The sequence below is a fragment of the Papaver somniferum genome, chromosome 5 (assembly GCF_003573695.1).
Source record: "Papaver somniferum cultivar HN1 chromosome 5, ASM357369v1, whole genome shotgun sequence".
Classification (NCBI taxonomy): Eukaryota; Viridiplantae; Streptophyta; class Magnoliopsida; order Ranunculales; family Papaveraceae; genus Papaver; species Papaver somniferum.
The window spans coordinates 213,749,026-213,821,114 of NC_039362.1; the positions used below are offsets into that span (position 1 = coordinate 213,749,026).

General features: G+C 37.0%; 5 protein-coding genes across 11 annotated transcripts; 4 read left to right on the forward strand and 1 right to left on the reverse strand.

Moving 5' to 3' along the window:
* Nucleotides 1-7,497: 7,497 nt before the first annotated feature.
* Nucleotides 7,498-8,781, forward strand: LOC113280753 (cyclin-dependent kinase F-4-like). Its single transcript, XM_026529340.1, has one exon. It carries the CDS (start codon nucleotides 7,498-7,500, stop codon nucleotides 8,779-8,781), a length of 1,284 nt encoding a protein of 427 aa, XP_026385125.1.
* Nucleotides 8,782-36,345: 27,564 nt separating this feature from the next.
* On the forward strand, nucleotides 36,346-37,629 carry LOC113280754 (cyclin-dependent kinase F-4-like). Its single transcript, XM_026529341.1, has one exon. It carries the CDS (start codon nucleotides 36,346-36,348, stop codon nucleotides 37,627-37,629), a length of 1,284 nt encoding a protein of 427 aa, XP_026385126.1.
* Nucleotides 37,630-57,798: 20,169 nt separating this feature from the next.
* On the forward strand, nucleotides 57,799-58,510 carry LOC113280755 (purine permease 3-like). Its single transcript, XM_026529342.1, has 2 exons — nucleotides 57,799-57,936; nucleotides 58,127-58,510. Exons 1-2 carry the CDS (start codon nucleotides 57,799-57,801, stop codon nucleotides 58,508-58,510), a joined length of 522 nt encoding a protein of 173 aa, XP_026385127.1.
* Nucleotides 58,511-60,070: 1,560 nt separating this feature from the next.
* LOC113280756 (cyclin-dependent kinase F-4-like) lies at nucleotides 60,071-61,354 on the forward strand. The gene has a single exon (XM_026529343.1). The coding sequence runs from the start codon at nucleotides 60,071-60,073 to the stop codon at nucleotides 61,352-61,354; it is 1,284 nt and encodes a 427-aa protein (XP_026385128.1).
* An 868-nt stretch (nucleotides 61,355-62,222) lies between these two features.
* On the reverse strand, nucleotides 62,223-66,884 carry LOC113284591 (putative RNA-binding protein Luc7-like 2). 7 transcript variants are annotated; one of them, XR_003328258.1, is made up of 14 exons: nucleotides 66,564-66,884; nucleotides 66,252-66,304; nucleotides 65,605-65,773; nucleotides 65,439-65,502; nucleotides 65,135-65,214; nucleotides 64,840-64,996; nucleotides 64,553-64,614; nucleotides 64,320-64,382; nucleotides 64,127-64,185; nucleotides 63,651-63,732; nucleotides 63,098-63,439; nucleotides 62,960-63,012; nucleotides 62,615-62,860; nucleotides 62,223-62,514 (listed from the first exon to the last, which is right to left on the reverse strand). XR_003328258.1 is itself a non-coding variant. In XM_026534084.1 (13 exons), exons 1-13 carry the CDS (start codon nucleotides 66,708-66,710, stop codon nucleotides 62,490-62,492), a joined length of 1,257 nt encoding a protein of 418 aa, XP_026389869.1. In that variant the 5' UTR covers nucleotides 66,711-66,884; the 3' UTR covers nucleotides 62,223-62,489. The 7 variants fall into 7 exon arrangements, 4 of the variants coding, with proteins under 4 accessions (XP_026389869.1, XP_026389868.1, XP_026389870.1 ...); XM_026534084.1 differs by lacking the exon at nucleotides 63,098-63,439 and having other exon boundaries at nucleotides 62,223-62,511; XM_026534083.1 differs by lacking the exon at nucleotides 63,098-63,439.
* Between the last annotated feature and the right edge of the window lie 5,205 nt (nucleotides 66,885-72,089).

Sequence of the window (72,089 nt, forward strand, 5' to 3'; positions counted from 1 at the left end):
TATCTCAAAACTAAACACAAGCTCTAATCTTGCTCATATGATCAACCACAACTTTGGTGATCATATATATATAGAACTATGAATTCCTTTTCCTAGTCCTATTACCTTATTACATGTCTTTCCTTTTCTTAGAACTAGATGACTTCTAATTCCCTTAGGATTACATCAATTTCCTAATCTTGTTCTAACCAGCTTGTTAGTGACTTCTATGTTGAAGTTCAACCAACAAGACCTCCTGGTACTACTGATGTAGTGCAAGATATGGCAGAATCTTATTTGAAAGGAAGAGATCAGCGAAAGAATATTCGTTAACCATGCAAGAATATCTGCATGTTTGTTATTTTTGTTAAGAAATAAGAGATATCTTGCATGATATCGTATTTGGGTAGATTTCCTTTTATTTGCATTAATCTTAGAAGATATTGTCATTAAAGCCTAATAAGGCCTATATATGTCCTCGTCTAAAGAAAAATAGGATAGACTTTTGAATAATCATATTCTTCCTTTGAGAAGTTTTATCTATGTGTGGTTTCTTCCGTTTCCAGTACTAACATCCTACACCAATTGGTATTTAGAATCTGGGTATCGATCCTTCCAACATGGTTCGTGGTAGAGGTCAGGGTGGTCCTCGCGAAGCTCTAGTTGAGGAGGTGATGGAGAGAACTAGATACGATGAATTATCACGCACGGTTGAGCAGCTCGTCGGTCAAGTAGCAACATTGTTACAACGACATGAGCGCCGTCGTCCTCCTACGGATGAATCCAATTCGGATGGAACAGATGACGATACGGATACTGAAAACCCCTTTGCTGGGCGTGAGCGTGATTCTAGGAGTTGGGAATCGTCATTCCGCATAGAGATTCCTGAGTTTCATGGTAGCGGTTTATCACCGGAAGATTGTATAGACTGGTTCTCTACCGTGGAGGAAGTTCTGGAATTTAAGAGGGTTCCTGATGATCGAGTGGTTTCGCTTGTGGCTACGCGCTTTCGCGGAAGGGCTGTTGTTTGGTGGCGTCAGTTGAAAGCATCTAGAATTCAGAAAGGTAAACCTCCTATTTCTTCCTGGATTAGGCTTGAAAAGTGCATGCGTTCGGCCTTTTTACCGTTTAACTATACAAGGGAACTCTATATTCGTTTACAAAATCTTCGTCAGGGTTTTCGGTCAATTGATGAATATACAAAAGAGTTCTATGACTTGGTCACACGATCAGGTATTACAGACACCGAAGACCAACTTGTTTATCGATACTTAGGGGGCTTGCGAGAGACTTTTCAAGATACCCTTAATCTGTTTGACTATTATTCTGTGTCCGAGGTTCATCAGCGTGCTTTGCGATTGGAGAAACAACTATCTCGTAAGTCGATTCGGGCAGCAACTGGCCGTCCTCCGACTTCTTCTTCTCATACTGCTTCCGCTCAACCGATTGTTAGTACGCCTACGAAGTCTGGTCCTAAGTGCTATCGTTTTGGAGATCCAAATCACTTGGCAAACGAGTGTCGCAAGGCTGGAAGACCGGGTAAGGCTTTGCTTACAGAAGTGGATACTACTGCTGATGTCTTTGCTGATGCGGAAGAGACAGCAGCTGAGTTCGATGAGGTGTTCCTGCCAGGTGACCAAGGTGACTGTCTGATGATCTACCGTCGTTCATTTCTTACTCCTAAAGCTGACGCTGACGAGTCATGCCTACGAAAGAACATCTTCAAGACAACGTGTACCATTGCAGGCAAGGTGTGTCGTTTGATCGTTGATTCCGGCAGCTGTGAAAACGTGGTGTCTGACGAGGCTGTTCGGAAACTCAAGCTTCCCACAGAAAAACATCCTAGCCCATATTCCCTTCATTGGATTAGTAAGGGATCCGAGGTAACTATTTCCAGACGTTGCCTTGTGAAGTTTTCAATTGGTTCTGTCTATGAAGTGCCGTGTGGTGTGATGTCGTGGTGATGGATGCCTGTCATCTGCTGTTGGGTCGACCATGGCAATACGATAGGGCAGTGACTCATGATGGTAAGCTGAACACATACTCATTCATATTTAAGCATACTCGTGTTACCCTGGTTCCTGCCAATATGACAGTAAACGTACCTGCTTCTTCCGTGGCTTCCAATTTTCTTTCTTGGCGTCCGTTTGAGAACGAGATGCTCACTGAAGGGATGGTGTTACTCTTGTGTGGTCTCTCTCTTGAGGCTACAGCTGCTATGGAAGTTCCGGCGTGTGTGCAGGAGCTATTATCGGACTTTGAGGATATCTTCCCAGATAATCTTCCAGAGGGTTTACCTCCTTCCCGAGCTATTCAGCACCGGATAGACTTGGTGCCTGGTTCAGTGCTTCCTAATCGAGCTCATTATCGCATGAGTCCAAAAGAATATATGGAGCTACAACGTCAAGTGGGGGAGTTATTAGCCAAAGGCCTTATCAGGGAGAGTCTCAGCCCTTGTGCAGTTCCTGCGTTGCTCATTCCTAAGAAGGATGGTACCTGGCGCATGTGCGTGGATAGTCGTGCTATTAATAAGATTACGGTAAATTATCGTTTTCCTATTCCTCGGTTGGACGATATACTTGACCAGCTTCATGGTGCTACAGTTTTTAGTAAATTGGATTTGCGTAGTGGCTACCATCAGATTCGTATACGGCCAGGAGATGAATGGAAGACCGCTTTTAAAACAAGGGAAGGACTTTATGAATGGTTGGTGATGCCGTTTGGTCTCTCCAATTCTCCTAGTACATTTATGCGCGTAATGAACGAAGTATTAAAACCATTTCTGGGTAAGTTTGTTGTCGTTTATTTCGATGACATATTGGTTTATAGTACTAACTTGGACTGTCACTTATGTCATCTTCGTGAGGTCTTAGTAGTTTTACGCCAACAACATTTTTTTGCTGCTCCAAAGAAGTGTGTTTTTTGTACGGATCGTATTCTGTTTCTCGGATACGTCATATCCAAGGATGGCATCTCGGTGGATGAGTCTAAGGTTGATGCTGTACGTACTTGGCCTTGCCCCCAAACAATCCATGAGGCTCGGAGTTTTCACGGGTTTGCGTCTTTTTATCGGAGATTTATTCCCCATTTTAGCACGATAGCAGCGGCAATCACCGACTGCATGAAAAATGGTAAATTTGCATGGACAGAAGAGGCAACAGCAAGCTTCATCTTGCTCAAAGAGAAGCTTTGTTCGGCTCCTATATTAGCTTTACCCGATTTTTCTTTGCCGTTCGAAGTTCACACAGACGCCTCTAAGGTTGGTATTGGTGCCGTCTTAAGCCAAACAGGTAAGCCGGTCGCCTTTTTCAGTGAAAAGTTGAATGGAGCCAAGCGTAATTATAGCACGTACGAATTGGAATTTTATGCCATCATACAGACTCTCAAGCACTGGCGTCATTATTTGATTCATTCCGAATTTGTTTTGTTTACTGACCACGACGCTCTCAAGCACATAGGTAATCAAGACAAGATGAATGCACGACAGGTTAAGTGGGCTAGCTATCTGCAGGATTTCACGTTCGTCCTCAAACACAAAGCTGGTATTCAAAACCGTGTGGCTGATGGTCTGAGTCGTCGTCGAAGCCTCTTAACATCCCTGCGGACGGAAGTATTGGGGTTTGACTCGTTTGCTACATTATACCAATCAGACCCATATTTTTCTGTCATATTGGAAGCTGTACGTGCAGGCAATAATACACAATTCTCCTTGTTGGACGGCTTTCTCTTCAAGGGTACTCGACTGTGCATCCCGTCCTGTAGCTTGCGGTTGAAGATCATCCAGGAGATACATAACGAAGGTCACTTTGGTCGTGACAAAACGTTCCAACTGATCTCTTTCTCCTATTTTTGGCCGCGTCTGTTTAAGGAGGTACAACGATTTGTCTCCCGTTGTCACGTCTGTCAGATCTCTAAAGGGTCAGCTACGAATGCGGGTCTTTATATGTCGTTACCAATTCCTTCAAAGCCATGGACTGATATTAGTATGGACTTTGTCGTCGGTTTTCCGCGCACTCAACAAGGAATGGATTCTGTTTTTGTTATTGTTGACAGATTTTCCAAGATGTCACATTTTGTAGCATGCAAGAAGACTACGGACGCGGTTAATGTGGCGCTATTATTTTTCAGACATGTATACCGTCTGCATGGTCTTCCGGAATCCATCGTTTCTGACCGTGATTCTAAATTTCTTAGTCATTTTTGGAGGTGCCTTTGGAAATTGTTACGTACGGAGCTAAAATTCAGCAGCGCTTATCACCCACAAACGGATGGACAGACAGAGGTAGTGAACCGTTCTCTTGGGAATTTACTTCGTAGTTTGGTTGGGTCTCACACTAAGCAATGGGATCAACATCTGTTTCAAGCTGAATTCGCTTTCAATAGAGCAATTCATAGAAGCACAGGGTTTAGTCCTTTTCAAGTGGTCTGTGGGTTTAACCCTCGTTCCTCACTCGACCTAGCACTGGTTCCAGACCTACAACGTGTGCATACCACTGCGGATGCGTTAGTGGAGAATCTTCACCACATTCATGAGATTGCTGCTCAAAATTTGGTAGCTTCTTCTACCAAATATAAAACGGCCGCTGATAAGCATCGTCGTCATGTTGAATTTGAGGTAGGTGATTTCGTTTGGGCTGTGCTTATTAAGGAACGTTTTTCGGCGGGTACGTACAACAAGTTAGGTCCTCGCAAGATTGGTCCATTTGAAATAATTGAAAAACTCAACCCCAATGCTTACCGTCTGAAGCTTCCCAGTCATATTCATACGGCTGATGTGTTCAATGTGCGTCATCTAATTCCCTACCACGGCGACTCGTCCGATGATGATCTTCCTAACCTGCCTAATTCGAGGGCGAATTTCCTCTTTCCCGGGGAGAATGATGTAGTGCAAGATATGGCAGAATCTTATTTGAAAGGAAGAGATCAGCGAAAGAATATTCGTTAACCATGCAAGAATATCTGCATGTTTGTTATTTTTGTTAAGAAATAAAAGATATCTTGCATGATATCGTATTTGGGTAGATTTCCTTTTATTTGCATTAATCTTAGAAGATATTGTCATTAAAGCCTAATAAGGCCTATATATGTCCTCGTCTAAAGAAAAAGAGGACAGACTTTTGAATAATCATATTCTTCCTTTGAGAAGTTTTATCTATGTGTGGTTTCTTCCGTTTCCAGTACTAACATCCTACACCAACTACTCAACAACAATATTACCTTGGATTCTTTTGAACTCTTGCAGGTGCTGCTTTAGCGGGACTCATTATGCCTTTGGTTGAACTTGCTTATAGGAAAAGTAGTAAGCCTATCACTTATTCTGTTGTCATGCAGTTTCAGTTTGTTTTGAGCCTATTTGCTACTCTTGTTAGCATAATTGGGATGGCCATCAACAAGGATTTTCAGGTACATTTTATCCTTTTTCTCCAAAAATTATATTTTGTTTAAGTACAGTTATTTTCTTTTTGTCGTCCGAGGAAATCGGAGTTTTAGAACGTAAAAATCCATAAATATTGACGACGCATTTCATCATTTAGAGAGTCATTTGTTGCCTTTTGTTTTCATGTTATGCAGGTTATTCCAAGAGAAGGAAGAAATTTTGGTTTGGGACAAGTGAAATATTATTTGCTATTAATTGCAGTTGCAGTTGCTTGGCAAATCGCCTCCGCAGGATTTTTGGGAATCATCTACTGTACATCATCTCTCTTCTCTGGAATTTTTACTACATGTTTACTCCCATTCACTCAGGTTGCTGCATCGATTGCTTTCCACGAGGAATTTACGGGTCAAAAAGGAATGTCACATGCATTATGTTTGTGGGGTTTCCTTTCTTACTTCGTAGGGGAATACAAGAAAACCAAGACGGCTCACCCCATTGCTTATGATAAAGAGAAATCAGAACTTACAGATTATAATGATACTACGGAAGGAGGAAAGCAATATAACGCAACACAATAAGTAGTTTAATTTATATGTGGTGAATATAAATAAGAGTACACTATACTACACTCTCCTTTTCATTTGCTATATATAAAAATTCGTAGTAATAATACCTATGATCTAATACTTGGTCATGTTTCGCGTATCTTTTTTGACAGTTTTTATATACATCTGTCTGACTTGGTTCAAAAGTTAAGAATGCCATCAAAATCAGATTACAGAGAGTAACCAGTAACCACACATGTACGATATGTTCAAAGGATCCCAGTTCCACGACATTGCGAGACAATTTTTGCACATTATTAATTGTAGAGTAACGTTCCAATCTTTTTTGCATTTTGGAGAAGACAACCAAAGCTTCGTCAATTAGACCTCGTTGCAAGGAGCATTAATTAATCGCGCTATATATACAAAACAACAACTGGTCTGTAATTTCGTAATGAGGCATGGATTCACAAAGGCAGGGAAGTACGAATCTGCGGATCCATCCATCAGACAAAGATGACTGACAGAACAGAAGCCTATACCAGAAAGAAACCATAACGAGGGATCACACACACAAAAAAAACAGTAGAGATCTTTTAAATCGCCTTCCGAGAGATTTACTAACAAAAAATTAACCGAGTCCGTTGGAAAAATATTTGATGGGGGCGTTTTTTGGTGGAGCATGGGGGACAAATCATGTCTTGACACGTGTCTTTGGTATAAATTGATTCATTCAAATTTTGTTTCCAAATATATAAAAGAAGTGTATTTTTGATGAAAATACTAGTTATCTTAATTAATGATATTTTATCCTTTATATTTTTTGTAACAGAATTTGTTAAAACAATTAATTGAAGAACACATGTCAAGACATAATTTGTCCCCATGTCCCCATCATAAAACGCCCCATCATAAATTTACTCGGAGTCCGTTGGTGAAAGATATCTTTCACGCATCTTACCTGGAAATCACAATGGCTTCGCAGTGGCCTTTACTCTAAGAAAAACGTTGCGGATGGTATTAAATGTTCTAGCATTAGGCAAACAACCCTTCTAAGTTCTCTTCCATTTCGATAATTAATGCGTTAGCCTCCAGTAGTTGAACTGATTTGGCTCAACCCCCCTACCATCGGGTGAAATCCCTCGATCCATCGTTTCATCAAGATATCTTCTTGCTTCTTCCTGTTAACCATGTAGGGTTTGAAAAGACTCAAAGTGTTGAACAACTAGGAAACCGAACGACTATTAATTCTGGTCAAATTTCCTTATTTGTGTTTCCGTATTCTCTCCAAAATATCAAAATTTGGAAGCACGCTATGTACCGCCTGGAAACATTACCCAGATAGACTCGAACACTGTTTCCTAGTAGCTCTAGAAGTTTTTTTTCCCTTATATATACATGGGCGCATGCATATAGTTGTTGTATCCCAGTTTTCATTGTTTCTTGATCCGCTTCTTGAAATAAAGAGTTTCATCATTTTTTTCCTTTTCTTTTATGTTTCATCAGATAAGTAAATTCATTGAAGCCGTTTCAGGTAAAGAGAAGAAGAAAAATTGAAGTTCGTGTTAAGTTTTTCTTCGACGATTTGGTATAAGCATGGAATATTGTAGTTATACTCTGATAGATAAAGTTGGCGAAGGAACATTCGGATATGTCTGGAAAGCTATAGATAATCTTAGTGTTGATGGTTCTGAAATCGTAGCAATAAAGGAGATGAAGAAATCATATTCGTCCTTGGAAGAGTGCCTTGAACTTCCAGAAGTCAGGGCATTGGTTAAACTCCATGGGGATCCGAATATCATCGGGCTCAGAAAACTCATCTATGAGAATCAAGTCTTATATTTGGTCTTTGATTACCAAGAATCTACTCTGTATCGCCTTATGCATGATAAGATCAATCTTTGTACGGATCCTGAGTTACTAAACGGGTTATTGGAGAACAGGATAGGCCTTTTTTCGGAGTTTGAAATACGAGGCTGGTCTCGTCAAATCTTGCGAGCTCTTGCACAGATGCATCGTCCTGGTGGATATATGCATCGAGATCTAAAACCAGATAACTTGCTGGTCAGTAAAGATGGAGAGTCAATAAAGATTGCAGATTTTGGTCAAGCTAGGGAAATTGATTCTAAATCACCGTGTTCAGATTACGTTACTACACGGATGTACCGCGCACCTGAAGTGCTGTTAAACTCGGTTTCGTATACCTCTGCTGTTGATATGTGGGCGGTTGGTGCTATAATGGCCGAACTGTATTCGTTTCGTCCTCTTTTTCCTGGTAAGAGTCGAGCAGATCAGCTGTATAAGATTTGCAGTGTAATCGGAAGTCCAACTTATGAGTCGTGGGCAGAAGGAATACAACTTGCGAATTCCTGCGGTTACAAGTTTCCTCAAGTACATCCATATGGTATTTCTACAATGATACCATCTGCTAGTCATGAGGCTATAGATCTGATTAAATCCCTTTGTTCTTGGGATCCAAAAAACAGACCAACAGCTATGGAGGCTCTGGAGCATCCTTACTTTGCGCCCGATATGCGTGAATTGCCAGAAGCGACAACATGTGCAAAATTGGAGCAGAGAATATATCCTAATCAGACTTACTTTGGTGAAAAACTTCTTGGCCCTTTCTCCCCCGTTGGAGATATTACAATTGAAGATATGTTAAAGAGGGTTTGGGCAGAGGATACAAGTGCAAAGTTCGAACAGAGAATATATCCTAATCAGACTTGGTTTGGTGTAGAACTTTTTGGCCCTTTCTCCCCTGTAGGCAACATGACAAGCCAAGATCTGTTTGAGAGTGTTTGGGGTTGCAGTTTAGATGCCTCTTTCAGAGAAATGGCTCATCAGGAGAAGCAGATAGCATCAGCGCATGCTTTTTAGAGTTGGCAATCGGCAAAGATGATGCAACAAAAAGTCTATGAAGATTCTTTGATTTGGTTTTCTTTTAAAGTTTTCATGCATGGCTTATATATGTTCAAGTTTTTTAATTTAGAGTGAGCAAGAATTTGAAAAAAAGTGTACGAACGTAATGCTGATATTTTGATACTCTTTCTTCGACTCTTGATTGTGCTTTTTAAGTAAAACTAAAAGTTACTGAGATAGAAAAAAGAAGCCAAGTTTCGAACAAGAAAGGTTATTCCCTGGTTCTACACTAAGTTGAGTACAGTAGGTATTATTGAAACTGACCCTAACTTCTAACCAAATTGCTGTCTTACATTAGATAAAAGCATAATCAATTACTGTCCTGGATCATTTATACCATCAAATCCAATGCTTTTACCGGCTGGTCAGTAGTTGTAATTCCCAGTTAGGTGTATCTGTCCATGACCATTTGGTATCCCTTGCCCGAAGCGCATGGAAACTGTTTGTCACAATGATCATTTTTTCTGGTATATTTGAGAGAAAGAGTGAAGGTTCCAGGATGTGGAAGGCCCAGGGTGCTAAGCTTCAGTATGGACTACTGAGTCTTGGGAGTTGGAATTATTACTCCTTACATTTGCATACTGTTCTGCCAATGTGTCCAAGGACAGCTGTTTGGGTTTATGGAGTCCCTAGAGGAAGGGTAAGCCCATGAGTTAACATGGGGATTTCGGGACTAGAGCCAAAGGCTAAAAGAGTATATCCATGGAGTACGAAGGATAAGGAATGAATTAATAGAGAAGTGAAAGGTTTTATTGGGAGGAGTGGAAATAATGGTAAATAAAGAGGTACCTATGATATGTGGCATAATGTCATAAGAAGAAGGATTTTGGAAAAAGCCTGTAAAAGGAAGGACATAGTACAATGGAAAGCAAGTTTCCTCATACTATTCTAAGAAAAGTTATTGTAAAGTAAGAAATGTCCATTCCCATACAGATTTCCAGATAAATTTATGGTGTCACTGGTTTTCGAGTTCTGAGGGATTGAATATAAGGATTTAACTAAGAACTCCTCATTTGTTTTTAGAGTCCATCTCTGTTTATCTTGTTTCATCACTCATTATTCATTTGTTTTGTAAAGCTTAATGTTCATGATTTGGTCAACTACTTCCATAATAAATAAAATTTCCAAAGTATCCCTGTTACACTTCATAGTGCTTGAGTTTATCAAGTTTTTTTCTCTGTGAGAAAGTGTCTGGTGAAACCTCTTCCCTTCCTGGCACCCGATTGTCATCCCATATCTTTATTGACATACCTTCCCAACCTCCTGTATGATATATTGTTTAATCTGATGAATCCTTGTTGAATACATTTTCAAACCCAAATTTTTTTATCTTTTTTCTTGGACAACAAAATACCGTAATTTTTGAAATATTTTCTTTTTAAAATCTTTTCCAAGGTCGTTCATATTACTAACTAGTCTCCAAGCAATTTTGTTAACCATTTCTTGGTTCATTTTGTTAGCTTCCTTGAAACCTAGCCCTCCTCTATCTATAGGTCTGTACGAAACATCGTAGGCATTTCCCCCGTCAGAAATCGCATCGTAAAGCATTAATTGTATTAGTTATAATTTTGGTAACACAAAGAAACCCATATTGAGAAGGGCACGCCTGATAAAAAAGATTTAATCATAACCATTCTACTGGGTTGAGATACTTTTCCGGCCTAATTAGTAATTCTTTTGTTCCATTTTTTTCAATGACATTATCAAAGGATTGAAGCTTACACTGGTTTATAAGAAGAGGAGCACCTAAGTGGGTGTCTTTCAGATCTTTTTTTTTTCCAGAATCCTGTATATAATGCCTTTATGTTTGTTGTGAAATTTTTTACAAAAAAAAAACCCAGATGTTTGGGATTTAACGAATTCTAACAACTGCTTAATTTTTATTTCTTGAACAGTGAACTAAATAGCCAGTGGCAAAAAAACATGTCTGGGGGAGCATTTTTTGTCAACTTGATACCTTTGAAAAGAAAATTTATTTCTTAAATTTACAAGAATAATATGGATTAATCTCACAATTGTTGAGACTGATTATATTTCATTGTGTATTTATATGAATACAAAGTACTGAGAATTGACGAAAGATTCAAAACATAAGCTAAACAATAATAGCGTCAATACTGGATAGTTACATCTAGTTACAACAAATTACAATAAGAATGAGTACATAAGACTCGGACCTAAGCTAAAGACTTGCGCCTGGTGGTGACTGCTGACTGTTCAACTGTGGCAAGACTGATGGCTGGTGGTGACTTACATATACACATCCAATACCCCCCCTCAAGTTGGAGCGGGAGGATCATGAGACCGAATGCCCAACTTGCTGACAAGATGTCTAAACTGGTCCACTCCAAGTGGCTTGGTGAAGAGATCAGCTAATTGAGCCGCAGATGCAATATGAGTTGGTTTTGTGAGAACATAGAGCAATTTTTCTCGAACAAAATAACAATCAATTTCGATATGTTAAGTTCGTTCGTGAAAAACTGGATTTGCAGATATGTGGATAGCAGCCTGATTATCACAATAGACTGGAATAGGCTTTGGAACTACCCAGCATTGTGAAATACCCTGTTGTGGATCATCGAGTTACTGGATATCCTGCCTAATCAGAATTGGTATAACTCGCAAGAGACAATGAGGTATTCGCAGAAAGTAAAATACCATGACTGACAGTTCCTTTAAGATATCGAACTACACGATGTGCAGCATCCAAGTGACCTGAGTATGGTTGCTGCATGAACTGACTCGGATAATTAACTGAGTAGGTGATATCAGGACGAGTCACCTAAAGATAAAGCAGTCGACCAATTAGGCGGCGATAAACACTAGGATCAGGTAGAGGATCACCGGAAGTTGGAAGTAGCTTAAGGTGTTGTTACATAGGAGAAGGTGAAACCTTAGCACCTAAAAGACCAGAATCCTGAACAATGTCAAGGATATATTTTCGTTGGCAGAGAAAAATACCTTTGGGAGAGCGAGCAACTTCAATTCCAAGGAAATACTGCAAACGACCAAGATTTTTGATAGAAAACTTAGATTCAAGTTTGTGTTTTAGTTCTTGAATAGCCGTGTCACTATTACCTGTAATAATAATATCGTCGACATAAACTAAACCATAAATGGATATCTTACCTGAATGAAAAATAAAAAGAGAATAGTCAGCACGAGATTGAACAAAACCTTCATCAAGTAAGGTTGCAGAAAATTTAGCAAACCATTGACGAGAGGATTGCTTGAGCCCATATAAGGATTTGTTGAATTTGTAAACACAATTATCTCCCTTTTTCTGAAAACCAGGAGGGAGTTTCATGAAGATCGCCTTGTAAAAAGGCATTATTGACATCTAGTTGATGGAGAGGCCAATTATAAAAAGTAGCAATGGAGACTAAGACACGAACATAAACTAGTTTTGCAACAGGAGCATAAGTGTCATGATAATCATTTCCTTCATGTTGTGTGTACCCTTTAGAAACAAGACGTGCCTTATGACGCTCAATCGTACCATCCGGTCTATACTTGATTTTAAACAACCATTTACAGACAATGGTTGGTTTTCCTGGTGGAAGAGTAGTGATAGTGAAAGTATCATTGTCATTTAGAGCAGTATGTTCTTTGACAATAGCATCACGCTAGTCTGGATTTTTAATGGATTCTGTGAATGTGTGCAGTTCATCATTGGTGATAACAGATGACAGGAAGGCACGATGTTGTGAAGTAAATTGAGAAAATGATAAATAGTTAGTGAGGGGATACGGAGAAGTAGAAGTGCATTGTTGTGCTGAGCAAATAAAATATTTTAAGTGTGAAGGACGATGACATTCTCGAGTTGATCGTCGTACATATGATTCTATATTAGGTGGTACGATTATATGTGAATCTGACTAATAACAAAACTGACTAATAACAAAACTGTAGAAGTACTTAATGAATTTAAAAGTCTCATCCTTTGTGTGCATAAGGTAAACCCATGTACAACGAGAAAAGTCATCGACTATGGTGAGAAAATACTTTGCACCGGTGAGTGATGGTGTCACAAAGGGACCCCATATATCGCAATGAATAAGTTCAAAAAAAACGTTTAGAGGAAATGCGATTTCTATTGAAAGGTAATTTCGTTTGTTTTTCCAAAATACATACATCACGAGTACTAGAAAAATTGGAACTAATACAATCAATAGGTTGACATAAAAATTTAAAACGATCAAGACTTGGATGGCCAAGACGACAATGTCAAACATCTAACGGCATTTTATTATTAAAAATAGCTTTGTGTGATGCTGCTGGTCGAGCCGAAACTTGAAGTTGGTGAAGTCCCGAAACATGATTATCCTGACCAATCACTTGATTTGTGAGTGGGTCTTGAAAGATGCAATGATCTCGAGTTAAGAGAGCAACATAATTGAGGGATCGTGTGAGTTTACTTACAAAGAGCAAATTAAACTTAAAATGTGGGATATGATGCACAATTGATATTTTAAGAGGGGGCGAGAAAACAATTTCACCGATATGCTTAACAGCAGCAAGAGAGCCATCAGGCAATTGCATTTAATCAAAGTGTTGACAGGAGAATAAGAAGTAAAGTATGATAAGGAATTACAGATGTGGTGTGTTGCACCACTGTCAATAAAACAAGGAGAAATAAAGGAAGTGTTAAGTATCTTACCAGTTAGGTTCACTCGAGGTTCCGTAGGAGTATCGGGTTGAGAAGAGTCAGAAGACTAGCATACTCGGACGCCGAGAGAGATAGAACAACCAGAACTGGTTGTGAAACTTGATTTGGTTGAGGTGCCAAAATTTTAGCTTTAGCAGCGACATGGAGATGATTGTTCTTGAGAGCAGCGGATTTAATCGATGGGGCTGTAATTAAGGAACCATATTGATTCCATAAAGACTTGAGCTTGTGTTGGGGTATATATTTAAAAAACATAGTTTTGTAATAATATGCCAAAGTTAGAGAGATAGTATGGTGGCATTGTTTTGAGCTCCCACACTATAGGCATGGGTTCAATTCCCACCCCACACAATTTCACTAGGGTATATACTATTTATACTATATATTATATTACATTAGTCCGGGAGCGGGGCCTTGGGGCCGTTTTTTTGCTGTTACAAAGAAATTTAATTGGCATTTAATCGAAAATTAATTTTCCATTAATTCCATTGATTCTTTTTGATTATAAAAAAAAACTGGTTTCTGGAAGAGAAAAATAGAACGTTATTTTTATTTCGTCAAGTTTTCTGAGCAAGTGTTGTTGAAAGAGTTATTATTGATTCGATTTCTCAGTGCAGAGAAATCGAAAGAGATAAGCTGTTTTATCCCATAGGGTTTCGACAAAAAACTGACTGCTAGCACAATCAAGAGGCAGAGTCGCGAAACACCTTAAAGATAGCGACCTAGTACGCGACTCAGCGGTTTCTTTGTGTGATTTGATTATAGTGCTTTGTTTCCAACAATTTTAAGGTGATTCTTTTCTGCTATGGAGAATGAAAAGAAGCGCGTTGATGATACCAACAAGCCTTTCAAATTTGAAGGGTTGCATTTCAGAAGATGGAAGCTGAAGATGTTCTTTTATCTCAAACTGATGAAGCTGCATATGATTGTGTCGAGTGTTCATCCTGGAACCCTGGAACCTGCTGCTGATAAGACTGCTGTGTTGCTGCTGCTGTTCTGCTGCTGGCGGTGGTGCTGCTACAGATCCACCTCCTACCGGTGGTGTTGAAGAAGTTGTTTCTCAAACTCCCGAGGAAAAACAAAAGGCCATCGACAAATGGATCGATAATGACTTTGATTGCAAAAACTACATTCTTAATGCATTATCTGACGATTTATATGAGTATTATTCAACTTTTGAAACTGCTAAAGATGTATGGGATGCATTACAGAAAAAATATGACACCGAGGAAGCGGGTTCAAAGAAATATGCTGTGAGCCGGTATGTGAGATACCAAATGGTGGATGATAGATCAGTTGTTGCACAGGCTCATGAACTTCAAAAAATTTACCACGAAATTGTGGCCGAAGGTATGAAAACTGATGAACAATTTCAAGTTTCTGTAATGATTGACAAGTTACCACCTAGCTGGAAAGATTTTCGTAATACTTTGCGTCACAAGACTAAAGAATTTTCTCTTGAAAGTTTGATTGTTAAGCTCAGGGTTGAGGAAGAAGCTCGGAAACAAGATAAGAAGGAAGAGATTCTCATTGTTTCTAACAATAAGACTCATCCGAATTTAAAACCTAAGAAAAGGGATATGAAACCTAACCCGAACCAGAAGAAAGGAGGAAGGCCTAATCAAAACAAGAACCAACACCCATCGAAAAATGGACAGAATTCCAATTCTGAATTTCTTTGTTATATCTGTAATAAACCAAACCACATGGCTAGGAATTGCAGATTTAACAAGGAAAAGAATAACGCACAAGCTAATGCTGTGGGTGACGTTATAATTGCCATGGTCTCTGATCCAGAGTTCTACATGGTTGGTGGATCTGATGGGTGGTGGATAGACAGTGGTGCTTCGCGTCATTGTTGTTTTGATAGGTCCATGTTTAAGACTTATGCTGAAACCAAGGACAAGAAAGTGTTATTGGAGACTCCCACAGCACTATGGTGAAAGGTTCTGGTACGGTAGAGTTGAATTTACTTCTGGGAAGACACTCATGCTGAAAGATGTCCTTCACACTCCAGAAATGAGAAAGAACCTTGTTTCCGGCTATCTTCTCAACAAGGCTGGGTTGTATCAAACTATTGGGTCTGATATTTACACTATAACTAAGAATAAGAATTTTGTAGGAAAGGGTTATGCTACTGATGGAATGTTTAAGCTTAATGTTGATGCTATGAATAAAATTGATTCTTCTGCTTATATGGTTTGCAATTTTAATGTTTGGCATGGTAGGCTTTGTCATGTGGGTAAAAAGTTAGTAAATAACATGAGTAAGTTAGGTGTCCTCCCTGAATTTTCTGAAAATGATTTTGAAAAATGTGAATACTGTAGTCAAGCAAAAATAACCAAGACTTCACATAAATCTGTTGTAAGAGAATCGAAACCACTAGACTTAATACATTCTGATTTGTGTGAATATGAAGGTATCCTAACTAGAAATGGCAAGAGGTATATCATGACGTTCATTGATGATTGTTCTAATTATACTTATGTTTATTTGTTGAGCCATAAGAACGAAGCTATTGAAAAGTTTAAGATTTTTATTGCTGAAATTGAAAATCAATTTGGTAGGAAAATTAAGAGATTTCGTAGTGATAGAGGCACTGAATATGATTCTTCTCCTTTTACTGAAATTTATCAAACTAATGGCATTATACATGAAAGAACTGCACCATATAATCCTCAAATGAATGGGAAAGCTGAAAGAAAGAATCGTACTCTTACTGAATTGACTGTTGCTTGTTTGCTTAGCTCTGGTGCTGCTTCTCATTGGTGGGGTGAATGTTTGCTGACTGTTTGCCATGTTTTGAACCGCATTCCTAATAATAAAACCATGATATCTCCTTATGAACTTTGGAGAAATAGAAAACCTAATGTCTCTTATTTTAGATTTGGGGTTGCTTAGCTTTTGTTAGAAAACCTGATCCTAAAAGACATAAGTTAGAAAGTAGAGCTTATGAATGTGTTTTTATTGGTTATGCTCAAAACAGTAAAGCTTATAGGTTCTTTGATATTAATAATAAGGTTATTATTGAATCTATTGATGTTGATTTCTTTGAAGAGAGATTTCCTTTTAAATCTAGAAATAGTGGGGGTAATAGTGGGGGTTCTTTATCTAGTGTTTTACCTAGAGCTGATTCTGAACATAGATTAGAAGAACCTAGAAGTGCAGAAACTAGGATCACTGAAGTTGAACCTAGAAGAAGTAAAAGAGCTAGGACTGACACAAGAGATCCTGATTTTGAATTTTATGCCGTAGAGGAGAACCTTCTAATTTACAAGAGGCGTTCAGTTCTGCAGAGTCTAGTTTCTGGCAAGAAGCTGTAGATAATGAATGGGATTCTCATATGTCTAATGGAACTTGGCGTATAGTAGATTTACCTCCTGGTTGTAAGCCTATAGGTTGTAAATGGGTTTTGAAAAGGAAACTAAAGCCTGATGGAACAATAGAGAAGCACAAAGCTAGACTGGTTGCTAAAGGATTTAGGCAACGAGAGAACGTAGACTTCTTTGATACTTATTCTCCTGTTACTAGATTAACATCTATACGTGTTTTGATTGCTGTTGCCGCTGCTCATAATCTTGTTATTCACCAAATGGATGTTAAAACTGCCTTTTTGAATGGTGAACTAGAAGAGGAAATTTATATGGAACAACCTGAAGGTTTTGTAATTCCTGGACAAGAACAGAAAGTATGTAAGCTAGAAAAATCCCTTTATGGTTTAAAACAAGCTCCTAAACAGTGGCATGAGAAATTTGATAATTTAATGATTTCACATAACTTCAGAATAAACGAGGGTGACAAATGCATCTATTATAAATTTGAGAATGATGTGTGTGTGATTGTTTGCTTGTATGTGGATGATTTGCTGATATTTGGTTCCAATTTATCTGTTGTCAATGAAACTAAAGGTATGCTTAGTTCGAATTTTGACATGAAAGATTTGGGTGAAGCTAGTGTAATCTTGGGAATCAAAATAACTAGAACTAGTAGTGGTATTTTTTGGATCAATCTCACTACATTGAAAAAATTCTGAGAAAGTATGAATATTTTGATTGTAAGCCTGCTTGTACTCCGTTTGATCCTAATGTGAAATTGTTTAAGAACACTGGAGAAAGTGTTAGACAATCTGAATATGCTAGTATAATTGGAAGTCTGCGTTATGCAACTGATTGTACAAGACCAGACATTGCATATGCAGTGGGAGTTCTGTGCAGGTTTACCAGTAATCCTAGTTTGGAACACTGGGATGCTATTGAGAGGGTTATGCGGTATCTGAAAAGAACCACAAACCTAGGATTACACTATAAGAGGCATCCCGCAGTCCTTGAAGGATTTAGCGATGCTAATTGGAATACTCTTTCAGATGATTCCAAGGCCACCAGTGGATATGTTTTTACTATTGCTGGGGGCGCTGTATCTTGGAGATCAAAGAAACAACAATTATAGCCCAATCTACGATGGAGGCTGAATTGATGGCACTAGCAGCAGCTAGTGAAGAAGCAGGATGGCTGAAGAGTCTGTTATCAGACATTCCAGTATGGGAAAAACCGATACCAGCCACTTTGATCCACTGCGATAGTACCGCGGCTATCGGAGTAGTAGAGAACTGTTATAATAACAGTAAGAATCGACAGATACGTCGAAAGCACGACACAGTTAGAGAATTTCTCACAACTGGTGTTGTTAGAGTAGATCATGTAAGGTCTGAAGGAAATATAGCTGATACTTTGACGAAAGGATTAGCAAGAGAAAAGGTATGGAATATCTCTAAAAGTATGGGACTTTTGCCCGTGAGAAGTTGAGTCATTTGTAATGGATACCCCCTAGAAATAGGTTCAAAGGGACTAGACGAAGTTACAAATAATATGATAGAGTCATGCATTCCCATAGCATGATATCCTGAAGTGGGAAACAGGTTGAGTGTTTAAACTCTTAATGATGTCTATAGCTCTTAAGTTAAGAGTGGGATATACAGGAGTATCCTTGATAGACTCACCTATACGAATGTGAAGGTGTGGCCGCCTTCTATGAGAACTTGGGCATTTCTCTAGATCGTTCGTTAAGAAAGGGATAAGCACATGGCCCTAATGTGCAAAATTAAGAACTTTACTCTAAGATATAGTTGTGTGTGTTGTATAATCTATTATTAGTTAGAGTTCAAGACGAGAGTCACTCTAGTTACCTGATACTTAGAAAGTTCAACACTATGTAGAGGTTCAAGTCGAAAGGCACCTTTGCTTATGCACAACTGTATAGCACTTGCTCAATGTTTTAAAATATAAGTGGGGGATTGTTGGGGTATATATTTAAAAACATAGTTTTGTAATAATATGCCAAAGTTAGAGAGATAGTATGGTGGCATTGTTTTGAGCTCCCACACTATAGGCATGGGTTCAATTCCCACCCGGTATGAAAACTGATGAACAATTTCAAGTTTCTGTAATGATTGACAAGTTACCACCTAGCTGGAAAGATTTTCGTAATACTTTGCGTCACAAGACTAAAGAATTTTCTCTTGAAAGTTTGATTGTTAAGCTCAGGGTTGAGGAAGAAGCTCGGAAACAAGATAAGAAGGAAGAGATTCTCATTGTTTCTAACAATAAGACTCATCCGAATTTAAAACCTAAGAAAAGGGATATGAAACCTAACCCGAACCAGAAGAAAGGAGGAAGGCCTAATCAAAACAAGAACCAACACCCATCGAAAAATGGACATAATTCCAATTCTGAATTTCTTTGTTATATCTGTAATAAACCAAACCACATGGCTAGGAATTGCAGATTTAACAAGGAAAAGAATAACGCACAAGCTAATGCTGTGGGTGACGTTATAATTGCCATGGTCTCTGATCCAGAGTTCTACATGGTTGGTGGATCTGATGGGTGGTGGATAGACAGTGGTGCTTCGCGTCATTGTTGTTTTGATAGGTCCATGTTTAAGACTTATGCTGAAACCAAGGACAAGAAAGTGTTATTGGGAGACTCCCACAGCACTATGGTGAAAGGTTCTGGTACGGTAGAGTTGAAGTTTACTTCTGGGAAGACACTCATGCTGAAAGATGTCCTTTACACTCCAGAAATGAGAAAGAACCTTGTTTCCGGCTATCTTCTCAACAAGGCTGGGTTGTATCAAACTATTGGGTCTGATATTTACACTATAACTAAGAATAAGAATTTTGTAGGAAAGGGTTATGCTACTGATGGAATGTTTAAGCTTAATGTTGATGCTATGAATAAAATTGATTCTTCTGCTTATATGGTTTGCAATTTTAATGTTTGGCATGGTAGGCTTTGTCATGTGGGTAAAAAGTTAGTAAATAACATGAGTAAGTTAGGTGTCCTCCCTGAATTTTCTGAAAATGATTTTGAAAAATGTGAATACTGTAGTCAAGCAAAAATAACCAAGACTTCACATAAATCTGTTGTAAGAGAATCGAAACCACTAGACTTAATACATTCTGATTTGTGTGAATATGAAGGTATCCTAACTAGAAATGGCAAGAGGTATATCATGACGTTCATTGATGATTGTTCTAATTATACTTATGTTTATTTGTTGAGCCATAAGAACGAAGCTATTGAAAATTTTAAGATTTTTATTGCTGAAATTGAAAATCAATTTGGTAGGAAAATTAAGAGATTTCGTAGTGATAGAGGCACTGAATATGATTCTTCTCCTTTTACTGAAATTTATCAAACTAATGGCATTATACATGAAAGAACTGCACCATATAATCCTCAAATGAATGGGAAAGCTGAAAGAAAGAATCGTACTCTTACTGAATTGACTGTTGCTTGTTTGCTTAGCTCTGGTGCTGCTTCTCATTGGTGGGGTGAATGTTTGCTGACTGTTTGCCATGTTTTGAACCGCATTCCTAATAATAAAACCATGATATCTCCTTATGAACTTTGGAGAAATAGAAAACCTAATGTCTCTTATTTTAGAGTTTGGGGTTGCTTAGCTTTTGTTAGAAAACCTGATCCTAAAAGACATAAGTTAGAAAGTAGAGCTTATGAATGTGTTTTTATTGGTTATGCTCAAAACAGTAAAGCTTATAGGTTCTTTGATATTAATAATAAGGTTATTATTGAATCTATTGATGTTGATTTCTTTGAAGAGAGATTTCCTTTTAAATCTAGAAATAGTGGGGGTAATAGTGGGGGTTCTTTATCTAGTGTTTTACCTAGAGATGATTCTGAACATAGATTAGAAGAACCTAGAAGTGCAGAAACTAGGATCACTGAAGTTGAACCTAGAAGAAGTAAAAGAGCTAGGACTGACACAAGAGATCCTGATTTTGAATTTTATGCCGTAGAGGAAGAACCTTCTAATTTACAAGAGGCGTTCAGTTCTGCAGAGTCTAGTTTCTGGCAAGAAGCTGTAGATAATGAATGGGATTCTCATATGTCTAATGGAACTTGGCGTATAGTAGATTTACCTCCTGGTTGTAAGCCTATAGGTTGTAAATGGGTTTTGAAAAGGAAACTAAAGCCTGATGGAACAATAGAGAAGCACAAAGCTAGACTGGTTGCTAAAGGATTTAGGCAACGAGAGAACGTAGAATTCTTTGATACTTATTCTCCTGTTACTAGATTAACATCTATACGTGTTTTGATTGCTGTTGCCGCTGCTCATAATCTTGTTATTCACCAAATGGATGTTAAAACTGCCTTTTTGAATGGTGAACTAGAAGAGGAAATTTATATGGAACAACCTGAAGGTTTTGTAATTCCTGGACAAGAACAGAAAGTATGTAAGCTAGAAAAATCCCTTTATGGTTTAAAACAAGCTCCTAAACAGTGGCATGAGAAATTTGATAATTTAATGATTTCACATAACTTCAGAATAAACGAGGGTGACAAATGCATCTATTATAAATTTGAGAATGATGTGTGTGTGATTGTTTGCTTGTATGTGGATGATTTGTTGATATTTGGTTCCAATTTATCTGTTGTCAATGAAACTAAAGGTATGCTTAGTTCGAATTTTGACATGAAAGATTTGGGTGAAGCTAGTGTAATCTTGGGAATCAAAATAACTAGAACTAGTAGTGGTATTTGTTTGGATCAATCTCACTACATTGAAAAAATTCTGAGAAAGTATGAATATTTTGATTGTAAGCCTGCTTGTACTCCGTTTGATCCTAATGTGAAATTGTTTAAGAACACTGGAGAAAGTGTTAGACAATCTGAATATGCTAGTATAATTGGAAGTCTGCGTTATGCAACTGATTGTACAAGACCAGACATTGCATATGCAGTGGGAGTTCTGTGCAGGTTTACCAGTAATCCTAGTTTGGAACACTGGGATGCTATTGAGAGGGTTATGCGGTATCTGAAAAGAACCACAAACCTAGGATTACACTATAAGAGGCATCCCGCAGTCCTTGAAGGATTTAGCGATGCTAATTGGAATACTCTTTCAGATGATTCCAAGGCCACCAGTGGATATGTTTTCACTATTGCTGGGGGCGCTGTATCTTGGAGATCAAAGAAACAGACAATTATAGCCCAATCTACGATGGAGGCTGAATTGATGGCACTAGCAGCAGCTAGTGAAGAAGCAGGATGGCTGAAGAGTCTGTTATCAGACATTCCAGTATGGGAAAAACCGATACCAGCCACTTTGATCCACTGCGATAGTACCGCGGCTATCGGAGTAGTAGAGAACTGTTATAATAACAGTAAGAATCGACAGATACGTCGAAAGCACGACACAGTTAGAGAATTTCTCACAACTGGTGTTGTTAGAGCAGATCATGTAAGGTCTGAAGGAAATATAGCTGATACTTTGACGAAAGGATTAGCAAGAGAAAAGGTATGGAATATCTCTAAAAGTATGGGACTTTTGCCCGTGAGAAGTTGAGTCATTTGTAATGGATACCCAACCTAGAAATAGGTTCAAAGGGACTAGACGAAGTTACAAATAATATGATAGAGTCATGCATTCCCATAGCATGATATCCTGAAGTGGGAAACAGGTTGAGTGTTTAAACTCTTAATGATGTCTATAGCTCTTAAGTTAAGAGTGGGATATACAGGAGTATCCTTGATAGACTCACCTATACGAATGTGAAGGTGTGGCCGCCTTCTATGAGAACTTGGGCATTTCTCTAGATTGTTCGTTAAGAAAGGGATAAGCACATGGCCCTAATGTGCAAAATTAAGAACTTTACTCTAAGATATAGTTGTGTGTGTTGTATAATCTATTATTAGTTAGAGTTCAAGACGAGAGTCACTCTAGTTACCTGATACTTAGAAAGTTCAACACTATGTAGAGGTTCAAGTCGAAAGGCACCTTTGCTTATGCACAACTGTATAGCACTTGCTCAATGTTTTAAAATATAAGTGGGGGATTGTTTGGGTATATATTTAAAAAACATAGTTTTGTAATAATATGCCAAAGTTAGAGAGATAGTATGGTGGCATTGTTTTGAGCTCCCACACTATAGGCATGGGTTCAATTCCCACCCCACACAATTTCACTAGGGTATATACTATTTATACTATATATTATATTACATTAGTCCGGGAGCGGGGCCTTGGGGCCGTTTTTTTGCTGTTACAAAGAAATTTAATTGGCATTTAATCGAAAATTAATTTTCCATTAATTCCATTGATTCTTTTTGATTATAAAAAAAAACTGGTTTCTGGAAGAGAAAAATAGAACGTTGTTTTTATTTCGTCAAGTTTTCTGAGCAAGTGTTGTTGAAAGAGTTATTATTGATTCGATTTCTCAGTGCAGAGAAATCGATAGAGATAAGCTGTTTTATCCCATAGGGTTTCGACAAAAAACTGACTGCTAGCACAATCAAGAGACAGAGTCGCGAAACACCTTAAAGATAGCGACCTAGTACGCGACTCAGCGGTTTCTTTGTGTGATTTGATTATAGTGCTTTGTTTCTAACAATTTTAAGGTGATTCTTTTCTGCTATGGAGAATGAAAAGAAGCGCGTTGATGATACCAACAAGCCTTTCAAATTTGAAGGGTTGCATTTCAGAAGATGGAAGCTGAAGATGTTCTTTTATCTCAAACTGATGAAGCTGCATATGATTGTGTCGAGTGTTCATCCTGGAACCCTGGAACCTGCTGCTGATAAGACTGCTGTTGTTGCTGCTGCTGTTGCTGCTGGCGGTGGTGCTGCTACAGATCCACCTCCTACCGGTGGTGTTGAAGAAGTTGTTTCTCAAACTCTCGAGGAAAAACAAAAGGCCATCGACAAATGGATCGATAATGACTTTGATTGCAAAAACTACATTCTTAATGCATTATCTGACGATTTATATGAGTATTATTCAACTTTTGAAACTGCTAAAGATGTATGGGATGCATTACAGAAAAAATATGACACCGAGGAAGCGGGTTCAAAGAAATATGCTGTGAGCCGGTATGTGAGATACCAAATGGTGGATGATAGATCAGTTGTTGCACAGGCTCATGAACTTCAAAAAATTTACCACGAAATTGTGGCCGAAGGTATGAAAACTGATGAACAATTTCAAGTTTCTGTAATGATTGACAAGTTACCACCTAGCTGGAAAGATTTTCGTAATACTTTGCGTCACAAGACTAAAGAATTTTCTCTTGAAAGTTTGATTGTTAAGCTCAGGGTTGAGGAAGAAGCTCGGAAACAAGATAAGAAGGAAGAGATTCTCATTGTTTCTAACAATAAGACTCATCCGAATTTAAAACCTAAGAAAAGGGATATGAAACCTAACCCGAACCAGAAGAAAGGAGGAAGGCCTAATCAAAACAAGAACCAACACCCATCGAAAAATGGACAGAATTCCAATTCTGAATTTCTTTGTTATATCTGTAATAAACCAAACCACATGGCTAGGAATTGCAGATTTAACAAGGAAAAGAATAACGCACAAGCTAATGCTTTGGGTGACGTTATAATTGCCATGGTCTCTGATCCAGAGTTCTACATGGTTGGTGGATCTGATGGGTGGTGGATAGACAGTGGTGCTTCGCGTCATTGTTGTTTTGATAGGTCCATGTTTAAGACTTATGCTGAAACCAAGGACAAGAAAGTGTTATTGGGAGACTCCCACAGCACTATGGTGAAAGGTTCTGGTACGGTAGAGTTGAAGTTTACTTCTGGGAAGACACTCATGCTGAAAGATGTCCTTCACACTCCAGAAATGAGAAAGAACCTTGTTTCCGGCTATCTTCTCAACAAGGCTGGGTTGTATCAAACTATTGGGTCTGATATTTACACTATAACTAAGAATAAGAATTTTGTAGGAAAGGGTTATGCTACTGATGGAATGTTTAAGCTTAATGTTGATGCTATGAATAAAATTGATTCTTCTGCTTATATGGTTTGCAATTTTAATGTTTGGCATGGTAGGCTTTGTCATGTGGGTAAAAAGTTAGTAAATAACATGAGTAAGTTAGGTGTCCTCCCTGAATTTTCTGAAAATGATTTTGAAAAATGTGAATACTGTAGTCAAGCAAAAATAACCAAGACTTCACATAAATCTGTTGTAAGAGAATCGAAACCACTAGACTTAATACATTCTGATTTGTGTGAATATGAAGGTATCCTAACTAGAAATGGCAAGAGGTATATCATGACGTTCATTGATGATTGTTCTAATTATACTTATGTTTATTTGTTGAGCCATAAGAACGAAGCTATTGAAAAATTTAACATTTTTATTGCTGAAATTGAAAATCAATTTGGTAGGAAAATTAAGAGATTTCGTAGTGATAGAGGCACTGAATATGATTCTTCTCCTTTTACTGAAATTTATTAAACTAATGGCATTATACATGAAAGAACTGCACCATATAATCCTCAAATGAATGGGAAAGCTGAAAGAAAGAATCGTACTCTTACTGAATTGACTGTTGCTTGTTTGCTTAGCTCTGGTGCTGCTTCTCATTGGTGGGGTGAATGTTTGCTGACTGTTTGCCATGTTTTGAACCGCATTCCTAATAATAAAACCATGATATCTCCTTATGAACTTTGGAGAAATAGAAAACCTAATGTCTCTTATTTTAGAGTTTGGGGTTGCTTAGCTTTTGTTAGAAAACCTGATCCTAAAAGACATAAGTTAGAAAGTAGAGCTTATGAATGTGTTTTTATTGGTTATGCTCAAAACAGTAAAGCTTATAGGTTCTTTGATATTAATAATAAGGTTATTATTGAATCTATTGATGTTGATTTCTTTGAAGAGAGATTTCCTTTTAAATCTAGAAATAGTGGGGGTAATAGTGGGGGTTCTTTATCTAGTGTTTTACCTAGAGCTGATTCTGAACATAGATTAGAAGAACCTAGAAGTGCAGAAACTAGGATCACTGAAGTTGAACCTATAAGAAGTAAAAGAGCTAGGACTGACACAAGAGATCCTGATTTTGAATTTTATGCCGTAGAGGAAGAACCTTCTAATTTACAAGAGGCGTTCAGTTCTGCAGAGTCTAGTTTCTGGCAAGAAGCTGTAGATAATGAATGGGATTCTCATATGTCTAATGGAACTTGGCGTATAGTAGATTTACCTCCTGGTTGTAAGCCTATAGGTTGTAAATGGGTTTTGAAAAGGAAACTAAAGCCTGATGGAACAATAGAGAAGCACAAAGCTAGACTGGTTGCTAAAGGATTTAGGCAACGAGAGAACGTAGACTTCTTTGATACTTATTCTCCTGTTACTAGATTAACATCTATACGTGTTTTGATTGCTGTTGCCGCTGCTCATAATCTTGTTATTCACCAAATGGATGTTAAAACTGCCTTTTTGAATGGTGAACTAGAAGAGGAAATTTATATGGAACAACCTGAATATTTTGATTGTAAGCCTGCTTGTACTCCGTTTGATCCTAATGTGAAATTGTTTAAGAACACTGGAGAAAGTGTTAGACAATCTGAATATGCTAGTATAATTGGAAGTCTGCGTTATGCAACTGATTGTACAAGACCAGACATTGCATATGCAGTGGGAGTTCTGTGCAGGTTTACCAGTAATCCTAGTTTGGAACACTGGGATGCTATTGAGAGGGTTATGCGGTATCTGAAAAGAACCACAAACCTAGGATTACACTATAAGAGGCATCCCGCAGTCCTTGAAGGATTTAGCGATGCTAATTGGAATACTCTTTCAGATGATTCCAAGGCCACCAGTGGATATGTTTTTACTATTGCTGGGGGCGCTGTATCTTGGAGATCAAAGAAACAGACAATTATAGCCCAATCTACGACGGAGGCTGAATTGATGGCACTAGCAGCAGCTAGTGAAGAAGCAGGATGGCTGAAGAGTCTGTTATCAGACATTCCAGTATGGGAAAAACCGATACCAACCACTTTGATCCACTGCGATAGTACCGCGGCTATCGGAGTAGTAAAGAACTGTTATAATAACAGTAAGAATCGACAGATACGTCGAAAGCACGACACAGTTAGAGAATTTCTCACAACTGGTGTTGTTAGAGTAGATCATGTAAGGTCTGAAGGAAATATAGCTGATACTTTGACGAAAGGATTAGCAAGAGAAAAGGTATGGAATATCTCTAAAAGTATGGGACTTTTGCCCGTGAGAAGTTGAGTCATTTGTAATGGATACCCAACCTAGAAATAGGTTCAAAGGGACTAGACGAAGTTACAAATAATATGATAGAGTCATGCATTCCCATAGCATGATATCCTGAAGTGGGAAACAGGTTGAGTGTTTAAACTCTTAATGATGTCTATAGCTCTTAAGTTAAGAGTGGGATATACAGGAGTATCCTTGATAGACTCACCTATACGAATGTGAAGGTGTGGCCGCCTTCTATGAGAACTTGGGCATTTCTCTAGATCGTTCGTTAAGAAAGGGATAAGCACATGGCCCTAATGTGCAAAATTAAGAACTTTACTCTAAGATATAGTTGTGTGTGTTGTATAATCTATTATTAGTTAGAGTTCAAGACGAGAGTCACTCTAGTTACCTGATACTTAGAAAGTTCAACACTATGTAGAGGTTCAAGTCGAAAGGCACCTTTGCTTATGCACAACTGTATAGCACTTGCTCAATGTTTTAAAATATAAGTGGGGGATTGTTGGGGTATATATTTAAAAACATAGTTTTGTAATAATATGCAAAAGTTAGAGAGATAGTATGGTGGCATTGTTTTGAGCTCCCACACTATAGGCATGGGTTCAATTCCCACCCCACACAATTTCACTAGGGTATATACTATTTATACTATATATTATATTACATTAGTCCGGGAGCGGGGCCTTGGGGCCTTGGGGGTCTTGGGAGGTCTGCTGATCCAGAAACAATTTTTTTTGCTGTTTTTAACTTAAATTTTCAAAACGTATTAAGATAATTATATCATGATTAATTACAATTTTAATACGGCCGTTTTTTTGCTGTTACAAAGAAATTTAATTGGCATTTAATCGAAAATTAATTTTCCATTAATTCCATTGATTCTTTTTGATTATAAAAACTGGTTTCTGGAAGAAAATAGATAGAACGTTATTTTTATTTCGTCAAGTTTTTCTGAGCAAGTGTTGTTGAAAGAGTTATTATTGATTCGATTTCTCAGTGCAGAGAAATCGAAAGAGATAAGCTGTTTTATCCCATAGGGTTTCGACAAAAAACTGATTGCTAGCACAATCAAGAGGCAGAGTCGTGAAACACCTTAAAGATAGCGACCTAGTACGCGACTCAGCGGTTTCTTTGTGTAATTTGATTATAGTGCTTTGTTTCCAACAATTTTAAGGTGTACGTTTCTGCTATGGAGAATGAAAAGAAGCGCGTTGATGATACCAACAAGCCTTTCAAATTTGAAGGGTTGCATTTCAGAAGATGGAAGCTGAAGATGTTCTTTTATCTCAAACTGATGAAGCTGCATATGATTGTGTCGAGTGTTCATCCTGGAACCCTGGAACCTGCTGCTGATAAGACTGCTGCTGTTGCTGCTGCTGTTGCTGCTGGCGGTGGTGCTGCTACAGATCCACCTCCTACCGGTGGTGTTGAAGAAGTTGTTTCTCAAACTCCCGAGGAAAAACAAAAGGCCATCGACAAATGGATCGATAATGACTTTGATTGCAAAAACTACATTCTTAATGCATTATCTGACGATTTATATGAGTATTATTCAACTTTTGAAACTGCTAAAGATGTATGGGATGCATTATAGAAAAAATATGACACCGAGGAAGCGGGTTCAAAGAAATATGCTGTGAGACGGTATGTGAGATACCAAATGGTGGATGATAGATCAGTTGTTGCACAAGCTCATGAACTTCAAAAAATTTACCACGAAATTGTAGCCGAAGGTATGAAAACTGATGAACAATTTCAAGTTTCTGTAATGATTGACAAGTTACCACCTAGCTGGAAAGATTTTCGTAATACTTTGCGTCACAAGACTAAAGAATTTTCTCTTGAAAGTTTGATTGTTAAGCTCAGGGTTGAGGAAGAAGCTCGGAAACAAGATAAGAAGGAAGAGATTCTCATTGTTTCTAACAATAAGACTCATCCGAATTTAAAACCTAAGAAAAGGGATATGAAACCTAACCCGAACCAGAAGAAAGGAGGAAGGCCTAATCAAAACAAGAACCAACACCCATCGAAAAATGGACAGAATTCCAATTCTGAATTTCTTTGTTATATCTGTAATAAACCAAACCACATGGCTAGGAATTGCAGATTTAACAAGGAAAAGAATAACGCACAAGCTAATGCTGTGGGTGACGTTATAATTGCCATGGTCTCTGATCCAGAGTTCTACATGGTTGGTGGATCTGATGGGTGGTGGATAGACAGTGGTGCTTCGCGTCATTGTTGTTTTGATAGGTCCATGTTTAAGACTTATGCTGAAACCAAGGACAAGAAAGTGTTATTGGAAGACTCCCACAACACTATGGTGAAAGGTTCTGGTACGGTAGAGTTGAAGTTTACTTCTGGGAAGACACTCATGCTGAAAGATGTCCTTCACACTCCAGAAATGAGAAAGAACCTTGTTTCCGGCTATCTTCTCAACAAGGCTGGGTTGTATCAAACTATTGGGTCTGATATTTACACTATAACTAAGAATAAGAATTTTGTAGGAAAGGGTTATGCTACTGATGGAATGTTTAAGCTTAATGTTGATGCTATGAATAAAATTGATTCTTCTGCTTATATGGTTTGCAATTTTAATGTTTGGCATGGTAGGCTTTGTCATGTGGGTAAAAAGTTAGTAAATAACATGAGTAAGTTAGGTGTCCTCCCTGAATTTTCTGAAAATGATTTTGAAAAATGTGAATACTGTAGTCAAGCAAAAATAACCAAGACTTCACATAAATCTGTTGTAAGAGAATCGAAACCACTATACTTAATACATTCTGATTTGTGTGAATATGAAGGTATCCTAACTAGAAATCGCAAGAGGTATATCATGACGTTCATTGATGATTGTTCTAATTATACTTATGTTTATTTGTTGAGCCATAAGAACGAAGCTATTGAAAAATTTAAGATTTTTATTGCTGAAATGGAAAATCAATTTGGTAGGAAAATTAAGAGATTTCGTAGTGATAGAGGCACTGAATATGATTCTTCTCCTTTTACTGAAATTTATCAAACTAATGGCATTATACATGAAAGAACTGCACCATATAATCCTCAAATGAATGGGAAAGCTGAAAGAAAGAATCGTAGTCTTACTGAATTGACTGTTGCTTGTTTGCTTAGCTCTGGTGCTGCTTCTCATTGGTGGGGTGAATGTTTGCTGACTGTTTGCCATGTTTTGAACCACATTCCTAATAATAAAACCATGATATCTCCTTATGAACTTTGGAGAAATAGAAAGCCTAATGTCTCTTATTTTAGAGTTTGGGGTTGCTTAGCTTTTGTTAGAAAACCTGATCCTAAAAGACATAAGTTAGAAAGTAGATCTTATGAATATGTTTTTATTGGTTATGCTCAAAACAGTAAAGCTTATAGGTTCTTTGATATTAATAATAAGGTTATTATTGAATCTATTGATGTTGATTTCTTTGAAGAGAGATTTCCTTTTAAATCTAGAAATAGTGGGGGTAATAGTGGGGGTTCTTTATCTAGTGTTTTACCTAGAGCTGATTCTGAACATAGATTAGAAGAACCTAGAAGTGCAGAAACTAGGATCACTGAAGTTGAACCTAGAAGAAGTAAAAGAGCTAGGACTGACACAAGAGATCCTGATTTTGAATTTTATGCCGTAGAGGTAGAACCTTCTAATTTACAAGAGGCGTTCAGTTCTGCAGAGTCTAGTTTCTGGCAAGAAGCTGTAGATAATGAATGGGATTCTCATATGTCTAATGGAACTTGGCGTATAGTAGATTTACCTCCTGGTTGTAAGCCTATAGGTTGTAAATGGGTTTTGAAAAGGAAACTAAAGCCTGATGGAACAATAGAGAAGCACAAAGCTAGACTGGTTGCTAAAGGATTTAGGCAACGAGAGAACGTAGACTTCTTTGATACTTATTCTCCTGTTACTAGATTAACATCTATACGTGTTTTGATTGCTGCTGCCGCTGCTCATAATCTTGTTATTCACCAAATGGATGTTAAAACTGCCTTTTTGAATGGTGAACTAGAAGAGGAAATTTATATGGAACAACCTGAAGGTTTTGTAATTCCTGGACAAGAACAGAAAGTATGTAAGCTAGAAAAATCCCTTTATGGTTTAAAACAAGCTCCTAAACAGTGGCATGAGAAATTTGATAATTTAATGATTTCACATAACTTCAGAATAAACGAGGGTGACAAATGCATCTATTATAAATTTGAGAATGACGTGTGTGTGATTGTTTGCTTGTATGTGGATGATTTGCTGATATTTGGTTCCAATTTATCTGTTGTCAATGAAACTAAAGGTATGCTTAGTTCGAATTTTGACATGAAAGATTTGGGTGAAGCTAGTGTAATCTTGGGAATCAAAATAACTAGTGGTATTTGTTTGGATCAATCTCACTACATTGAAAAAATTCTGAGAAAGTATGAATATTTTGATTGTAAGCCTGCTTGTACTCCGTTTGATCCTAATGTGAAATTGTTTAAGAACACTGGAGAAAGTGTTAGACAATCTGAATATGCTAGTATAATTGGAAGTCTGCGTTATGCAACTGATTGTACAAGACCAGACATTGCATATGCAGTGGGAGTTCTGTGCAGGTTTACCAGTAATCCTAGTTTGGAACACTGGGATGCTATTGAGAGGGTTATGCGGTATCTGAAAAGAACCACAAACCTAGGATTACACTATAAGAGGCATCCCGCAGTCCTTGAAGGATTTAGCGATGCTAATTGGAATACTCTTTCAGATGATTCCAAGGCCACCAGTGGATATGTTTTTACTATTGCTGGGGGCGCTGGATCTTGGAGATCAAAGAAACAGACAATTATAGCCCAATCTACGATGGAAGCTGAATTGATGGCACTAGCAGCAGCTAGTGAAGAAGCAGGATGGCTGAAGAGTCTGTTATCAGACATTCCAGTATGGGAAAAACCGATACCAGCCACTTTGATCCACTGCGATAGTACCGCGGCTATCGGAGTAGTAGAGAACTGTTATAATAACAGTAAGAATCGACAGATACGTCGAAAGCACGACACAGTTAGAGAATTTCTCACAACTGGTGTTGTTAGAGTAGATCATGTAAGGTCTGAAGGAAATATAGCTGATACTTTGACGAAAGGATTAGCAAGAGAAAAGGTATGGAATATCTCTAAAAGTATGGGACTTTTGCCCGTGAGAAGTTGAGTCATTTGTAATGGATACCCAACCTAGAAATAGGTTCAAAGGGACTAGACGAAGTTACAAATAATATGATAGAGTCATGCATTCCCATAGCATGATATCCTGAAGTGGGAAACAGGTTGAGTGTTTAAACTCTTAATGATGTCTATAGCTCTTAAGTTAAGAGTGGGATATACAGGAGTATCCTTGATAGACTCACCTATACGAATGTGAAGGTGTGGCCGCCTTCTATGAGAACTTGGGCATTTCTCTAGATCGTTCGTTAAGAAAGGGATAAGCACATGGCCCTAATGTGCAAAATTAAGAACTTTACTCTAAGATATAGTTGTGTGTGTTGTATAATCTATTATTAGTTAGAGTTCAAGACGAGAGTCACTCTAGTTACCTGATACTTAGAAAGTTCAACACTATGTAGAGGTTCAAGTCGAAAGGCACCTTTTCTTATGCACAACTGTATAGCACTTGCTCAATGTTTTAAAATATAAGTGGGGGATTGTTGGGGTATATATTTAAAAACATAGTTTTGTAATAATATGCCAAAGTTAGAGAGATAGTATGGTGGCATTGTTTTGAGCTCCCACACTATAGGCATGGGTTCAATTCCCACCCCACACAATTTCACTAGGGTATATACTATTTATACTATATATTATATTACATTAGTCCGGGAGCGGGGCCTTGGGGCCTTGGGGGTCTTGGGAGGTCTGCTGATCCAGAAACAATTTTTTTTGCTGTTTTTAACTTAAATTTTCAAAACGTATTAAGATAATTATATCATAATTAATTACAGTTAATGTTGAAATTTTAATACGGCCGTTTTTTTGCTGTTACAAAGAAATTTAATTGGCATTTAATCGAAAATTAATTTTCCATTAATTCCATTGATTCTTTTTGATTATAAAAAAAAACTGGTTTCTGGAAGAGAAAAAAATAGAACGTTATTTTTATTTCGTCAAGTTTTCTGAGCAAGTGTTGTTGAAAGAGTTATTATTGATTCGATTTCTCAGTGCAGAGAAATCGAAAAAGATAAGCTGTTTTATCCCATAGGGTTTCGACAAAAAACTGACTGCTAGCACAATCAAGAGGCAGAGTCGCGAAACACCTTAAAGATAGCGACCTAGTACGCGACTCAGCGGTTTCTTTGTGTGATTTGATTATAGTGCTTTGTTTCCAACAATTTTAAGGTGTTTCTTTTCTGCTATGGAGAATGAAAAGAAGCGCGTTGATGATACCAACAAGCCTTTCAAATTTGAAGGGTTGCATTTCAGAAGATGGAAGCTGAAGATGTTCTTTTATCTCAAACTGATGAAGCTGCATATGATTGTGTCGAGTGTTCATCCTGGAACCCTGGAACCTGCTGCTGATAAGACTGCTGCTGTTGCTGCTGCTGTTGCTGCTGGCGGTGGTGCTGCTACAGATCCACCTCCTACCGGTGGTGTTGAAGAAAAAAAATATGACACCGAGGAAGCGGGTTCAAAGAAATATGCTGTGAGCCGGTATGTGAGATACCAAATGGTGGATGATAGATCAGTTGTTGCACAGGCTCATGAACTTCAAAAAATTTACCACGAAATTGTGGCCGAAGGTATGAAAACTGATGAACAATTTCAAGTTTCTGTAATGATTGACAAGTTACCACCTAGCTGGAAAGATTTTCGTAATACTTTGCGTCACAAGACTAAAGAATTTTCTCTTGAAAGTTTGATTGTTAAGCTCAGGGTTGAGGAAGAAGCTCGGAAACAAGATAAGAAGGAAGAGATTCTCATTGTTTCTAACAATAAGACTCATCCGAATTTAAAACCTAAGAAAAGGGATATGAAACCTAACCCGAACCAGAAGAAAGGAGGAAGGCCTAATCAAAACAAGAACCAACACCCATCGAAAAATGGACAGAATTCCAATTCTGAATTTCTTTGTTATATCTGTAATAAACCAAACCACATGGCTAGGAATTGCAGATTTAACAAGGAAAAGAATAACGCACAAGCTAATGCTGTGGGTGACGTTATAATTGCCATGGTCTCTGATCCAGAGTTCTACATGGTTGGTGGATCTGATGGGTGGTGGATAGACAGTGGTGCTTCGCGTCATTGTTGTTTTGATAGGTCCATGTTTAAGATTAAATTTATACACGGTATGAACAAGGGGGACAATGGATCCCTTTCCGAATGCCCCTTGAAGGATTAAATTCTTCCTTGGGATACGCATATAAAACGACAACTATAGAGGATGTAGAAATACGTTGATAAAGGATCAATTGGCACCGATATATCCTCACTAAAGCGAAAGGATTTTAAGTTTTTTATCAAAAAAAATCTAGCTTACTCTGTTGAAAGTTTTCGACATGTTAATTTTAACTCCTATATTTCCGATTTTGTTCTTACTTTTCTTCGTAAATTGTACAATTCATGAGTAACAATGATATTGTCCGAGATTTGTCGTGAAGACAAAAAGGCAGATTACATAGGTGAAATGAACTTTTCTAACATTTTCATGAATCTGTTAGCCAAAAGTTTATTATTACATAAACTTATTTGTCTACACTCAACCGGAGATTTCTATGTTTCGGTTATAGGAATTAGGAATAGGAAAATTTTATTTCCTTAACCAAGATTTATTTTGGAAAGAAATTTTTTAACCACTGCCGCCACTTGATCAACACAGTGTAGTTAAACTCATTTGGCTCAAAGCCCCTGGCCACCATCGACTCAAACAGTTTAATGTTTATCTTGTCCATCAATTGAAATAACCTCCTAGCATCTTCCACCATCCCATCTATTAAGATAGTAAAAGTTATCACATTGGGTGAAATCCCTCAATCTATCATTTCATCAAAATGTCTTCTTGCTTCTCCATGTAGGCAGTGTTCACGAATCATACAATACAGTAATATGTCTTTGCATTTCCTCTAGTAACCATTTCGTCAAAGAGTGTCTTTGCCTCATTCCACCGGCCTGAATTTCAAAGTCCATTTATAAATAAAAGAAGTATAAACAACCACATCGGGTACAACGTTCATTTCAAATCTCTATATATTTCATTGAACAGAACCAGAACTCCATCAATTAATTAAACCTCCTCTTCGGAGTGTATCTATGATTGCCGTTGGGGACTCAACATGGCCGAGAGGTAAAAGGTCGCCTGTAAGGGCAAACCCTCATAGTTGACTATTCGACCCTCCAAAAATGGGCAAAATATAGGATTTGTGCACTCCATTAACTTTTGTTTTTACCAAGAGCAATCTTAGCTTTTATAAATACAAAGGCAGAGAAGTACGAATATGCGGTTTTATCTATCGGACAGTGATGATAGGGTTTGTGAACCATTTTTGACCAGAACAAGGGTTCATACACACACAGAGAAAAAAAGAAAAGAAAAAAAAAGTAAACTAGAGATCATTTAACTCATTTAGGGAGAGAGAGTGTTTCGTAACAAAAAGTTAACGGAGTCACATAGTGAAAGATGCCATCATGATCAACGGGTAGACGCATCTGAATATCATGTGGACCATGTAGGCAGTGGCCATGAATGATACAACTATATGTGGTTACATTTCCTTTACTAATTAACCATCTCGTCCAGAAGTCTCTTTGCCGCATTCAAGCAGCCTGAATTGCAAAATATAAGTGTAAACAACTACATCCGAATCATACAACATTCAAATATCTATGTATTTCATTGACGAGAACCAGAGCTTCATCAATTAACAGAACAGCACAACCTAGTCTGACCTTGGAACTAGGTTTACAGTTTTCTTGAGTTTTGGGTTCGAAAGAAGTCAAAACTAGGAGCCGACTATTAACTCTGGTCAAATTTCCGTATTCTCTCCAAAATATCAAAATTTGGAAGCACGCTATGTACCGCCTGGAAACATTACCCAGATAGACTCGAACACTGTTTCCTAGTAGCTCTAGAAGTTTTTTTTCCCTTATATATACATGGGCGCATGCATATAGTTGTTGTATCCCAGTTTTCATTGTTTCTTGATCCGCTTCTTGAAATAAAGAGTTTCATCATTTTTTTCCTTTTCTTTTATGTTTCATCAGATAAGTAAATTCATTGAAGCCGTTTCAGGTAAAGAGAAGAAGAAAAATTGAAGTTCGTGTTAAGTTTTTCTTCGACGATTTGGTATAAGCATGGAATATTGTAGTTATACTCTGATAGATAAAGTTGGCGAAGGAACATTCGGATATGTCTGGAAAGCTATAGATAATCTTAGTGTTGATGGTTCTGAAATCGTAGCAATAAAGGAGATGAAGAAATCATATTCGTCCTTGGAAGAGTGCCTTGAACTTCCAGAAGTCAGGGCATTGGTTAAACTCCATGGGGATCCGAATATCATCGGGCTCAGAAAACTCATCTATGAGAATCAAGTCTTATATTTGGTCTTTGATTACCAAGAATCTACTCTGTATCGCCTTATGCATGATAAGATCAATCTTTGTACGGATCCTGAGTTACTAAACGGGTTATTGGAGAACAGGATAGGCCTTTTTTCGGAGTTTGAAATACGAGGCTGGTCTCGTCAAATCTTGCGAGCTCTTGCACAGATGCATCGTCCTGGTGGATATATGCATCGAGATCTAAAACCAGATAACTTGCTGGTCAGTAAAGATGGAGAGTCAATAAAGATTGCAGATTTTGGTCAAGCTAGGGAAATTGATTCTAAATCACCGTGTTCAGATTACGTTACTACACGGATGTACCGCGCACCTGAAGTGCTGTTAAACTCGGTTTCGTATACCTCTGCTGTTGATATGTGGGCGGTTGGTGCTATAATGGCCGAACTGTATTCGTTTCGTCCTCTTTTTCCTGGTAAGAGTCGAGCAGATCAGCTGTATAAGATTTGCAGTGTAATCGGAAGTCCAACTTATGAGTCGTGGGCAGAAGGAATACAACTTGCGAATTCCTGCGGTTACAAGTTTCCTCAAGTACATCCATATGGTATTTCTACAATGATACCATCTGCTAGTCATGAGGCTATAGATCTGATTAAATCCCTTTGTTCTTGGGATCCAAAAAACAGACCAACAGCTATGGAGGCTCTGGAGCATCCTTACTTTGCGCCCGATATGCGTGAATTGCCAGAAGCGACAACATGTGCAAAATTGGAGCAGAGAATATATCCTAATCAGACTTACTTTGGTGAAAAACTTCTTGGCCCTTTCTCCCCCGTTGGAGATATTACAATTGAAGATATGTTAAAGAGGGTTTGGGCAGAGGATACAAGTGCAAAGTTCGAACAGAGAATATATCCTAATCAGACTTGGTTTGGTGTAGAACTTTTTGGCCCTTTCTCCCCTGTAGGCAACATGACAAGCCAAGATCTGTTTGAGAGTGTTTGGGGTTGCAGTTTAGATGCCTCTTTCAGAGAAATGGCTCATCAGGAGAAGCAGATAGCATCAGCGCATGCTTTTTAGAGTTGGCAATCGGCAAAGATGATGCAACAAAAAGTCTATGAAGATTCTTTGATTTGGTTTTCTTTTAAAGTTTTCATGCATGGCTTATATATGTTCAAGTTTTTTAATTTAGAGTGAGCAAGAATTTGAAAAAAAGTGTACGAACGTAATGCTGATATTTTGATACTCTTTCTTCGACTCTTGATTGTGCTTTTTAAGTAAAACTAAAAGTTACTGAGATAGAAAAAAGAAGCCAAGTTTCGAACAAGAAAGGTTATTCCCTGGTTCTACACTAAGTTGAGTACAGTAGGTATTATTGAAACTGACCCTAACTTCTAACCAAATTGCTGTCTTACATTAGATAAAAGCATAATCAATTACTGTTCTGGATCATTTATACCATCAAATCCAATGCTTTTACCGGCTGGTCAGTAGTTGTAATTCCCAGTTAGGTGTATCTGTCCATGACCATATAGTATCCCTTGCCCGAAGCGCATGGAAAATGTTTGTCACAATGATCATTTTTTCTGGTATATTTGAGAGAAAGAGTGAAGGTTCCAGGATGTGGAAGCCCAGGGTGCTAAGCTTCAGTATGGACTACTGAGTCTTGGGAGTTGGAATTATTACTCCTTACATTTGCATACTGTTCTGCCAATGTGTCCAAGGACAGCTGTTTGGGTTTATGGAGTCCCTAGAGGAAGGGTAAGCCCATGAGTTAACATGGGGATTTCGGGACTAGAGCCAAAGGCCAAAAGAGTATATCCATGGAGTACCAAGGATAAGGAATGAATCAATAGAAAAGTGAAAGGTTTTATTGGGAGGAGTGGAAATAATGGTAAATAAAGAGGTACCTATGATATGTGGCATAATGTCATAAGAAGAAGGATTTTGGAAAAAGCCTGTAAAAGGAAGGACATAGTACAATAGAAAGCAAGTTCCCTCATACTATTCTAAGAAAAGTTGTTGTAAAGTAAGAAATGTCCATTCCCATACAGATTTCCAGATAAATTTATGGTGTCACTGGTTTTCGAGTTCTGAGGGATTGAATATAAGGATTTAACTAAGAACTCCTCATTTGTTTTTAGAGTCCATCTCTGTTTATCTTGTTTCATCACTCAATATTCATTTGTTTTGTAAAGCTTAATGTTCATGATTTGGTCAACTACTTCCATAATAAATAAAATTTCCAAAGTATCCCTGTTACACTTCATAGTGCTTGAGTTTATCAAATTTTTTTCTCTGTGAGAAAGTGTCTGGTGAAACCTCTTCCCTTCCTGGCACCCGATTGTCATCCCATATCTTTATTGACATACCTTCCCAACCTCCTGTATGATATATTGTTTAATCTGATGAATCCTTGTTGAATACATTTTCAAACCCAAATTTTTTTATCTTTTTTCTTGGATAACAAAATACCGTAATTTTTGAAATATTTTCTTTTTAAAATCTTTTCCAAGGTCGTTCATATTACTAACTAGTCTCCAAGCAATTTTGTTAACCATTTCTTGGTTCATTTTGTTAGCTTCCTTGAAACCTAGCCCTCCTCTATCTATAGGTCTGTACGAAATATCGTAGGCATTTCCCCCGTCAGAAATCGCATGGTAAAGCATTAATTGTATTAGTTATAATTTTGGTAACACAAAGAAACCCATATTGAGAAGGGCACGCCTGATAAAACAGATTTAATCATAACCATTCTACTGGGTTGAGATACAACTTTGCTGGCCTAATTAGTAATTCTTTTGTTCCATTTTTGTCAATGACATTATCAAAGGATTGAAGCTTACACTGGTTTATAAGAAGAGGAGCACCTAAGTGAGTGTCTTTAAGATCTTTTTTTTTTCCAGAATCCTGTATATAATGCCTTTATGTTTGTTGTGAACTTTTTTACAAAAAAAAAAAAAACCCAGATGTTTGGGATTTAACGAATTCTAACAACTGCTTAATTTTTCTTTCTTGAACAGTGAATTAAATAGCCACTGGCAAAAAAACATGCCTGGGGGAGCATTTTTTGTCAACTTGATACCTTTGAAAAGAAAATTTATTTCTTAAATTTACAAGAATAATATGGATTAATCTCACAATTGTTGAGACTGATTATATTTCATTGTGTATTTATATGAATACAAAGTACTGAGAATTGACGAAAGATTCAAAACATAAGCTAAACAATAATAGCGTCAATACTGGATAGTTACATCTAGTTACAACAAATTACAATAAGAATGAGTACATAAGACTCGGACCTAAGCTAAAGACTTGCGCCTGGTGGTGACTGCTGACTGTTCAACTGTGGCAAGACTGATGGCTGGTGGTGACTTACATATACACATCCAATACCCCCCCCTCAAGTTGGAGCGGGAGGATCATGAGACCGAATGCCCAACTTGCTGACAAGACGTCTAAACTGGTCCACTCCAAGTGGCTTGGTGAAGAGATCAGCTAATTGAGCCGCAGATGCAATATGAGTTGGTTTTGTGAGAACATAGAGCAATTTTTCTCGAACAAAATAACAATCAATTTCGATATGTTAAGTTCGTTCGTGAAAAACTGGATTTGCAGATATGTGGATAGCAGCCTGATTATCACAATAGACTGGAATAGGCTTTGGAACTACCCAGCATTGTGAAATACCCTGTTGTGGATCGTCGAGTTACTGGATATCCTGCCTAATAAGAATTGGTATAACTCGCAAGAGACAATGAGCTATTCGCAGAAAGTAAAATACCATGACTGACAGTTCCTTTAAGATATCGAACTACACGATGTGCAGCATCCAAGTGACCTGAGTATGGTTGCTGCATGAACTGACTCGGATAATTAACTGAGTAGGTGATATCAGGACGAGTCACCTAAAGATAAAGCAGTCGACCAATTAGGCGGCGATAAACACTAGGATCAGGTAGAGGATCACCGGAAGTTGGAAGTAGCTTAAGGTGTTGTTACATAGGAGAAGGTGAAACCTTAGCACCTAAAAGACCAGAATCCTGAACAATGTCAAGGATATATTTTCGTTGGCAGAGAAAAATACCTTTGGGAGAGCGAGCAACTTCAATTCCAAGGAAATACTGCAAACGACCAAGATTTTTGATAGAAAACTTAGATTCAAGTTTGTGTTTTAGTTCTTGAATAGCCGTGTCACTATTACCTGTAATAATAATATCGTCGACATAAACTAAACCATAAATGGATATCTTACCTGAATGAAAAATAAAAAGAGAATAGTCAGCACGAGATTGAACAAAACCTTCATCAAGTAAGGTTGCAGAAAATTTAGCAAACCATTGACGAGAGGATTGCTTGAGCCCATATAAGGATTTGTTGAATTTGTAAACACAATTATCTCCCTTTTTCTGAAAACCAGGAGGGAGTTTCATGAAGATCGCCTTGTAAAAAGGCATTATTGACATCTAGTTGATGGAGAGGCCAATTATAAACAGTAGCAATGGAGACTAAGACACGAACAGAAACTAGTTTTGCAACAGGAGCATAAGTGTCATGATAATCATTTCCTTCATGTTGTGTGTACCCTTTAGAAACAAGACGTGCCTTATGACGCTCAATCGTACCATCCGGTCTATACTTGATTTTAAACAACCATTTACAGACAATGGTTTGTTTTTCCTGGTGGAAGAGTAGTAATAGTGAAAGTATCATTGTCATTTAGAGCAGTATGTTCTTTGACAATAGCATCACGCTAGTCTGGATTTTTAATGGATTATGTGAATGTGTGCGGTTCATCATTGGTGATAACAGATGACAGGAAGGCACGATGTTGTGAAGTAAATTGAGAAAATGATAAATAGTTAGTGAGGGGATGCGGAGAAGTAGAAGTCCATTGTTGTGCTGAGCAAATAAAATCTTTTAAGTGTGAAGGACGATGACATTCTCGAGTTGATCGTCGTACATATGGTTCTATATTAGGTGGTACGACTATATGTGAATCTGAAAGAACAACCTGAGTAGTAGGAGGAGGTGAAGATATTGTGCGAGTAAAAGAATTCAGACTAGATTATGGACCAGAAGGAGAGGATAATGATGTGTCAGCCACAGGAAATGGGGAAGATGCTAACGGTGTATTATCAGTACCTGGACTAGGACTGGATGAAATTAACTCCAAAGATGGATTGATAGATGCTGACTATATTGGAGATGATGATACAGGAAAAATATTACGAAAAGGAGTGACAACATAATATGTTGCTGGAGAGGAAATAGATTCTAGAGATGTAGTGATTGGGAAGGAGGCAGTGGTACTGGACGTTTGAGTGGGATTTGAGTATGGCGGAGGAAAAGTTAACTCCTCATAAAAAACGTCAGTACTTTGCAATTCAGTTGGAGGGAGATCATTTAAATTTGAAAATTTAACATCCTTAAAACGGAATAAGTGTTCGTGGAAGATAACATCACGGGATACAAAAGTGGTCTTTGTTTCGATATCTGAAATTATATACCCTTTGTGATTGTAAGGGTAACCCAAAAACACACCCAGCTTCGCTCGTGGATCGAATTTAGATTTAATATTTGTGTTCCGAGCATAGAACAAACAGCTAAAGACACGAAGATGACGATAGCTAGGCGCACTAAAAGGAGTAGGCATTTTGTTTATAAAATAACAAGTTGTTAATACACATTCACCCTAATAAGTGATGGGTAATTGTGACTGAAAACGCAGAATTCTAGTTACACTAAGTAAGTGTCGGTGTTTGCGTTCGACAACACCATTTTACTGAGGAGTGTAAACATAATTTCGCTGATGATGGATGCCATTTTTCTTAAACCACGTTTGAAATTCACGGGATATATATTTTCTAAGTCATTGTCAGACTGTATTCTTTGTAATGATGGGAGAAAAGGAATTGAGGTACCGGTAGATATATGACCGAAATTCTTAGAATACTAAGTAAGAACAAAACTGTAGAAGTACTTAATGAATTTAAAAGTCTCATCCTTTGTGTGCATAAGGTAAACCCATGTACAACGAGAAAAGTCATCGACTATGGTGAGAAAATACTTTGCACCGGTGAGTGATGGTGTCACAAAGGGACCCCATATATCACAATGAATAAGTTCAAAACAACGTTTAGATGAAAATAAGGACTGAAAATATATTTGGAGTCTTCCTTGTCCTCAGAATATTAGGAACTTCATTTTGATGGTTTTGATTGATAAGTTTCAGGCTAAGGAGAAGTTATACATAAAAAATCTTTTGGATAGTCCAACTTGTGATATGTGTAATCATAATATTGAGTTGCTTTCCATATTTTGTTCAATTGTCATGTCTTCCAACCTGTTTGGAATTTTGTTTATACCAATTGGAATGTGCAATTCAATCTTGAACCCTTTAATCCATCTTGGTTTAAGACTGATGCACAAATTGATAAGGTTTATTGTGACTTAAGTTGGACCAGTTTCTTCCCTCATTTACTGTGGCAGATTTGGATTGCAAGAAATAACTTTTACTTTCAGAAAAAATTATCAATTGCAGGTGAATTATTAAGAATGCAATGGGGGAAACCTTCTTGTATTAAAGTGCTTTAACTGGCATGAATCTGCAGAACAAGATACGGGAGATGGAGATTCATGTACATTGGGAACTTCCTAGCAAGGTTTTGCAAAGTTAAATATTGTTGGTGCTTATGATGGTCTTCTTAATGAAGGTATGGGCGCAGTCATTCGATATGAGCAAGGAAGATTTCGTGGTGGAGTTGCAAAGTATACCTACAATTGTGGCAGCAATGTGGATGAATTATGTACTATCAGAGAAGGTCTGTTGGTAGCCGAGGGTCTGGGAATTAGGAAGTTGGAAATTGAGAGTCATTTAATATATGTTATACAAGTTTGCAGATGAGAGATCCATGTAACTTGGTATCTGAATGTAGTTCAAAAAGATATCAAGTTTCTCTGTGAGAAATTTGAAGTTACAGTTTTTCTCATAAGTATCGATAGGCTAATAATGTTGCTGATGTTTTAGCCAAGGTTGCTAGCAAGAAGAGTTTATTAGGTGTGTGGCTGTCTGATCACCAAGAGATATTTGCGAGAGTTTATTCAATGACATAATGGGGATAACTTACCCCATATTAGTTAAGTTGTAGTATTTTGTTTTCTTCTTTGTTATATCAAAATAAAAAAGTCACAATTATATACAGGGAAAATAACCTGAAAATGGTTCATTTATCCAAATATTTTTAAAACATGGTTCAAATGGACGAGTAAAAATTAGTATGGGTGAAATGGACACCAAAAAAATAGCAAGGATGAAACTGAATGCATCCTGACTTTAACTTAAAAAAATAGCAAGGATGAAACTGAATGCATCCTGATGTAAATTAAAAATAAGAAAATGTATTTGAAAATGGGTAGGATGAAACTGTTTACATCCTGGTTATTTTAACATTTTTGTCCATTTAAACAGTATCAAAGTCTAAGTGTCCTTTTCACCCAAGAATTGTTGATTTTGGTCTTTTAACCAATTTTATCGAAAATAACCACATCTCTAGAACCAAAAAACCTATTCAGACAGACGTGGAAATTTTAAGATGTATACCAATAAAAAAACTATTCAGACAGACGTGTTACTCCTAGATGTGTGTACTTTAATAATGGCTTCCGGCACTTATTTTGCATGGACCGAAACTTGCTGGTTATCTTTTTAAGCAGTAGATTCCTCTTTTGATAATTCTTTTTTACAATATATTGTCTTCATTCCTTGTAATTTTTTGTACTTGAAAAAAAAATGACACATGGCACCTACAACTAGAAGTGTTACGAATAACGATATTGCCAAAGCTGTTGAAGTCTAATTTTGTGAGGTAATCATTTCATCAGGAAAAGAAAAATGTTGCATTAATCGAGAAAATGTTGCTTCATCCTCTTTTAAAATCGTTCGTTTATGTCTTCTGTCACCCTGAACCTGGAGACCTTGCCATTAACTCTAGGGAAGATGTTGAGTCATTCACCAATCAAATAAAATATCTTGGATATTGAATATGTTTTTCACTGAAAAAAGTAGAGACTTATGAGACAGCTTAGCAAATCCAAGGTTTAACTCTCTCTAATCTCAAAGCTTTATTGAGTGATCTGTCAAAGACTCTCTAATGATGATGAAGACTTTCTTAACAATTGTTTTTATCGGTGAATTCTTTGATGACACGAAAAATCCTAGAAAGAGTTTGTTCTAATTTTTCAACATTGCTAATGGGGTGTACCAGTTTATCGGGAAAGATATCGACTTTCATATAACTGAAAATTGCTTTGTTCTATACAAATTTGGTTCCCTCCTTAGTGAACGCCGGCACCCCACATTAGCAGCGATGTAACTTTTGTTTTGGAGAAAAACTACGCTACGGAGTAGTATTATTAATGTTTTAACTTATTTGTATTAGCTTTTTTTTTATTATCATTTATGGATTTTTTTATTGATATTTTTTTATGATGATAATTGCGGTGCTCGATCTTCATGCTTATATCTTTTTGGTATTTCTTTCCATGTAATTGTATTTATCTACCATTTTCTCTTTATGATCACTCTCTCATGATGATCCTCAGAAGTTATGCTCTTAACTCTTATGTTCATTTTGAATGATTTAATTTGATGACTGATTTCTATCTTACATCTCCTTGTGACATTTGCTAATCCTAAATAAGTTTTTCTTTCTTAAAAAAATGTTGCCTTTATTGTTCTCTTTTGAAACTTAGGGAAAGTTCTTATTTGAACTTGCACTCAATTGACATATCTTTGTAGGGCATCTGGTTGTGGAATTTAGTTGAGAAACTTACCTTTAATCTTTGCATGGTTAAAGAAACTAAGTTTTATTGCCAAATTTAGTGGAATCATCATTGATGGTCGATTTGATTAAATTCCTCTTAATGGTTTGATTCTTGAAGAATTTGATTGTCATCGCCATTGTCAACTTTGTGACTAAAATGGGAAGAAATATTAAATTGTACATCAAACATATCTATCAAAAAAAACATGTAAAAACTAAGTGGGAGAACATATCAATAAGACATGGTATCACTTTATGTTTGAAAACGTACATTAAGCTTTAAAGAAGATACTACTCATTAAGATAATAACTATGCGAGGAATTCTAATAATCCATGAGAACTCCAAAGACTTGTTAGATAATATATTGTTATCTATTACCGTCGAATATTCAATTACAGGAACTCAACGAACACGTGCAAGACCGTAGAAGAACACTGATGATTCAAGGAATCAAGAATACAATGTAGTGAAATGACGATTGAGATGAAAGTCATAAATCTTATAGTCCATATGCATGTATTTTATGTTTTTGTACTAAAACTAACAAATGAGGAGATTGTTAGAACGAAAGCTCACAACAGATAGACGTTGTCAGTTTGTTTTCAAATTTGGATATCAAAACTATTTCTTAATTTTTTTTACTAAAGTATACTCCAATCTAAATTATATTAGATAGTGGAGTCTTAAGATAATCATAGTTATTCTCCAAGCTTGAAAGATTAAAAGCATACAAAGACATCATTTGAATAAATTCATCAAGGTTAGTAACGAATACTGATCTTTCTTTGAGAATATTTCTCCTTATATATATAATATATATATCAATCGTATCAAAGTCAAAAAATTTGGTATATGGTCGAATTACAAAGAAGGATCGTATCATATACATGCCAATGGAAATTATATATATAACTTTTGAAATTTTGAAATTGAGTTTCGGATGCATTTGAATATAAAGATTCGAATGAGAAAAATCTTGTTAAATTTTTGTTGGATTCTTACAACAATGAAAAGCAATGTTAGATGTATCAATATATAAAAGACTGAATCACAAACAACTCTACCACAAACAACTTGACGAGGACAGAATAACAGGTTCAACAATTGTCTATAACAAATTAGTTCGCAGGTATACTCAAGAATCATGTGTCCCGGATAAGACTGCCCGATATAGCTTGTATAAGCACAACACAAGATTTCCACTCTCTGTATTTAGCAACAAGGAATGGAATGAAAGTAAACAAGAAAAGCGCACAACAAAGAAAGAAGATGCAGAAAGAAGACAGGATCGTATCCGCTTCTGGACACAATTATTGGTCTATAAAGCTTGAGCTCTTATTCATATAAGAAAACAAATGGTTTTGGTTTTGGTTTTTTGAGAAACAAGTTTTTAGTTTCATGGAAAACAACTTAAGTTTAAATCAAAAAAGGAATTCTCCATTAAATAAAACACAAGGAGAATGTATCTTGAAAAATATTCAAAAAAATAATTTTATCAAAAAATAGATCTTGGTATACATTCGTGCACATATAAGGACATGCCCATAAGCTCACGATCAAAGGCTTATGTCATCTGGCTGCCAGTATGACTATCAATAAAATTTTAGTGATATAATGGAGTTCTTCTTTAGTTTAACCCAATGTGGGACTAAAAGTTCCATTTCATTCACTCATAGAAAATAAGCAAGTTTCCATAGACCCTTAGGTCGTTGGATCCATTCCAACCAAGACCAATATTTATGAAACATTGAAAGACTGAATTTTTTTTCTAACACTTTGCACATTTAAGTTCCTGAATCTAATTGGTCAGTTTGCAAACTATTCAAGTGCCTGCAGTTTCTGAACTCTAATTTCACTATGAGTTTGGTAACCTACTTTTGTAAGTTTGCTAACCTAGTTGAACTCTGAAGTTCTTAAACACGAATTTCAATTTGATTTCAAAAAACTACTTATGTGATTATGCCAATCCTAGTATAAATCCAATGTTTCTGAACCCCGATCTCACATTGAGTTCACGAACTTATTTTGTGAGTTCGCGAAACTAGATTAAAATTTATGTTCATGAACTCATAACTAACTTAGAATTTGCGAAACTAACATGCAACCGACCAATTTCTATTTTTGGTTTGGCGCACTTTCTTCTTTTTGTTTAACGAAAACTTCTTGCGCGCTTAGGAACTGTTATTCTTAGGTAATTCCTTTGCAAGAAAAATTTCAGCTTTTGTCAATAATTGTTCCAACTGGTGAACCAAGTTCTAGATCCTAACTTAGGCAGTTGCCACAAATTGCGCATATTGTTTATACATTATTTGTAGTCTGAAGTTATCGTTGGAAGTTATCGCTAGAAATACTTTACTTATGTTAATTATTCGATACTAAAATCGTCTAATATTTAAAATATAAAAATTCAACCCTTGATAGAAGTTAAGTTCTTACTCAAGATACAGGTTCTTCATATCTGAGGAATAAACTTAAGCTTAGCAGTTGAGAACTCCTTAGGTTGCAAGAAATCATTGCTTATATCTATATCAACCTAGCCTTGATCAACTATTATATATTGGAGACATCAACAACACAAAAAACTTAATCTTTATACTATGTGTATTTTAATGCAAAGCTAGTCCTCCAATATTAAGAGTTCTTCAAGAGTTAAGGTGAGACTTTGAAAGACTATACTTGGGATTCGTGAAGCACAGGTTCACCTATCTTCTCTATGATAGTTCACAACATGTATCTCGATTTGATCTACTTATGATTCTTATTTATTCTAAGGTCCATCGCATCTGATATAAATTTATACAAGAATTATTAATCAAATTTAAATTTCAAAGAAAGTTTCAAGCTCGATTGCATGTAATGTTTATCTATTGAAATTTATTTTTTAAATTTTCCACAAGAATTCATCTTAGACAAAATATATTTTCATATTCATCTTAGACAAAATCTATTTTCATATTCCATTACGTATCTGTATTACTTTGGAAGAATAGAAATCTTAATCTAGGGATTTTGCTTCGTTTGAATAAAAGGAAATGTTTCTTACTCCTTATATTCTATCAAAATGGAAATTACTAGCTAAGCATCTTGTTTGAGGTAGGATAGCGCTAATCTTCACGAATATTTATTCACTTGAACAAATGCCCGATTGATATGAGACTGGAAGATAAACCGCCGAACAACACGGCGATGTCGATGATAATACAAAATGCTGTTCTACAGCCTAATTAATAAAATATGAGAATATGTGTTTCGCGTGGGCAAAATTTACAGACTGGATAGACTGTATTTGTTGACATGGAGGTATTATTTGCAGCTCATGGACAGCACCAAAATGAAGTTTTGAAGGATGCTCAACAGTCCACACCTAACCTAAGACACATCCGCAAACCATAACTCGGATAAATCCTTTTCATACCAGGTGAAAACATCCTCATTTATATTAATTGCATCCATAAATCCTGAGAACTGTTTGATATTTTTTGCGAAGTTTTCCCACTATGCAATTCATAATAGAGAAGACGTAATTTCATGTGTCGTACACGTTAAGACTTTGACAACTCCACACCTTTCTCTCGTGGGAAGAGTACAATAATTGTAAAATCACCGTCATAGACTATGACCCTTGACATTCTTGCCTTAATTAACCCTTCCACATGTTCCTCGTAGCTAGCACTTTAATTGCAAGTAGTAGTCATGCACACACTGGGATTATCGCTGTCGAAAGCTTAGCAAGGTATGGAAATTATATGCACTATAAATTAAAGATGCCCGAATCACAGACTTTTAATTAAGATAACACGCCAAATTAAGATCAAACTTTAGAAAAAGATCGGGAGAATATTTCTTCTATGGATATAGAAGTAGCCTCCACTAATGCGGGATCAGCAACAAATTATAACAACGGAGCAGGAAATCATCATAGCAACCTAGTAGTACCAAATGATAGTACTGGTGAAGATGATCTTCAAAAATCAATCAATCCCATTACTCAAAAACTAGTGAGAAATTGGAAACTCATATTATTCTGTTTCTTTACTGCTTTTGGTTACATAGGAGGACCCATGTTACAAAGGCTGTACTACACTCACGGCGGAGGCCGTAAATGGCTTTCAAGTATGTTACAAACCGTTGGGTTTCCGGTGTTAGTAGCTCCACTTTCTTATATTTATATGAAGAAAGTAAATGGTCCATCATATGATTCTTCATGGGTTTTCATAATGGAACCAAAACTGTTCATGTATAGTGCAATACTTGGAGTTGCTCTAGGATTGGATAACTATATATACTCAGCTGGTCTCTTTTATCTTCCCGTCTCAACTTCATCACTCTTGTTTTCTACCCAACTTGCTTTTACAGCTATATTTGCCTTCATAATTGTGAGGCACAAATTCACATTTTATTCACTCAATTCAGTAGTTCTCATGACTGTTGGAGCTGTTGTTTTGGCATTGAATACTAGTAGTGATAGACCTAATGGCAACTGCAAGATGAAACTTAGCTTATATAAAGATAATTCTCTTTATTGATGTTTAGATAATCTCTCAAAACTAAACACAAGTTCTAATCTTGCTCATATGATCAACCACAACTTTGGTGATCATATATATATAGAACTATGAATTCCTTTTCCTAGTCCTATTACCTTATTACATGTCTTTCCTTTTCTTAGAACTAGATGACTTCTAATTCCCTTAGGATTACATCAATTTCCTAATCTTGTCCTAACCAGCTTGTTAGTGACTTCTATGTTGAAGTTTAACCAACATTCTCCCCGTTAAGCTTCAACCTTACCCGTGACATATCTTGTAATCCAATCAATTGTCTCATTTCTTCAAACTTGATCCGAGCTAATGCCTTTGTCAATATATCTGCTTTCTGCTCAGTTCCTGGTATGTGTTCAACGTTAATGACCTCCTTCTCGATGCATTCTCGTATGAAATGATACATTTTGTGAATGTGTGTTCGTCTTCCCATGAAACATTGGATTTTTAGTGAGTGCAATTGCAGACTTATTATCAATCTTGATGAGAACTTTTTCAGGTTCTCTTCCTTTGATTTCACCCAACAGTTCTTGAAGCCATATTGATTGTTTAGCTGCTTCTGTTGCAGCCATAAACTCAGCTTCACAGGATGAGAGGGCTACAGTGTCTTGCTTCTGTGAACACCATGTAATAGATGCTTCTCCTAGATAAAATATATGACCAGTTGTACCTTTTCCATCATCTCAATATTATGACTGCTATCACTATACCCAACAATTCCTTTTGATCCTCCTCGACCATACTTCAATCCATAGCTGATTGTTCCTCTTAGATATCTCAATATCTGATTTATTACATCACCATGAGACTTGCGTGGACTCTGCATATAATGGCTTGCTACTCCCACAGAGAAAGCCAAGTCTGGTCTTGTGTGTAACAAGTATCTAAGGCATCCAACATTTCTTCTGTAACTCGTTGGATCAATCTCAGCTTCTTCTTGTGCCTTTGAAACTTTAAGTCCAAACTCCATTGGTATCTTAGTTGGATTACAAGTTTCAAGTCCTGCTTCTTTCAGAATTCTCCTTGCATAAGCTTCTTGTTTAATCTGAATCCCATCTACTCCTTGATAGACTTCTATGCCAAGGTAATAAGTGAGTTTTCCGAGGTATGACATCTCAAACTTTGATGACATTTCTCTCTTGAACTCATTGATCATCTTAAGGGAGTTTCCAGTCAAAAATAGATCATCTACATAGACTGCAATCACAAGAAGCGTTCCCTTTTCTTCTTTTCTGTATACTGATGTTTCTTTAGAGCACTTAACAAATCTTATTTCTTTTAAGATTTGATCTAACTTTGTATTCCAAGCTCGAGGAGCTTGTCTTAGACCATATAGAGCTTTTGATAACTTATAAACCTTATGCTCTTGTCCTTTTACTTCAAAACCTTCTGGTTGTTCAACATACACATCTTCTCGCAATTCACCATGTAAGAATGTTGTCTTAACGTCTAAGTGGTGAATTTCCCATGAGTTTGATGCAGCTTTTTCTATTAAGAGACGAATTGTCTCTAGTCTAGCAACTGGTGCGAAAACTTCATCAAAGTCTATGCCTGATTCTTGAACGTATCCCTTAGATACAAGCCTTACCTTATATTTGTTAATAGTTCCATCAGCATTTCTTTTAACCTTGAAGATCCACTTAAGACCAATCACTTTTACCCCACCTGGCTTATCACCTAGAACCCAAGTCTTGTTTCTGTTGATTGAAATAATTTCTTCTCTACATGCTTGTGTCCATTTAGACGAAATCTTTGCTTCCTTGAAGCTTCTTGGTTCGTCATCAACAGACAGTAGCATTATCTCACATTCTTCCGCAGCTTGAAGAACATAATCCTCCAGATACTGTGGCTTTTGTATCTGTCTTGTTGATTTTCGCAGTGGAATGGGTTGAGTTATTTCATCGATCTCCTCTTCTTCTTCTTCTTCTTCTTCTTCTTCTTATTCTTCTTCTTCTTCTTCTACTTCTTCATTATTCTCAGTGTTTTCATTATTCTCTTCTTCTTCTTGATTAACATCATTGTTTCCATTGGTATTGATGATTATGGGTCCTTCGCCTTCATCAATTACTTGACCCCATCTCATGTGAAACATTCCTGGATCCCTACTTGGTCCATCATTAGTTTCTTTCCAGTTCCAGTTTGCTTTTTCATCGAATACCACATCTCGACTCACTATTATTCTTTTTCGTTGTTGGATTGAATAATCTGTAAGCTTTGGATCCAGACTCAATTCCTAGATGCACAAGAGTCTAAGATCGATCATCCAGTTTCTTAAGAGTTGCAGAATCAACTTTTGCGTATGCTTTGCAACCAAACACTCTTAAATGATCTATGTTTGGTTTTCTCTTTCACAAACTTTCATATGGAGTCATGTCTTTCAGAGCTTTCGTAGGTATCCTGTTTATTAGGTATGTGGAGTGTCGTACAGCTTCTCCCCATAGATAATTAGGTACCTGCATAGCCTTTAAAGAACTTCTTGTCATCTCCATTAGAGTCTTGTTTCTCCTCTCCACCACTCCGTTTTGTTGTGGTAGACCTCGAACCATCTTGTTGTGAGACATAGTTTTTAAGGTTCTGAAACTTATGTGTCCTAACCTTGCGTGCCACTTCCATGTCTGATCTTCCAGTCTCATATTCAGACACAATAGCCTTCCAATCATGAGATTTATCTAGTAGAGTCTATTCTGTGAGCGTGAGACTCTAACCAAAAGTCTTTCACTTGGGTCATGAACTTTTAGATAATCTTGTTGCATTCTAACATCACATCCAACTTCTGTAGCCAGAGCCGGCTTATACACAAGGCAGTATAGGCAGCTTCCTAGGGCCCAATTTGCTAGGGGGCCCAAAAAGGTTGGGTCATACTACCTATACATACGTCAAAGGAAAAAAAAAATTCTTTAATTCCACGAGGAGTCGAGGACAACAGGTACAACTTCCTTCCTCTTCTTTATCTTTCAGAAACACTAAATCAGATCTTATCATCTCGATCAAAAAATTCACAACCAACATCATCCATCATCTATGATCTATTTGTGTCTCATAAGGTAATATTAACTTACTCTTGCAAATTTAGAATTTTGAATGATTAATGATTGAGTAATTTTGTTAGGGTTTGAGAGTTGTGAACCAAAATTTGGGGTATTTATAAATTTTGATTGTAAAAAGGAGGTTAAGGAACAACCAACAGTTAACAATCGTGGGTTTAGGCGTTAATTAGAATTTTGACATGAATTTATCTTGAATTGTGTTGTTAATTAGAAATTTAGAATTTTGATATGAATTTATCTTGCATTTAGGAAATTGCTAAGCCTGTTAGGATTCTCTGCAGTGTACTTTTTTTACATGAAGTGGGATTTTGCCTTTTGCCAATTTTAATACTTCTATCATGTATTCATGTGTACTGACACCTTGGTAAACAATTCATTTGTTTATCTGTGTACAAGGTAATATAAGCAATCCAAGCCGACAAGGCGAAAACCATGACTGGAAAGCAGAAAAGTGGTCATGCCAAAGCGGTAATACGACAAAGAAAAGATGCCGTAGAAAGGTCTCAAACCGGAGATATGAATAAATATTTGGTACCAAGAATCGTCCAACAGGACCAACATATAGTAAGCGACAATGAAAGCGGCGAAGACAAAACCGAAAATATTAACAGTGATGAGGAGTATGAAAACTTGGTAAATAGTATGTTAGAAGAGGATGTTTTGCTGAATGGTAGGGTAAACGATGAAAATGTGCAAGAAAAACTAAGTGACCAAGAATTAAGTGAAGGTGAAGATGACAATATGCAAGATGACTTGGATGAGGTTCAAAATAGAGATTTTGGACCGATAAATATTCATGATCCAGGGAACTGGAAAGAGATTAACCAGAACTTGAGAGACCTTTTGGTAGAGCATGGTTCTGTCAGAAGAAATAACCTTGATTTTATTTTTCCCAAAGGTGCAGAAGCTAGATGTTTTGAGCATCACCACTTCATAAGGCGTTTGAGTAATGGGGAAACCGAAGATAGAAGATGGTTAGTATATTCAAATGTTTTAGATCGAGTTTTTTGTTTTTGTTGCAAATTATTCAAGCAAGGTGGACGCAATTATCAGCTGGATAAAAACGGCAGTAGAGATTGGCATAATATGGGTGCTAAGCTTTCACGTCATGAGTTATCTACTAGGCACTATACTTCCATGCATAAATGGAAAGAATTGGAAATTAGACTTCACAAGAATGAAACTATTGATAAGGAGATTCATGAACAAATCAAGAGGGAGAAAGAATATTGGAAACAAGTATTGATAAGAATTTTTGCTGTTATTAGAACCCTTGCTAAAAATAATTTGGCGTTCCGTGGAACAAACGACAAGGTTGGTGTAGCGAATAACGGTAATTTCTTAAGCTTTATTGAAATGATTGCCGAGTTCGATTTGGTAATGCAAGAACATCTTCGACGTATTAAAAACCGTGAAGTTTATCATCATTATCTTGGTCCTTCAATCCAAAATGAATTAATCGCATTGTTGGCACGTCATGTGAAAGATAAAATTGTTCAGAAAATTCAAGAAGCAAAGTATTTTTCTGTAATACTTGATTGTACTCCGGACATAAGTAATGAAGAGCAAATGTCTCTTGTCATAAGATGTGTAGATGTGTCCACGTCTTCGACCAAAGTTGAGGAGTACTTTTTGGGATTTCTAAAGGTGGACGACTCGACGGGAAGAGGACTTTTTAATAAACTGGAAGAGCTCTTGCAGAACCTGAACCTTGATATTCGTAATGTTAGAGGGCAAGGGTACGATAATGGAGCTAATATGACCGGAAAGAATAAAGGGGTGCAAAAGAGACTACTAAAGGTAAATCCTCGATCTTTTTATATGCCATGTGCTTGTCATAGTCTTAACCTTGCACTTTGTGATATGGCCAGTTCATGTCCTAGAGCAGTCTCCTTTTTCCAAGTGGTGCAACATATATATAACTTCTTCTCAGGATCTACAAAACGTTGGACGGTGTTTAAGAAACATGTAAAAGGTCTTACGGTTAAACCATTATCAGATACTCGGTGGGAGAGTCATATAGAAGCTATCAAAGCAATCCGATTTCAAGCTCCCGAAATACGAGATGCCTTAATAGAGCTGTCGACTTCGGCTGATTTTGATGCGAAGACAAAGGGTACTGCTTATTCCATATTGACACGAGAGATTGATAATTTTGAGATTATACTTGGTATGGTTGTTTGGCATAGAGCACTACTTGCGGTTAACTCAGTGAGCATTAAACTTCAAACCGAAGATATGAATCTTGATGATGCCGTTACTAAACTAAAAGATCTTGTTTCTTTCTTTAAGGATTACAGAAGGAATGGATTTGAGGGGGCATTGGAAGAAGCTAAAATACTTGCAACATCCATGAATATAGAGCCTATTTTTTATGAGGTACGAGTACGAAAAAGAAAAAAGCACTTTGATGAAATCGATGAGATAGAGGAAGTACAACCACCACTGCAAGGTATGGAATCCTTCCGAATTGAATACTTCATTTTTATAATGGACCAGGCTATTTCTTCTCTCAAACGTAGGTTTAAACAATTTCAAGCATACGAGGAAACTTATGGATTTTTGTTTAATATAGAAAAATTAAGGTCTCTTGATGATAGTACCTTACGGAATTCTTGTGTGAAACTTGAAAAGTACCTAAGCTATGAAATGGAATTCGATATCAATGGGGATGAGTTATATACGGAGTTGAAGGTTCTGCGAAGTTTTTTGCCTAACGAAACAAAAAAGGCTATTGACGTGTTGAGTTTCTTAACAAATATGGGTGGCTGCTATTCAAATGCGTCTATTTCATATAGAATTTTATTGACAATCCCTGTTACAGTTGCATCTGCAGAAAGAAGTTTTTCGAAGTTAAAGTTGATCAAATCCTACCTTCGATCAACGATGTCTCAAGAAAGATTAAACGGACTAGCGATGTTATCCATTGAAGCAGATATGCTAAGTAGTATTGACTATGATAGTATTATAAATGAGTTCGCATCCGTAAATGCGAAAAGGTCGATCTTTACGTCCATTACTAGTATTATATCTTCTTGAACAAAATGATAAATGTTTGGTAATATTATACTCATATCATCATGTGTTATCAGGTACGTCTTTTGTGCTATCAGGTAAATATTTTTTTGTAATGCATCGGTTATTCGGTAGTCCAAAAAAGGCCCAATTTTTATTTGTCGCCTAAGGTACCCAAATACTGTAAGACGGCCCTGTCTGTAGCTTGTCCTAAACTTAGAATGTTTCTTTGTAAGTTTGGGATGAAGTAGATGTTTGTGACAAGCTTCTGTTCTCCGGTCTTGCTCTGAAATAGAATTGATCCTTTCCCTTCAATTTCTACAGAAGATTCATCCCCAAACTTCACTTGTCCTTTTATTTTCTCATTGAGTTCAGAAAAGTAGTGTCTCTTACCAGTCATGTGATTGCTGGCTCCATTATCTAAATACCATATTCCTTCTTCTCCATCCTTTGATTCGTAGTTCTTTGGTATTAGTTTCCCTTCGTTTAAGAATACAACTTCGTGTATGAAAATAGTTGTATCTGCTTCCCTTGTTTCATTCTTGTTTGCTTCTTCCATCTTTTGTATTCTTTCAGGGAATACAGAGGAGAAGTGTCCTGGTTTATCACATCTGTAACAAATAATGTTTGATCTATCCTTCTTTTCTTTCCCTTGGTTTTGATCATTCTGACTTGTTGTTTTATCTTGTGAGTTAAACCTTCCTCCCCTTCCTCGGCCTCTGTTTACTCTACCACCTCTTCCACGACCTCTTCCTCTTGTCGCAGAGTTTTGTTGGTAAGAGTTTGTGCACAAGAGTTTTCCTTGAGTTTCTCCATTGTTTTCTTCATCAAGGATTCTCTCTTCATATGCTTTCAGTCTTCCAATTATATCTTCATAGCTAGTCTTCTTTAAATCTAAGACTTGTTCGAGAGAAGTTATGATATGAATGTACTTGGATCTTGGTAAACTATTGAGAAACTTCTTTACCAGTTTATCTTCATCAATGGATTGTCCAAGTGACGCAGCTTTTGAGGCTATCTCTAATAGCTTTCCTGCTAAGCTATCAATAGTATCAGTGTCTTTCATCTTCACTCTTTCAAATTCAGACATTAAGGTTTGCAGACGGGCTTCTTTAACTCGATCATCTCCGAGATTACGTGCCTTTATTGCATCCAAAATTTTCTTTGAAGTTTCCTGTTCACCAACTTGTAGAACAAGACATTCTGGTATTGCTTGAAAGAGTGATCCAATGGCAACATTGTTTTTGTCTGGGTCCAATGTACGAGGATCAATTGTTTCCCAAACTTTGTAGATCTTCATCAGTACCTTCATTCTCATGGCCCATACTGTGTAGTTTGTGGCGTTGAGGATTGGAATTTGTATTGATGGTGGCGTGAACTGTTTTGCACCCACAATGGTGGTTTCGTTTTCCATGCCTCAGAAACAAGCTCTGATACCAATTAATGGAAACTGCAAGATGAAACTTAGCTTATATAAAGACAACTCTCTTTATTGATGTTTAGAAAATCTCTCAAAACTAAACACAAGCTCTAATCTTGCTCATATGATCAACCACAACTTTGGTGATCATATATATATAGAACTATGAATTCCTTTTCCTAGTCCTATTACCTTATTACATGTCTTTCCTTTTCTTAGAACTAGATGACTTCTAATTCCCTTAGGATTACATCAATTTCCTAATCTTGTCCTAACCAGCTTGTTAGTGACTTCTATGTTGAAGTTTAACCAACAAAACCTCCTGGTACTACTCAACAACAATATTACCTTGGATTCTTTTGAACTCTTGCAGGTGCTGCTTTAGCAGGACTCATTATGCCTTTGGTTGAACTTGCTTATAGGAAAAGTAGTAAGCCTATCACTTATTCTGTTGTCATGCAGTTTCAGTTTGTTTTGAGCCTATTTGCTACTCTTGTTAGCATAATTTGGATGGCCATCAACAAGGATTTTCAGGTACATTTTATCCTTTTTCTCCAAAAATTATATTTTGTTTAAGTACAATTATTTTCTTTTTGTCGTACGAGGAAATCGGAGTTTTAGAACGTAAAAATCCGAGTTTTAGAACGTAAAAATCCATAAATATTGACGACGCATTTCATCATTTAGAGAGTCATTTGTTGCCTTTTGTTTTCATGTTATGCAGGTTATTCCAAGAGAAGGAAGAAATTTTGGTTTGGGACAAGTGAAATATTATTTGCTATTAATTGCAGTTGCAGTTGCTTGGCAAATCGCCTCCGCAGGATTTTTGGGAATCATCTACTGTACATCATCTCTCTTCTCTGGAATTTTTACTACATGTTTACTCCCATTCACTCAGGTTGCTGCATCGATTGCTTTCCACGAGGAATTTACGGGTCAAAAAGGAATGTCACATGCATTATGTTTGTGGGGTTTCCTTTCTTACTTCGTAGGGGAATACAAGAAAACCAAGACGGCTCACCCCATTGCTTATGATAAAGAGAAATCAGAACTTACAGATTATAATGATACTACGGAAGGAGGAAAGCAATATAACGCAACACAATAAGTAGTTTAATTTATATGTGGTGAATATAAATAAGAGTACACTATACTACACTCTCCTTTTCATTTGCTATATGTAAAAATTCGTAGTAATAATACCTATGATCTAATACTTGGTCATGTTTCGCGTATCTTTTTTAACAGTTTTTATATACATCTGTCTGACTTGGTTCAAAAGTTAAGAATGCCATCAAAATCAGATTACAGAGACTAACCAGTAACCACACATGTACGATATGTTCAAAGGATCCCAGTTCCACGACATTGCGAGACAATTTTTGCACATTATTAATTGTAGAGTAACGTTCCAATCTTTTTTGCATTTTGGAGAAGACAACCAAAGCTTCGTCAATTAGACCTCGTTGCAAAGAGCATTAATTAATCGCGCTATATATACAAAACAACAACTGGTCTGTAATTTCGTAATGAGGCATGGATTCACAAAGGCAGGGAAGTACGAATCTGCGGATCCATCCATCAGACAAAGATGAATGACAGAACAGAAGCCTATACCAGAAAGAAACCATAACGAGGGATCACACAAAAATAAAACAGTAGAGATCTTTTAAATCGCCTTCGGAGAGATTTACTAACAAAAAATTAACGGAGTCCGTTGGTGAAAGATATCTTTCACGCATCTTACCTGGAAATCACAATGGCTTCGCAGTGGCCTTTACTCTAAGAAAAACGTTGCGGATGGTATTAAATGTTCTAGCATTAGGCAAACAACCCTTCTAAGTTCTCTTCCATTTCGATAATTAATGCGTTAGCCTCTAGTAGTTGAACTGATTTGGCTCAAGCCCCCTACCATCGGGTGAAATCTCTCGATCCATCGTTTCATCAAGATATCTTCTTGCTTCTTCCTGTTAACCATGTAGGGGTTGGAAAGAGTCGAAGTGTCGAACAACTAGGAAACCGATCGACTATTAATTCTGGTCAAATTTCCTTATTTGTGTTTCCGTATTCTCTCCGAAATATCAAAATTTGGAAGCACGCTATGTACCGCCTAGAAACATTACCCAGATAGACTCGAACACTGTTTCCTAGTAGCTCTAGAAGTTTTTTTCCCCTTGTATATACATGGGCGCATGCATATAGTTGTTGTATCCCGGTTTTCATTGTTCCTTGATCCGCTTCTTGAAATAAAGAGTTAATGGCAACTGCAAGATAAAACTTAGCTTATATAAAGACAACTCTCTTTATTGATTTTTAGAAAATCTCTCAAAACTAAACACAAGCTCTAATCTTGCTCATATGATCAACCACAACTTTGGTGATCATATATATATAGAACTATGAATTCCTTTTCCTAGTCTTATTACCTTATTACATGTCTTTCCTTTTCTTAAAACTAGATGACTTCTAATTCCTTTAGAATTACATCAATTTCCTAATCTTGTCGGTGACTTCTATGTTGAAGTTTAACCAACAAGAGTTTCATCAGTTTTTTCCTTTTCTTTTATGTTTCATCAGATAAAGTAAATTCATTGAAGCCGTTTCAGGTAAAGAGAAGAAGAAAAATTGAAGTTCGTGTTAAGTTTTTCTTCGACGATTTGGTATAAGCATGGAATATTGTAGTTATACTCTGATAGATAAAGTTGGCGAAGGAACATTCGGATATGTCTGGAAAGCTATAGATAATCTTAGTGTTGATGGTTCTGAAATCGTAGCAATAAAGGAGATGAAGAAATCATATTCGTCCTTGGAAGAGTGCCTTGAACTTCCAGAAGTCAGGGCATTGGTTAAACTCCATGGGGATCCGAATATCATCGGGCTCAGAAAACTCATCTATGAGAATCAAGTCTTATATTTGGTCTTTGATTACCAAGAATCTACTCTGTATCGCCTTATGCATGATAAGATCAATCTTTGTACGGATCCTGAGTTACTAAACGGGTTATTGGAGAACAGGATAGGCCTTTTTTCGGAGTTTGAAATACGAGGCTGGTCTCGTCAAATCTTGCGAGCTCTTGCACAGATGCATCGTCCTGGTGGATATATGCATCGAGATCTAAAACCAGATAACTTGCTGGTCAGTAAAGATGGAGAGTCAATAAAGATTGCAGATTTTGGTCAAGCTAGGGAAATTGATTCTAAATCACCGTGTTCAGATTACGTTACTACACGGATGTACCGCGCACCTGAAGTGCTGTTAAACTCGGTTTCGTATACCTCTGCTGTTGATATGTGGGCGGTTGGTGCTATAATGGCCGAACTGTATTCGTTTCGTCCTCTTTTTCCTGGTAAGAGTCGAGCAGATCAGATGTATAAGATTTGCAGTGTAATCGGAAGTCCAACTTATGAGTCGTGGGCAGAAGGAATACAACTTGCGAATTCCTGCGGTTACAAGTTTCCTCAAGTACATCCATATGGTATTTCTACAATGATACCATCTGCTAGTCATGAGGCTATAGATCTGATTAAATCCCTTTGTTCTTGGGATCCAAAAAACAGACCAACAGCTATGGAGGCTCTGGAGCATCCTTACTTTGCGCCCGATATGCGTGAATTGACAGAAGCGACAACATGTGCAAAATTGGAGCAGAGAATATATCCTAATCAGACTTACTTTGGTGAAAAACTTCTTGGCCCTTTCTCCCCCGTTGGAGATATTACAATTGAAGATATGTTAAAGAGGGTTTGGGCAGAGGATACAAGTGCAAAGTTCGAACAGAGAATATATCCTAATCAGACTTGGTTTGGTGTAGAACTTTTTGGCCCTTTCTCCCCTGTAGGCAACATGACAAGCCAAGATCTGTTTGAGAGTGTTTGGGGTTGCAGTTTAGATGCCTCTTTCAGAGAAATGGCTCATCAGGAGAAGCAGATAGCATCAGCGCATGCTTTTTAGAGTTGGCAATCGGCAAAGATGATGCAACAAAAAGTCTATGAAGATTCTTTGATTTGGTTTTCTTTTAAAGTTTTCATGCATGGCTTATATATGTTCAAGTTTTTTAATTTAGAGTGAGCAAGAATTTGAAAAAAAGTGTACGAACGTAATGCTGATATTTTGATACTCTTTCTTCGACTCTTGATTGTGCTTTTTAAGTAAAACTAAAAGTTACTGAGATAGAAAAAAGAAGCCAAGTTTCGAACAAGAAAGGTTATTCCCTGGTTCTACACTAAGTTGAGTACAGTAGGTATTATTGAAACTGACCCTAACTTCTAACCAAATTGCTGTCTTACATTAGATAAAAGCATAATCAATTACTGTTCTGGATCATTTATACCATCAAATCCAATGCTTTTACCGGCTGGTCAGTAGTTGTAATTCCCAGTTAGGTGTATACTTGCATCTGTCCTTGACCATATAGTATCCCTTGCCCGAAGCGCATGGAAGCTGTTTGTCACAATGATCATTTTTTCTGGTATATTTGAGAGAAAGAGTGAAGGTTCCAGGATGTGGAAGGCCCAGGGTGCTAAGCTTCAGTACGGACTACTGAGTCTTAGGAGTTGGAAATTACTCCTTGCATTTGCATACTGTTCTCCCAATGTGTCCAAGGACAGGTGCAGCTGTTTTTGGGTTTCTGGCAGCATTTTAAATTTGTAGATTAAAAAGAAAATTGAATTGCATTCTTTGGAGCTTGGAATGCAATTCAATATTTGGTTTGTACCAAGTTCTTTCTAACCGCTGTTGGGTCATCGTAATCTGTGGATTTAGCCATCCCAGAGTACAACGTACCAGAGCCTCCGTAACAATTAATCAGACAAAACTGGGGTTCACACAAATTAGGAATAATCCTTGACAAGTTAAAATAGCTGAATCCTCTATCAAAGCAACCGATCTACGAGCTAAAAATAATCTCTTGAAAATAGAAAGTAAAATTTGATGATGGATTAAGATGCCATCATTGCAGGCATTACTTAAATCCACTATCGAGATCTAAAAATTAAAACAGGACATCATTCTTGGTACATTAAAAAACTTAAACATCCAGAACTTTCCTTCAGCCTTATCCTCATGGTTCTTGTAACTTCAACACCAATCAGTAGCGATCGTACCGCCTGCTGCTGCATCAGTATATGGTTAAATCAGAAATGATACAATGTGAATCTTACAACTAGGTTTCTGGCAATAGAAAGATATCTTAAACAAGAACAGTTGAGATACCTATGGCGGCCATGATCCCTTGAAGAACGATCCCTCGACCGGGATCGTGATCTTCTGCGACTCCTGGAATCATGATTCCGGGAACGGTCGGATTCTCTCTCTCGTTCCCTGTTACGATCCCGGTCATGATCTCTGTTCCTACGGTCATAATCTCTTCCTCGATCGCGGGTATCACCTCTGTCGTCCCTACTTACCCTACGATCCCTGCTCGTTGCTCTGTCGCGGTCCACGCTTCGTTCTTTAGATCTGGATCCAAGGGAATAATCTTTAGAGAAATAACAAAATTTACAGGTCTGTGTAACCGCAACGACTTAATCAGTACTGATAAACATCAAAAAAAGTTACCTTCTATCATCTTCAGATCGATCTACTACCTTCCGAATCTTATTTCTGTCTTCCTGCAGAAAATTTGATCACCATTGAATTACCACCAAATATTGCAACTTAGAATGCAGTAAAAGCAACAATTATTTAGACTCAGACCTATGAAATTCCGCAAGAAAGGAGACGCAGAAATACTCTTGAACCCTAACAGTTATTAACCCCTCGTACCAATCAAGGAAAACTTACAAACATAGTGCACCTGCAATTGTTCAGTGTTTGAAGAATACTGTACCCTTCTTAAACACCTTTCCCCAACAAACCACCACAAACATACAAACACTATTTTATGGAAGAATGTTAAGAAAAGTTGGAACGACCCAGAAAAATGAAATATAAAGAATTCTTACAAAAAAAGAGCCAGAAGACATAAGAGGTAACAACATACAGATTCGCCTTAGCCCAACGTTTAATAATTTTACTCTGAAGATGGCCCCTTGTTGACTTTGTCGCAACAAGACATGAAGATATCAGCTCAAGTGAACAAAGAGAACCTCGATACGAGCGAAATACATACAATTTTTAGTAGGCATGATTTCAGCTCTTCATTTCCCATTGATGAGCCCCTTCTTAACTTTTGCCATTTATTCCAACAAAAAAGGAGGGAAAGCAACTCATGCAAAAAAAAAAAAATTAAAAAATATAGGAATCTCACCTGAAGCTCTGCTAACTTCTCCCGGATCTGCATATAACCCAAATGAAGCTTTCCTCCAAAATGATCAGCCAAACGGCGGTCACTAGAAAAATACATGCAACATCAAAGCAGCTACTCATCACAGAAAATGCATAATTAAATATTTTCAGAAATAGAGCATTTTGAATGCAGAAATAGCCTACTATTAGTTTTTAACAGCTATGAGATCTACAAGCAAGAAAATGGAAAAACACGCACATTCTTTGGCTGCAAAAGTTATCCTCGTAAAAGTGGGGCCAAAAGCCTGGTGACAAGTAGGTATAACATGCCTGGTCAAAAGCTGAAGTACTTAAAACAGTATACTATATACTAGTCTTCATTTTGAACTAGGGAACTTCAAATGTCTTTCTCTTTTCATTTGTCTTTTTCCCTCAAGAAGTTAAGCTGCTAGGGAACTTCAAATGTGACTGTTTGAACTAGTTTAGACTGAAACATACCTGTCGTACACGCTCAAAAATGCTCCACAAATATCACATACACGTAGCTTCTGATCAGTCTGCAAAAGATATCATATTCAAAAATGAGAGAACTGTTCCAGACTAAAAATAGGTCCAGAACTTTTCTTAGGTATCAAAAGTAGTAACTGGTTATTCTATGATGTAAATTCAAAATGTACAGAAATAAACTCACAATGCGAACATCAGCAGCAGTATATTTAGAGGAGTCCGGTAGTGGCTCCAGCCTTGCACCTAACTGGGGTGGAAAACATAAAGTGGAAAAGCTTTAGAAAAATGAGCTGAAAATGAATTTTATCAGAGGCATATTTAGCTGCCAAAAGCTTGGAGAAAAGAACAATTGTTGCGCAAGTCTAACATTGAAACAAGGAAAGAATCCAGGACTGAAAATTGAGAAATTAAAAAAACCTTCTTCAGAGCTTCAGCCTCCTCTAGTGCTTTTTGTGCCTCATCCACCATGCCAAGCTCACCTACATAAAGAAGTATCAGTAAACCGGTACAAGAATACTGAGTCGCATGCAGACACACTTGGAGTAAACCACATACTCCGTACAAAACATATCAGGTGTTAATATAGCCAATAGAAGTATCAGAAGGTTAACAATTAACAGGTCAAAAACCTTTTGAAATCTTCACTAACATAAATTAAACAGCAAAAGTTCAACCAACGGTTCAATGGGTAATAGTTGACATACCAAGATCTTCTGCCTTCTTCAACTTCTCATTGATCATCTCTTGAGTTCGATGATCTGGCGGAGCAAGCATCGGCAATGGAGCCAAAAGTGGAGGAGCTGGAAGCGGCTGCTGTAAAGAAGCTCTGTCCTTATTGAAGGCGTCGAGAAGAAGCATTGCCTGTTTATAAAATATCATCGAAACACAAATGTGAGAGTCAGCTCCAGAAATTTCACTTATATACAAGGTAAAAATTACACAATAACCAAAAGTAACATGACAAGACAAATTATATTATTCTTAAGAAGTCAAGATCACCTGTTTGTCTGCCCTCTTTGTTCTAAGTTCTTCCACCGATTCCATAGCACGAATCTTACTATCAGCCAAACCTTCAAGATCTGAAGATTCAAATAATTCAAGCACAACATTAATTACAGGACACTTTTCCAGACAGTGGAAATTGTGGGCCTCAAAATGCACACTTATGACAAGGCTAAACAGGTAAGGGGAACTAATCTTAACTGCATTTAATCAGACTGATTGTTAAATTAAAGTCTGCACCAAAACAAAATACAATTTTAACTTTCAAGTTTGTACTGTTTGAGTATAAATGAGCATTTACCAAGTTTATCAACTTCTTTTAACTTCTGCGCAATTTGTTTTGATAAATCAAGCACCTCGGGTGACTGTATTTTTGGAAGGAAACAAAAAAAATTGTATCAGATAACTAGTCAATCTACAAGAGAAGATGAAAATTCATATGTACTTAGTGATCCAGAGGCGTTTACCTGGGTAACCTCAGACACAGAGATGGCAATAGCAGCTTTAGCATCATCTTCCTCCAAGCGCTTAAGAGCTCTTGTAATTTTCCGATCACACTCAACGATAAGCCTATCTATGACATCCTCCAGTTCTCTTTCATAACTATGACTACCACTTGCTTTGGCTTCTTCATATCTTTGAAGGACTTAAGGAAATCCATGGGTAACAAACCAAAACTCTAAATGCAAGTATCAACCATGATAATCAAGAAGTTGATAGGAAGCATCATAGACAGTAAGCGCACAGTCAATCTAAATAAAATCAATATTTGAAGATTTGAAGGAATATAAACGTTAAAACCGTGCCCCTAATGTAGAACTTAAAGAGTATAGGTCTTTCCTTGGAACCAACAAGGCACATGAACATCAATATCTACAGATCTGGGGGCAAAAAAAAAACATGAAAGCCGTGCCTAATGGCATTTAGTTAAGCCTGTACATGATGGATTACAAGCTAGCACGCATCCAACCAAACTAAACAGTTCCATGATGGCATTTAGGTTATAACATTACCTACTAAAACCTTATCTTAATCTATTTGACCACTACAAATTCAAAGAAAAGAAAAAATCATGGAACAAAATACACAACACAAAGGTGTGAATAAAGGATACTCTTTCCTCAACTGCAATGAATGCACCTTCGAACACGCACCCATATCCATTTTCTGACACAAGACATACACAATAAACATGAGCTTCAAACAGCATAGATTATCAAGTACAAATCTAAAATACAGTGCTTTCTGTAGAGGCAGGGCCAAATTTGCACACCACCCCGCCTCCCTAGCTAGCTTTTTTAATCAAATCCCTAGCTAGCTTTGAGAATTACCACCGGTGCAAAACTAGGTTAAATACCACAATTTGTTTCAATCGAAGAACAATAATGATTGAATCGGAAAATACAAGTACGGAAATAGAGAGTACCGTTAATTGGAAGAGTTCATGAGGGCATAAACCAACTAGGAAGAGACGACAGACATCTCTATCGTAATACTTTCGATTGACTTCGGTCACATCTCCATTCCTATTTGCTCCCATCAACACATCTAACTGTTTCCTTAGAGCATCCATATTCCTAGATTGATTACTCTCCTCCTCAACAGGTTTTGATTCAGAAGAAGAAATAGAAGAATTAGGGTTTTTAGAGAGAAGAGGGAGAGATTGAATTAAGAAATTTTAGGGCAAAGAAGAATTTAGAATATAGAGAGTCTCTCTCTCTCACGCGTCTTTGGGGAAGGAACAAAAGGGGTTATGGGAAAGTAAATTGTTTAAAGGAACTCTTATAGGGTGTTTGGATAGCTTAGTAATAATAATGCACTATGGGATGTCCAATGTGTATGAAGTTACTTAATTGCCCTCCCCTCAATAATTAAAACTATTTTCGTTTTGGTTTTGGATCCGAATATTATTCTTTTCCTTCTCCTTCGTCATCAATCTAATGATCAATTTCTTTCTTCTTCTCTGTATTTCATCGTTTTCAAATGAAAAAGAAATCGTCGATTAGAATTTCTTATTATTAACTAATGCTTTCGAACTCTTTCTAATACTTTGTTTTGTTGTTTGAATTGCATATTAGGTCGGAAAAAATAGAATTATTGAATTGCAATTACAAAGTTGTCATGGTATCTCTTAGTCGAGCATGCCGACTTTTGATATTTAATTCTAGCCGCCAAGGTTGTAAGATGAATAACGTGACGACTTTTCAAAGAGGTTTATTTCTGAAAGTAACATTTACAAGGTCGTCATGGTCTTCATCCATAAACCTTGACGACTAATGATGTAGTATGAATAGTCGTTAGGTTTTGAAAAGCTAATTAAACCTTGATGATTAATAACTCCTACAAAACAAGTTTTCTTGTAACCTATTTTGTTGTTGGTCGTCATGGTTTTGTAAAAATAACATGTCGACTGACGAACAGTCGTCAATGTGCTGCATTTTCGATCATGACGACTATAACGGCGAAAAATTAATGTTTTTCAGCATGCTTTGTTTCTTGTCGACCGTGGCGACTAAGTTTGGTCAGCATGCTTTATTTCAGTGGAGCACGACCACTATTCATGGATTGAGTTCTGAAGGTACTTATTCGGCATGCTTTTTTTCCAGTGGAGCATGCCGACTTTTCGTATTGTGATTTTTGAAAGTGTTGATTTCTTCTATAATTTGGATTATGAAACCATTAAAGAGCTATGCAATCCCCTTATTAGAAGTGTGTAGCTAGTAGTGCAGTTTCATTTTCGTTATAACAAAAACTCTCTAAAAAAAAAAAAACATCTTCCAACAAAATCCATAATTTTAATCTAACCAAAACAAGATATCATAAATTTTAATTCAACTAATCAATCTAGTTTGATTAATTAAACTAAACATGTTGATTAGTGCTAATTAAACAAGGGAATTTTAGCCATTTTCAAAAATATATGGCTAAGGAACATTGGATTTTACTTCTTAATGACCTTGTTTTAGCTTATTCTGAATACCCCAATTTGGCCAGTTTTTAAAAGCAAAAAATCAGAAATTAAGTTGGGAATAATGTTTGAAAAAGCGGGGGTCTAACAAAACCACTCAATATTTCGCTTAGCAATCTGTATGGACAAACTCGAATATACTTTTAAGAGAATAAACAAGACTCAATCAATCAAAAGTATATCAACGAGTTTATATCTCTCTTCTTGATTTGATTTACTCAAGCAAGAACTGTGAGTTCTAATCAAATACAAGGAATGACTTGGATGGTATCAAAGACCAATATCCAAGGATCAATCAATATTAATCAACAACCAAAGGTCGGATTTCCAATTGATTAATTCAAACGTACAACCTGTATTATTTCAATTATATAAATAAATATAATGCGGAAATAGAAATAACACAGACACCAGAAATTTTGTTAATGAGGAAACCGCAAATGCAGAAAAACCTCGGGACTTATTCCAGATTGAACACACACTGTATTAAGCCGCTACAGACACTAGCCTACTCCAAGATAACTTCGGATTGGACTATAGTTGAACCCCAATCAGTCTCCCACTGATCCAAGGTACAGTTTTACTCCCTACGCCTCTGATCCCAGCAGGATACTGCGGACTTGATTCCCTGATCTCACCCACAACTAAGAGTTTCTACGACCCAAAGTCGAAGACTTAACAATAAACAAATATGTCTCACACAGACAAGTCTATCAAAGGATCAATCTGTCTCCCACAGATAAACCCTAAAAGTTTTTGTTTCGTCTTTTGATAATAATCATGGTGAACAGGAACCAATTGATAATTCGGTCTTATATTCCCGAAGAACAGCCTAGAGTTATCAATCACCTAACAACAATATTAATTGTATGGTAGCGAAACAAGATGTTGCGGAATCACAAACAATGAGACGAAGATGTTAGTGATTACTTTTTATATCTTGCCTATCGGAGATATCAATCTCAAGCCAATCAATCTGATTGTACTCGTAGGATAGAAGATGCAAGATCGGATCACACAACTACGATAAAAGTAGTATCGGTCTGGCTTCACAATCCCATGAAATCTTTAAGTCGTTAACCAGGTTTTAGAAGAAGAAAACCAAAGGTTAAAGGAGAACCGACTCTAGTATGCAAACTAGTATCACATGTGAGGTGTGGGGATTAGTTTTGCACAAACACTAGAGTTCCCCTTATATAGTCTTTCAAATCAGGGTTTGCAATTAAGTTACCTTGGTAACAAAGAAATCAATATCCACCGTTAGATGAAAACCTGATTTAGATTCAAGCTAATATTTCTCAACCGTTAGATCTAAAATTTAGCTTATTACACACACTTGACAATGCACGCTTCTAGGTTTGTTAACCGTGCCTAAACGTATGTACTTGTTGGTTCAACAATAGTTAACCAAATGGTTAGCCATATGAGCATTCCATATCAACCACGTTATTATTCACCATAACCAGTTCAAATGATTTCAAATGAACTAGTTAGAGAGTTGTTCAATTGCAAGGAAATCTCATGTCAAATCGGTTCATGAACTTTTATAGCCACGGTTTGCAAACTGCATTCCTTAGTCTTTTTAAGTTTAAGTTCATAAATCATCTTCAGATATATATAACCTTCTTAAGTTCGCAGACTAGGTTCGCGGACTTAAGTTACCGGGCAGAGTTTACAAACTCCAGCAGAAATTCTCGGGTATGAGAACTTCGCCGGTTCGCGGACTGAGTTCCTGGACTTAGTTTCACGCAAGTAGTTTTTCAACTCCAGCAGAAATTCTCGAGTTTGAGAACTTTGGCAGTTCGCGGACTGAGTTCGCGGACTTGGCTCACGCCATTCTTCCGGTTCTCTTGATCAACAAAGTTCGCAAACTTTGGTTCAAGGAATATGACTTATACATAAATGTGTTTCCACAACAATGCTTATGTCCACCATTGGTTATGTAATCTAAACTCTCATTTCAATCATTGAAACATTCTTAGAGGACGTTATACAGTTGTTACACCTTTTCTCGTCAAAGTAATTTTCAAGATGATTGAAACATATTATGACTTTCGTCACATGGTAAAGATAAAATTGGTTAAAGAAAACGCTTACCAACTCATATTTCGAGATATAGATAGGCGAGGTATACTCGGCTTGAAATACCAAATGTGTATAATCAAAGTCTATATATATAGCATACGACTTATTGTCTCAAAGAGTAGGAAATGGAGTAGATAGACTTTTGAGTGATAGATAAGTTCAATTCTTCACATACCTTTTTTTCGAGAAGTTCCACCAGTTCCTTGAATAGTTCTTCTACTTGTATGATGAATCGCCATGAAGTCCTTGAGCTCAACTACACTTTCTATCCTAGTCCGAGACTTAGCTATAATAGACTAGAAATCAAGACTTATAGTTTTGATCACTAACATTGACAAACATGCTTGAGATAACAACGCATGCGAGTTCGACCGAGCAATGCTCTAACAATCTCCCCCTTTGTCAATTTTAGTGACAAAACTATCAATACATATGGAATACAAAATAAATAAAGAAACTGTAGTAGCTCCTATTCCACATGTCTAATCTTCAACATTCCTCGAAATCTTCGTCACTTCCAAGTACTCTAATGATCACAAAGGTTGTAAGTTTAGCATCACCGTTATTGAAGATCCGTATCTATAACAATGAGAAAGCATAGGTCTCGATCATTGTTATACAGTGTCATAGTATCATTACACAGTGTCAAAGTCCAATTGTATCACAACTTCAACAATAATACTATGGTGATATGTATCACTCCCCTTTAGTTAATACTCCATCTCACATGGAAACCACTCCCCCTTACACAATGATCCGTAAACTATATGTATTTGTAGTGTGAACTACATATTAATTCTCCCCTTTTTGTCAATAAAATTGGCAAAGGTACAAGAACGGGATCATAATGAAATTTCCGAAAGATACATTTCATGACTAAAAGAAAAAAATACACATCAACAAATTTAGATGCAATCATAAAGCTGAAGCTAAATGCATTCATCAAGGAGTTTAAAGATACAAGATAACCCCTCTAAAATTCCACAGTCGCACACCTCTCAAGATATGACCATTAAGCACAAGTTCAAAAGAACTCTCCCCCCATTTGATGTCATTCCCGAAAGAACAACAAGAGCGACCTTAATTTCAAAAGAAAAGAAGGATTTTTATTGGACACCAAAAACCATGATAATGATTTTCTATATCCAAAAACTCATTCAAATTAATCACAAGTAAACCCATGATTAATTTAATCGGAATACGCAACCAAATTAAACACAAAAAGTGATCAATTCAATTGATTGTGCTCAACATAAGATAACTTACGGAGCAATGACTAAGTTAACCATAAGATAGTGATTAGCTTAACCGTTCATATACTCAACACAAGAAAACCTTGTAGAGTCACGAAAATACTCAACTAGATTAATTACAAGAGAACCCGTAATTAATCTAATTGGAATACACAACCAAACTAATTACAAAAATAATTAATTTAATTGTCATTTGTTTTGCTCGACATAAGAATACTTACGGAGCAATAACTAAATAACCAAAGAAGATTATTAATTTAGTTCAATATGCTCGACATATCATATCTCACGGAATAACAACTAAGCTAAGAAAATCAACTTGGTTGTATAATGCTCAACATAAGATACATTATGGAGCCTCACAGTAATATGTAAAAATATGGATCAGGGATGATCAATACTGCGGAATACACAAGGATTCATTCTATCTTCAATCACTATTTGCATAACGACAATAATAAATATAATCCTTGAAAACAAAAGAGTTTAACCTATCTTCCATCAAAATAATTGACAATATAGGCTTAAGTTTTGTATATGTCAAAATTCCATTAATTCTTTAACCAATACATGCATATCAATCACAAACGACTTTACTTTTGAAAAAGTATGGGACAAACATAGTTCACGGACGCAAACACACATA

Bases quoted from the DNA above. Each gene is read 5' to 3' on its own strand.
- LOC113280756 (XM_026529343.1), top strand. From the start codon at position 60,071: ATGGAATATTGTAGTTATACTCTGATAGATAAAGTTGGCGAAGGAACA.
- LOC113284591 (XM_026534083.1), bottom strand. From the start codon at position 66,710: ATGGATGCTCTAAGGAAACAGTTAGATGTGTTGATGGGAGCAAATAGG. The intron at 66,305-66,563 runs GTACTCTCTATT...GTCTTGTGTCAG, and splicing joins ATGAACTCTTCCAATTAACG to AAAATGGATATGGGTGCGTG. The intron at 64,615-64,839 runs GTATGTCAACTA...TTCTTTATGTAG, and splicing joins GAAGAAGGCAGAAGATCTTG to GTGAGCTTGGCATGGTGGAT.
- LOC113280755 (XM_026529342.1), top strand. From the start codon at position 57,799: ATGCCTTTGGTTGAACTTGCTTATAGGAAAAGTAGTAAGCCTATCACT. The intron at 57,937-58,126 runs GTACATTTTATC...CATGTTATGCAG, and splicing joins CCATCAACAAGGATTTTCAG to GTTATTCCAAGAGAAGGAAG.
- LOC113280753 (XM_026529340.1), top strand. From the start codon at position 7,498: ATGGAATATTGTAGTTATACTCTGATAGATAAAGTTGGCGAAGGAACA.
- LOC113280754 (XM_026529341.1), top strand. From the start codon at position 36,346: ATGGAATATTGTAGTTATACTCTGATAGATAAAGTTGGCGAAGGAACA.